Source organism: Lagopus leucura, unplaced genomic scaffold (genome assembly GCF_019238085.1).
Source record: "Lagopus leucura isolate 7727_CA_CO unplaced genomic scaffold, USGS_WTPT01 Super-Scaffold_1, whole genome shotgun sequence".
NCBI lineage: Eukaryota > Metazoa > Chordata > Aves > Galliformes > Phasianidae > Lagopus > Lagopus leucura.
Window position 1 is genome coordinate 36,001,292 of NW_024962250.1, and position 71,151 is coordinate 36,072,442.

At 44.3% G+C, this 71,151-nt stretch overlaps 3 protein-coding genes across 6 annotated transcripts; 1 reads left to right on the forward strand and 2 right to left on the reverse strand.

Annotated features, from left to right (window-relative positions):
* Window positions 1–328: 328 nt before the first annotated feature.
* ZBTB25 (zinc finger and BTB domain containing 25) lies at window positions 329–4,085 on the forward strand. 4 transcript variants are annotated; one of them, XM_042871453.1, is made up of 3 exons: window positions 329–373; window positions 795–974; window positions 2,507–4,085. In XM_042871453.1, exons 2-3 carry the CDS (start codon window positions 802–804, stop codon window positions 3,636–3,638), a joined length of 1,305 nt encoding a protein of 434 aa, XP_042727387.1. In that variant the 5' UTR covers window positions 329–373; window positions 795–801; the 3' UTR covers window positions 3,639–4,085. The 4 variants fall into 4 exon arrangements, with proteins under 4 accessions (XP_042727387.1, XP_042727410.1, XP_042727401.1 ...); XM_042871476.1 differs by lacking the exon at window positions 329–373 and adding an exon at window positions 388–402; XM_042871467.1 differs by lacking the exon at window positions 329–373 and adding an exon at window positions 505–597.
* A 7,060-nt stretch (window positions 4,086–11,145) lies between these two features.
* Window positions 11,146–15,356, reverse strand: AKAP5 (A-kinase anchoring protein 5). The gene is made up of 2 exons (XM_042867574.1): window positions 15,328–15,356; window positions 11,146–14,288 (listed from the first exon to the last, which is right to left on the reverse strand). Exon 2 carries the CDS (start codon window positions 13,730–13,732, stop codon window positions 11,906–11,908), a length of 1,827 nt encoding a protein of 608 aa, XP_042723508.1. The 5' UTR covers window positions 13,733–14,288; window positions 15,328–15,356; the 3' UTR covers window positions 11,146–11,905.
* Window positions 15,357–18,133: 2,777 nt separating this feature from the next.
* MTHFD1 (methylenetetrahydrofolate dehydrogenase, cyclohydrolase and formyltetrahydrofolate synthetase 1) lies at window positions 18,134–57,077 on the reverse strand. Its single transcript, XM_042865539.1, has 28 exons — window positions 56,943–57,077; window positions 49,999–50,083; window positions 47,917–47,976; window positions 47,170–47,223; window positions 46,641–46,777; window positions 46,379–46,479; window positions 45,967–46,103; window positions 44,560–44,671; window positions 40,521–40,648; window positions 39,714–39,811; window positions 38,898–39,071; window positions 38,553–38,689; window positions 38,251–38,297; window positions 35,892–35,999; window positions 35,720–35,794; window positions 33,612–33,714; window positions 32,350–32,426; window positions 31,243–31,383; window positions 29,086–29,154; window positions 28,459–28,570; window positions 28,130–28,269; window positions 27,671–27,712; window positions 26,526–26,626; window positions 25,407–25,584; window positions 24,650–24,757; window positions 23,364–23,516; window positions 19,339–19,464; window positions 18,134–19,173 (listed from the first exon to the last, which is right to left on the reverse strand). The coding sequence occupies exons 1-27, from the start codon at window positions 56,981–56,983 to the stop codon at window positions 19,375–19,377; spliced, it is 2,808 nt and encodes a 935-aa protein (XP_042721473.1). The 5' UTR covers window positions 56,984–57,077; the 3' UTR covers window positions 18,134–19,173; window positions 19,339–19,374.
* Window positions 57,078–71,151: the final 14,074 nt, after the last annotated feature.

Here is a 71,151-nt window from a genome sequence, read left to right on the forward strand (position 1 = left end):
CGAAACCCCCACGAAGAAAGCACAGCAGCGGTGATTCCCACTGCCATTTTCAGTAATAAATATATGAAGCCCAATCCCTCAGGCACCAAATCAACCCGGGGCAGCGGCCCCTCCATCACACGCGACGAGGGGGAGAAGTTTTGCGCGGTATTTGCGCCATCGCCGCGTGGACGGAGGTTCAGCGCCGCGCCGCGACCGCGCAACCTCCGCGCAGCCGCCTCCCTCAGTTTTTCCACGCGTGGGCTGCCCGGCACGGCACGGCTCGGCACGGCCCAGCCCGGCGGCAGGAAGCGCGGGGGGAGCTGCGCCCACCCCATCCGCCGCGCAGGGAGCGGGCGGAGCCGCGCAGGGTCGGGGCAGCGCTTCCGCGGGGGTAAGCGGTGCGGAGCGGCTGCGCGGGGGGTGCGGCGAGCGGCTCCTCCCGGCCCTCGTGCCCCGGCTGCGATATTCGGGGGAGGGGGGAACAATAGCGCGTATCGGCGTGTATTTGCAGAAGGGGCCGGCGGGCGCGGGGCGGCTGGGCGCAGCACAGTGAGGGCTTTGTGGGGCGGCACAGGCTGCCCTCTGTGCGCTTCCCCGCGCCGGGTGCGGTCTGCGGTGAGCGACGGCGCTTTGACGCGTTGTTAAAGTTGGCACCTGCGCGGCTCTCGGTGCTGTGGTCTTCGCTGTGCGTGAGAGAGGGAGGGGGTGGTGGGGAAATTACTGAAGCTGGGCGCAGCGGGAGGAGGCTCTGGGGCTGTGCTGTGCGCTTGACGGGACTTGGTGCTGGGACAAACCTCCTGCCCTCCTCACAGACACGCCATGGACATGGCCGGCCACAGTCTGCTCCTGCTCCAGCAGCTGAACATGCAGCGGGAGTTCGGCTTCCTGTGCGACTGCACAGTTGCCATTGGAGATGTTTACTTCAAAGCCCACAGAGCGGTGCTCGCTGCTTTCTCAAACTATTTTAAGATGATATTTATCCATCAGACAAGGTAAGGATGTGCAGATCTCTTCCTATCTCCTTACTGCTCTCCTCGGCTTTCTGCTTTTTCCTCTTTCTAAAGGAGTTGCAATCTAAAAGAGCGCAAGTGGGGATGTTATGTGGCCTGAGATTGTTTCCTAACCTGGCCCGCATCTCAGTTCCTGCACAGCCTTCCCAGCATCAGCGCTGCCATGGCCTCAGGAATTGCCCCAGCCAAGGAGAAAGCTGATCCTGTGGGGCTCAGGCAGTTTTCTGGCTCAGCTGGATTCCTCCTGACAGGATCTGTGGGCTCAAGGCAGTCAAGGAGCCATGGCCTTATCTCTTTGCTGCACTTCAGAAGTCAGCAGATAAGGGCCAGCACTGTGAGCATCCACTTATTCCAATCTCCTGTCTGGATGTTTCACTCGACTGAGCCCAGGGCGGTTCTGCAGGTATAGGGATGTTGGCTTTGAGCCCTAACCTCTGAACTGCAGCGATGGATTAATCCTCTCTCTGTTCTCCCTCCTGCCCATGGCAGTGAGCTCCTGGCCTCCAGCACCTGCCCAGGAAAATCATCAGAGAATCACCGGGGTTGGAAGGGATCTCTGGATATCCCCCAGCCCAGCCCCCTGCTAAAGCAGTTCCTGATTGTAGGTTGCACAAGAAAGCATCCAGGTGGTTTTGAATACCTGCAGAGAAGGTGACTACATCACCTCCCTGGGCGGCCTGTTCCAGCGCTCTGCCACCCTCACAGTAAATAAATTTTTCCTCATGTTCAAATGGAACTTCCAGTTTGTGCCCATTGCCCTTGTCCTGTCACTGGGCACCACCAAAAAAAGCCTGGCCCCATCCACTTGACTCCTGCCCTTTAGGTATTTATAAGCCTTGATAAGATCCCCTCTCAGTCTCCTCTCCTGCATGCTGAACAGCCCCAGGGCTCTCAGCTTTTCCCATAGGGGCAATGCTGCAGGCCCTGATCCTTGGCCATCCACACACAGCCATTGCTTGGAAGTGAGACGACAAGCGAACTTCTGTAGCAGTAGGTGTTGTTTGCTGACACTTAGGTGCAAAGCTTGTAAAGATTACATGGCAGTGGCGGCTGGATTTATTACCTGAGCACACAAACACTCTGTGCCTCCTTAGGGTGGCACACATGGCTAGGAGCCGTCGTAGGTGGGGCAGACAGAGGCCAGCTGTGCTCACAGTTCTTCACCGCGGCTCTGTGTGCTGTCGTTGCAATCACCCAGATACACAGAATCATAGAATCCTTTGAGTTGAAAGAAACCCTTAAAAGCCAGCTGGTCCAACTCCCCTGCAACAAACAGGACACCTACAGCACCATCAGGTGCTCAGAGCCCCGTCCGTACACAAACACGTGTGAGCACTGCTGTGCATACCACGCTCCTTCAGGCCTTGGCAAGGAGCACTGGCCGTCATGGACCTGCAGCCAGGCAGCAGCGCCGGCATTCTGCAAGCCAATGACGGTGCAGATGAATGGGCAGATAATGGGTCAGGGCTGTAATTTGGAGTCAACGATGTGCTTAATCACCTGTCTTGTTTCAGTGAGTGCATAAAGATTCAGCCTGCAGACATCCAGCCGGACATTTTCAGCTACCTCCTGCACATCATGTACACCGGGAAGGGCCCAAAGCAGGCGGTCAGCCAGAGCCGGCTGGAGGAGGGCATCCGCTTCCTGCACGCCGACCACCTTTCCCACCTCGCTGTCGAGATGAACCAGGCCTTCCCCTCAGAGGCCGTGCAGTCCTCAAATCTCTATGGAATCCAGATCTCCACTGCACACAAAGCAGCAAAGGAGCGGCCAGGCGCCAAGGAGACGCTGGGCAGCGTGGGGGGCCGGCCTTCTGCCCCAGCTGAGCACCCGCAGCTGCAGCTCTCCCTCGCCATCGGTCTGGACGACAGCAGCCGTGAGCAGCCAGGCCCGCATCCCACAGCCCAGCCCGCAGCGCTGGCCAGGCCAGCAGAGGAGGTGCCCAAGCTTTCTGTTTCCATCAAGCAGGAGAAATGTGAGACTGAGCCCGTGGTGTCCCAGAGCTGCAGCCCTCCTTCCCCGGACAGAGCAAACCCCATCCTTGCCAAGGCCAGCCTCAGGGTGCACCTGTGTCACTACTGCGGGGAGCGCTTTGACTCGCGGGCCGGGCTGCGGGAGCACCTGCACACCCATGTTTCAGGCTCACTGCCGTTCGGTGTGCCAGCCTCCATCCTGGAGAGCGGTGGGCTCGGCGAGGTGCAGCCCCTGACGGAGGGCAGGGAGAGCGGGCAGCGCCTCGGAGCCTTCCTCCTCAGGGAGGATGAGAACCCGCTGGAACATGCGGGCTGTGGTGAGCTTGAGCCCCTGCAGATCGGGCAGCTCTCCCTCATCTCCAAGGACCACGAGCCGGTGGAGCTGAACTGTAACTTTTCCTTCTCGAGAAAGAGAAAACTGGGCTGCACTGTCTGCGGCCGCACGTTTTTCCGGAAGAGCCAGCTGCTGGAGCACATGTACGCACACCGGGGGAAGCAGCTCAAGCACGGCCGCAGCCCACGGCTGGAGAGTCCCCTCACCCCAAGGTTCCGGCCCTACAGTGACAGTGATGGCGTGGGGAAGAGTTCCAGCTTGTCCCAAGATCACTTGGATGAGTGTTTACTGGAGTCTGATCTCATCCAGGAAAGCGTGGATACGATCCTGGTAGAGTAGTTCTCCCTGTGCAGCCTTTGGACACTGATTAGGGGCATTTTCTGTGCACTGAGCTGCCAGATCTGACTGTTGTCCTCAGCCAGAGTTGCCCTCTCACTGAGCTAGCTGTGAAGAATGGTGTGTTTGGTTTGTGTGTTTACTTTTTTACCTCTCTAACTTTTAAACTCAAGCTAATTCAACTCTTAAGTCTTTGAAGCCTCCATGTGACTCGGTTACATTTTCATAGATGTGAACTTGTTCTTGCCCTGCTTTACTGGAGTTCGTGTTGTGTCGCTGGGTGTGAGGTTTACACATCCCCTAATACACGGAGTGGCGTCAAGGGCTGTTTGTGGCCCATAAAGTTGTTCTTCTGGTTCTAGATTGAGGGAAATGTAGAGGGAAATATATACATTGTTCTTCCCCAATAGTTTGGTTTTAATTAAAATAAATGAGGAGATAGGTCCCAAAGTTTGTGTTTATAACTGCAGTTAATAAATCTCTGCATAAATGCACGTGGGAGCCATAAGGCTCATCTTTTCAAGGGAATTGGTGGCAACCTTGACTTCAACAGGCCCTAGAGTCCTCATCAAATGAATTGCTAACATTTATTTGCATATTGCTTGCATAACTAGGAGTTGGACTTGACGATCCTTTTGGGTCCCTTCTGACTTGGGATATTCTGTGATTCTACTCTGAGATGTGCTTAAGGGCTTCGCATGGGTTTTTTCCTGTTCCTCCCTCCTCAACTGCTGCTGCATGAACAAGACATGCATTGATGCCTCTCTGTGGTCAGCTCCCATTCCTGGGCCTTCTGAGCTCTGAGGGATGGGAGCTGTGAGGGAACGTCCACTCACGGAGCTTCTGAGTAACACGTCCTGACCAAAGTCTTTACAGGCCTAAACAGCTCGCAAGGCTTTGCTAGGAGATAGTCATAGAATCATTCAGGTTGGAAAAGACCACTGAAATCATTTAGTCCAACCATCAACCCGTATCAACCCACCCATACCATGCCCATGAACCACATCCCTCAGTGCTACATGTCTATGGTCCTTAAACAAATACATACCATGCTATTCTCTGCTTGTGGAGCCCTTACCTAATTCCTTACCTAAGATGGTAAGATGTAGACTTTGCCTTTCATTACTCAATTTCTGAAGCCCAAGAGGGGGTTTAAAATTGTACACATTCCTCTGGTGTTTTATCCCTCAGTAGTTTTCCACCAGAGATACCCGTGCTTCCCACCAGCTGGGCTCCAATCCATCCCATCTCAACATTGCTGTACTTATGGCACTGAGATTCCTCCTGCAGTGAGAAGCTGAGGCCTGGTGAGCTGCTCCAGTAACCCCAAACCCCATTACTCATTACACATCCCCCAGCCCCTGCGGAATTGAGTCATTGTATAGGAAAGGAGGTTTTGAACAATGGTGAGAATTGTTTGCTGTCAACGTGCCCGGTCCACATCTCTTTGCAGCCAGGACCCTCGAGCTGTCATCTCATTCTGGAGTAGGATCTGGAATGAAACCACTGCTGCATTTAGAGCCCGTGGAGGCCATTGTGAGGGTGGCTGCTGGGCAGGGGAGCTGAGCTCTGCAAGGGATGGAGCGGCCGCCAAGTTGTGTTTTAAGACAAAGGAGGAAAACAAGCAGGCCCTGAGCTTGCATGGATGCTGAGTTGCTCTGCCCACTGTGTGCCTGTCGGGTGTTCGTCTTGCTCTGGTGGGGCTGCAGCTGGGCTGGGTGGAAAAAGAGGTTTTGTTGAGCAAACAACAAAACCCTCCCAACAAGCAGACTCTCAGGGCCAGCTGCTTGCATACTGGGTCCCTGAAGTTCAGTGGGATGGCTAAAAAATGGAGTGCTGTGACAATTCTCTATTCAGGTTCATGTGTTTGCTTCCAGGAGCACAAAGGGGAATCTGCTGGGTAGAGAGAGAGCTGTGGGAGGGAAGTTGAAGCTGCAGAAGTGAGCTGAAAATGACAGTTTTTAGACAGTTGAGCAGTCCATGGGCACTTGGTGACCTCAGCGAGATCTCTAACTCATCTGAACTCATCTGTGTTGAGAGTCAGTGGCCCTTGATGTATTTGCAAGTCCTGCCGAGATCAGCAGGACAGATAAACCCATGGTGGGGATGCTTTGAACACAGTGTAGTCAACAAAGGGCTCAGTATCGGGGACAACAGGAAATGTTGGTTTGGTTTTGGCCATTAAAGGCAGCTTCAATGAAGGCGGTGAGCTGGGCCAGAAGCGATGTCCATCCGTGCGTCAGCTGTGGTTTGTGCACACCTATTGCAGGAGCACCTCTGTAACACTACAGCTCCATCTCAGGCAGCACTGTGCTCAGCACATCTCTGATATTCCTTACCATTCCTCCCCCTTTTAGGGTGTGCTTTGGTTCATCTTTGTGGCACTGAACATCTGTGACATCAAACGTCGGTGAAAGGCATTTTCTCATCATTTGCAATAGAAGAAGAAATGTATTTTCAGCATTTTTCTTCTGAGTGTTAAAGCGCTGTTACAATTAAAGCAGCAGAAGAAGCTGGAGAGACAGAACTGCACGCTGCAACCTCCCCTTGCAGGCATCGCTTGCTCTCAGCCTTAGAAAATCATAGAAAATCATTTGGAAGGCAGCTCCATCTTCTAAGCAAGAACAGTAGCTGCTCCTGGGCACATAGGAAGAGGTTTTACCCTTGTATGTAGAACACACTTGGGCTATTGTATACTCAACTCTGAGGCAGGGCATGCTGGAAAAATCTGCCTGATATGTACAGCCAGGAAAAATGAAAGCTTTGTCCCTGTGTGCAGGATAATGATCCTGGTAATTCCTTTCTGTTGCCTGTGATTGATCAATCAGTGCACATGGGCTTAGGTAAACAAAGGCTGAACATGTTGCCCAGAGAAGTGGTGGGTGCTCTGCCCCTGCAGACACCCAAGGTCAGGCTGGACAGGGCTCTGAGCACCTAATGGAGCTGTGGAGCTCTGTTCTTTGCAGGGGAGGTTGGACCAGATGGCCTTTAAGAGCTCCTTCCAACTTGAACGGTTATATCATTCTGTGACTCTAAAGACCTGGAGTGATGCTTGGAGGCTTGTAAAAGCTCTGTGGACGCCAAAGCTTTGATGAAGCAGGAGCATGAGAGGTCCTCGGCTATGGCCAATGAAAGGGCATTGTCTATGGCCTCATGCACTGCAGGTGAGTGCTCAGCCCAGTCCCAAAGCATTAGTGCAGAGTGCTCCTCCAGTGCCCATTAGCCCTGGGGATGCCATCAAGTGCAGTGAGACATCATTTCCGTGGGTAATTGAATGCTGTTGACCAGCGCATGCTGCACAACTTCCACATCATGGAATTGTTTGAGTTGGAAGGGACCCTTAGAGGTCATCTGGTCTGACCCCCCTTCAATGAACACCTAGAGTCGGGGGGGGGATGCTGGCTGCCAGGAGGTGACGCAGGCTCTCTCTGCTCCTTTATTCCAAGCAGAACAACAACAATAACCTCCAGCCTTCAGCTCGGTGGGCTGCCCACACAGTGCCTTGCAGCAGGGCCACAGGGCACTGGGACACAGCCCCCGCACTGACAGCAGGAAGCACATTGTAAACTCGGAGCACTGAACGTGAGAATGGAAATAAACCGTGAAACGCCGCTCTCATGAGCTTGCTGGAAAGAGCATTAATACTGGTAATGAATAGTTCTTAAATATGATGGAGGTGGAAGGCGTAAATTGAGTGCAGGCAAAGCTTTCAGAACTGTAGTGAAAACCATCAGCACATGCAATTCAATCTTATTTCCCATTTCATTTCCATGTTCCATAAGCAGGCACAGGCTTCGGGCCATTGGCTCCCAGTGGCCCAGGAGGAGGTTCATCCTCAGCTCATCACGTCCCTCCCACAGGCAGCAGCCAGCAGCACGATGTGACACACCACCGAGCTCAGCTCCAGCTTTGCTGCTGGGTAAGGAGCTGACAGGCTTCTCTTCTCTGCTCCTGCCAAAAAGAAGCTCTCTGTGTGGGCGTCCTGGCGGTCCAGCACTAGGAGAAGCTATTCTGAGCAAAGAAAACTGGGGAGGAAAAGACGAATGAAGCCCTAAATGGCACGCCAGTTAGGTATTTACAGTTGGAGCAATGTCAGGACTGAATTCCTTGAAATGCAATCACAGCACATGTGGGATTTGCATGTTTCATTAAGAAACAGTAATGACGCAGCTTCAAAGGCAGCCTAATAGCGGAAACTCTTGCATGAAATATTCTGACCCAGACACCTCCGCCCTCAAAACAAAGGTGCAGCACAGCACAGCACCTCGGTGCCTCAGTTCCAGCCGAGCTAAATCGTCCTGGTGAAGCCATGCAGCTGCTGCCGAGGTCAAACTTATGGGGTGATGGGGGCTGTACCCAGCTCTAGTGGGGCATGATGCCTTCATCTCACTCATTTGAGTTACAAAAGGGTTTTTCTTGGTGTCTCTCCCTTTTGTATCCAGCGTGTTTGTCAATTTGTATGTTATAACAGCAGTTTGTAAATGGTGGCTGGGGGGTATTTTTCACTGACATCCACTTCCAAGCTGAATGGACTTTGAGTTTGTTGCAGAACAGCCACACTGTTAGCAAAGAACTGTGTTTTCCACAGCGAGCTGCAAAAAGAAATGTGACAATGGTGCCTCCCAAAAATGCTGATCTATACTGTTCCTTAAATAACCATACAAGCAATAACATCCTCTGATTAGTTAAACAAAAACACATTTAATGTAAAGATTTTATCTGGCTGCAAATTAAATACTTCATTATTGTAATACCACCCAACAAGAGCTAACAAGAACCGTTTCTCTGGGAAACAAAACTGCAGATGTAAAAGAACATTAAAGAAATTATTTAAATCAATCTGTTCCCTTGGAGCGTTTCATTATTTTGAGTTACAGATGTGGAAGTCCTCTATGTGGAGGATGAGCGATAGGAGGGCTTTGCTGGTCCACCAGCAGGGTCCCACTTCCACCCATCACTTCCAAGCACAGAATTCCCATGTACTACACGAGCTTGCCCAGTTTATTTTGGGCACCTATGACAAAACTCTTGAATTTTCCTGTGATGTAAGCACACGTATGAAAACATCCATCATTTATGCAGGGAAAGCATCAATTCCAGTGCTGGGTTCCCACTTGCTGTAGTCCCTCCAGCAGCAGATTGGGCCTCACTGCACACTGCAGTGCCCCCTGGGCAAAGCAGAGGCAGGGGACTTGTTGAACAGCAAGCTGAGCAATAGCTGCCAAAAGGAGTGCAGGAAACAGCTGGGAAAGAAAGCAGCAGTGCAGACCGGGGGGTGAGCAGGAGAGCAAATTAATTAATTGCGATGCAGCTACAAAGTAACACTTCCATATCCGAGCAGGGCAGCAGAGTGACGAGGAGGCAGATGGCCCAGAGGCAATCCCAACCAGCCAGAGCAGGCCCAGACTATGCACTGTGCCCATTTCTTACAGTCGTGAGGAGGAAACAGTCCTGAACCTTCTCTGGTGCTCTTGTGCAGCCAAGCAGCCTCGTGCTTCTCAGAATGGTTCTGCTCCAAAAGTGTACGGGTCCTGTGATTCATTAACGTCCAATTCTCTCATCGTAATGGGGGAGCAGAGAAACTTAATGAAATCATTAACAGGCATTAGAAGTCTGTGTTTTGTTCTGCAAACCTGAAAGAATAATCAGTGTTAATGCTATTTAAAATGTACATTTTTTTCAACTTTTTAATATGCTGTAAAGTGCCTCAAGTCATTAGGAGCCTCATACACAGGGAGCTTGGGCTCTGCAGTCTGTTCCACTGGCAAAGCAGCTCATCCAATGGGGGGATTCAATTGCTGGGCTGCTCTTCTGAGCCAGATGAGATCTGGAGTCCTTCACAAATACCTGCTGGAGTCTGGGGGCTTTCAGGAATCTGTGAGTGGAAAAGACAGGGCAGCAACCAGAAGGAAACCTTATTTAAGAAAAAAAAACGCAGGAAGAATGAGTCTTAAAACATTTCAGGTCTATTAACGTGAAGGCTTCTACTCACCAGATGGCCATCTGGAAATGCTGCACATTACTGGATGGCACATCAGCTCAGGTACAAAATCTCTATGCCCAGTTAATTACAAGTCAAGAAAACAAGAGGTACACTCAACTTTAATGAACTAATTGCAAGTTACATGTATGAGTGGAACAGAGGGAAAACAGCTATGAAAAGGATGCAAACACAGCCCTGGGTACAGAGCAGCTGTCAGTCCTGCAGGCTCTGGGCTGGACCCACACAATGCTGCTCTTCTCTCCCCATTGCAAGGAGTGCCTCCTCCTGCAATGTACTGTTTTGTTTTGATGTAGCATTAAATCCTCCCCAAACTGCTCAGCACATGGAGACAAGAGCCTGGCCATGCCCGGGGGTTTTGGCATCTCCTGCTGAGAACCCAGAGGTGCCCCTGCAGCCAAGGCATGGAGATGCTGCAGCCATTCCATCGGCACCAACCCATCCCAGTGCCCACACAGCCCAGGGCACAGCTCCAGCACAAGCACAGCTCTTTCCAGGTGCTGCAGCAGCTCCAAAGCCATACACAGTCCTGAAAAAGCCCCTTTCAAAATGATGGCAAAATGCCTGAAAGGAACAATAGGAAGTGCAGAGCCATTAATATACACGCTGAATTATTGATCACGTTAAATAAATTCACAGGAAAAAAAAAATGTCAGTCTGATTTTTTCCAAATTTAACGTGCACAGAAAGACACCATGGCACTCACTGCTGGTGCTTCTCTCGCAGCAGCACAGATCCTTTCTCAAAGTTCAAAACACGGTTGTGCACTGGGTTCTTGGAGTATTGTCAGCCCTGGTGTTCTTACAGCGCAGAGCAGAAAACCTCTGTGTCGCCACTGTGGTCACTGAGCAGTTGCCAGGGGAGGCGGCTATTTCTGTACAGGCTGAGAATGGGGCAGGAGAACTTTCTCAGCAGAAAAGGCAGACTTTCACGCAGCAGTGTGTAAATCCCAACAGCACAGCTGCAATCCTAAATTATCAAAAGGCCCCTTTCTTCCAGAGGGCTGGCAGTGAGAGGCGATGTGGACCCGCATGCACCACGTGTGTGCACACGCTGCATGCACACCTCCTTAACAGAGCAGTTTGTATTTTTCTGACAGCAGTTGGCCTGTCTGGGTGTTTTGTGGCAGTGTCCCCAGCCCTCGTGTCTGGGTTTTCCCTGAGGACTTTGGTGAGATGGCTCCGGTGTTCAGGGTGCGTTTTGGACTGGCCACCACGGAGCCAGCTGGGATTTCTGCAGGGGGTCTCTGCGAAGTGAAGGGATGGATGGACACATAGACACACCCAGCGTCCAAATCCCCTCCCAGCCTGGAGCAATTCCATGGCCTGCAGCACATCCTTGCTACCATGCTATTTCAACACCGAGGCAAGAGTTGACTGCATGCAGCACACTGCTATTTATATGACATGCCATACATTAATAACAAAAGAAAACAAAAACATCATATCCAAGGGAAGTTTCACTGTGGCAGACAAAAGAAGGCAAGGCCAGGGGCTCCCTGTGGCCAGCATGCTCCAGCCTGGCCCTCATCACTACACCATGGGGAGGCCTGTACTTAGCAGTGCAATGGGCCCCAGCAGACAAAGCGAGGGCATGCTCTTGGTGTTTGTGCAGCCTGAAGTCAGCAAGGAGACCTGATGCTGCACTGCAGTGGGATGGATGATACACAGGCTGCTTCTGACAAGGGAATAGGCCGGAGGAGTAGGCTGGGGCCTTAGGCTGGCCAAACTGTGCTGCTCACTGCATTCGCTCAGTTCTACCTAATGGGACTTCAGACCACGGTTTCCTATACCTCCGAATGCAGTGCTAACTGCTTGGCATCGATGCCACTGACTGCACATCTCAGCCCCTTCTCCCTCCCTTGTACCCACTGAGCAAACCTCCAGCTGTGCTCAACGCTCACTGAACCGAACCCAGTGGCAGGAGGTTTCCCGCTGCCTGCGGAGCCTCCTCCTAAAAGCACATTAACGTTTAAACCACTAACAGCAGGGAAGTCTGGAATGGAAGACAGCAGAAACACGGCCTCAACATAAAGATGCTAGTAAATGAAAACACCACAACACTTGCACTTTCCTGCAGCCAGGCCGAGTGCACTCGCTGTGCTCAGCACGGCCCGTCCCATGCCCCAGCACCAGCTTCATACACGTGAACACACACACAACTTCACAGGCATGCAGAGTTAACTAAGCAGTGGCCTCCAGAGTCCTCTTGCTTCCCTCCTCAGGCCAAAGTAGCTTGGAATCACCCTAATCTGGGGGCATCATCACCCTCACAGAAAACTGTTGTGTTTATTCTGTTCCAAAGCCATCTCGTTGACCAGCTGCTCTATGGATGACTGGATGGCCGCCTTCACAAGGGAAGACGCCGTTTCTATGAGGAGCAACTCGTACTGATCTGAAGTCCTGTGCTCCTTCTCGCCCAGACCTTTCTCTTCCACCACAGCATCACTGCCAGCCCCAGGGCCTTCTTTTTGACCAAAATCAAAGCTCCCACTGGATTTTTTATTCCCTTTTTGCTTCTTGTGGTGTAAAACCGGGGATGGCTCATAGGCCTGGTCAGAATCGGTGTCGTCAGAGTCCACGGCTTCAGTGATGGTGATGACGATACCAACGCTGGTGCCCATGTTGACTTCAGGTTTCTCCTGATGGCTGGAGCTGCTCTGCACACTCATTGCATCATCCTTAGACACCGATGGACTGAAATCCATCGTGGTCTCCTCAGATTTGCACTCCTTGGGGAGATCAGTGTTCCTCTCCGACTCATCCCTTTCAGGAAGCTCCTTGCAGATTGTGGCTATTTCCTGCACCTCGGTGATTTCAGGGGTGCCATTGGGTTGATCTGTGGAAACCGGTGCTTCAGGAGTGACTTCCCTCTCTTCCACTTGGGCTGCAGATTGACTCCCCTCAGGCAGCTTTTCCTGCACAGGTTCATTGACAGGCTCCAAACTGGTTATTTCTGACTGAGCGATGCACTCTGCATGTTCATCCACTTCTGGTCTGGCCTCTCCCGAGGACTCACTCCTCCCATTGGCATTGGCACCTTCTGCTGATATGCCCTGGTCCTCTGCAGGCAGCGGGCTTAGGGCTTCAGCCTTGTCACAGGGCTCTGCTGTGGCCATGTCCTCTGCAGGCTGCAGGCTTAGGGCTACAGCACTGCCACAGGGCTCTGCTGGGGCCACATCTTCTGCAGAGAGTGGGCTGAGGGACTCAGCCTTGTCACAGGGCTCTGCTGTGGCTGAGTTTTGTGCAGGGAGCAGGCTATGGGATTTGGCATTGTCACAGGGCTCTGCTGGGGCCATGTCCTCTGCAGCGAGTGGGCTGAGGGACTCAGCCTTGTCACAGGGCTCTGCTGGGGCCGAATTTTGTGCAGGGAGCAGGCTATGGGATTTGGCCTTGTCACAGGGCTCTGCTGGGGCCATGTCCTCTGCAAGGAGGGGGCTGACGGACTCAGCCTTGTTGCAGGGCTCTGCTGGGGCCATGTCCTCTGCAGGGAGCAGACTGAGAGTCTCAGCCTTGTTGCAGGGCTCTGCTGGGGCCATGTCCTCCAGCTCTTCAATGGCTTTATTCAAAATGCCCATCACTTCGTTTGCTTGAACGCTGTCCTCTGACTCCTCCACCACCTCTGAAGGGCTGGGCTTTTTCTTGCCTCTCAAGAAGCGCACACAGGGCATCTTCACCCCTGTGCTGGCCTTTTTCCTTGGAAGACCTTGTGCACAGCTGTCCTCCACATCCATCTCTAGCTGCACCTGGGAATCAGAAGACACCTTCTTCCGTGAAGAGGATTTCTGCCCTCTCCGAGGTTTTGTGAGACTTTTGAGAGCTGCCCAGGCTCCTCTGGAGGGTCGCAATCGAGCAGAAGCTTTTGCCTCCCCTGGGTCTGTGCTGATGCATTGATTTTTCTCCTCCGAGGCTCCAGAAGCTCCCGCACATGCATCCTTAGCTGTCAGCCCCTTCTTACAGGACTTCTTCCGCTTCTTAAAACAGAGCATGGAGGGTTTTTCTGCCTGTTCTTCCAATGGGGGACATGGTGTCCCCACGCTAGGAGTCTCCAGCTCGCTCGGGTTCTCCATTTGTATCTCCTTAGCAGCCTTTGCCATATTTGCACCTCTCCTTCGTCTGTGTATTGACTTTCTTGATTAATGCATAAAAGCTGCAGAAATGCTCAAATGGCTTTTTCCCTAAATTGTCCTCAAAACAACAGTAGTTGCTTCTTAACAAGCAGGCGTGGCAATGTGCAGAGCTGTTCCAATGAAGCTATTGCATTCACTTCATAATTCCCATTGCATCTTCTTACTCTCCTTATTGCCTCTCCAAGGAGTCCTAGGCAGACTTGAAGAACCAGTCACTCTCACCTCTGAGATACCCCACTTCAGGTCGTGCTCCTTTAACAGTACACCATTGAATGGACAGTCCGACCTCAGTTTTACTCCCCCAAAGGATGACAAGTCAAGCCAAGAGTTAACAACTTTTATTCAGCCCATGGACAGTACGACGGGAGCAAGGAACTTGCTTGAAGCAACGTGGAGGCAGTGAGTGGAGGTGTTCTGCCCCCCAGTGCCAATCAGCTGCTGCTGTGCCTTGGATTCTGATCAGCTCCTGACACGGGTTGAGTGAAGTTTGCCTCTGATCGTGCTTGATTCTCCCAGCTCTGACCTGCAACACAGTGAACAAGTGGTAAGAAGCGCAGAGCAAAAATCAAAGGATTGAGAAGTAATTCTGAGCAGAGTATTTCAGCCTGGGATGCAGACAAGGGACAGAAAAGCAATTCTACCTCTGGATACCAATATCCAAAGGCAAAATACAGCCACTATTATGCCAACTTAGTGCTGTTCCAACACAGAAAACACTACTTTGCATGGCAGAAGTGGCTGTATTTTTTTCTAATTGCTCATATTATGACAAATCTATATTACTCACACAAGCATATATTTCCTGCTCCTACACTTGGCTCCATCTTCCCCCACCACTTTCTTCTCACACTTTGCAGCCCGGGAAATCACACCCCGAGACCGCCGATATTTTTATTTTTTAATGCACCAACTGACAAAATGCAAAACGCCGAATACAAGAGGAGGAATACAAAAGCGAAATCACACGGCAAGAAAGAAGCACATCTACGCTACATGCACGCCTCCCATGGCAACCTCAATTAACAGCACACGCGTCCATCAGCGCTGTCACCCTTGCAAAAATCAAAGGCACAAAGGGAACGTTTGGGAAAGGAAGGAGCGCGCTGCAGCCCAACTTCTCGCGGCCGTCCGGCGCTTCCCGGAGCTCTCCGGGCGCAGCAGAGCCGCGTGGCGGCGCCGTCCGGCTCGGGGCTGCAGCTGCCGCTCCCGGGGGCGCTGGAGGCTCCGAGGCTCCGCGCTACCGGAGGGGCTGCAGCCCGCAGCGCACGTTGCGTTCCGTTCGCTGCTTCCGAAGCGGAAAATGCGCTCGGCAGCCACGTGGGAAAGACGAAGCCCGGCGCCCTGAGCGCACCCCAGCTCTGGAGCCCGCGTCCCGACGAGTCTGGGGGCGCTTCGTGGGCATCGGCAAGGAGACCGCGAGCCGCCGAGCGCCGCCGCTCCTCCCGCCCGCAGCCCCCCAGAAGAGACGCGCGGGCTCCCGAACTCGGGGTGCCGCCCCCTTCCAACCCTCCCCTCTTCCGTGTCCCCGCTCCCCATCCCCGCGGGTCCCCTCGGCACCTCACCTGCGGCGCGGCCCGAACGCGGCTCTGCGCGGCCCCTGCGCGGCTGCGCTGCCGCCGCCTCCCGCCGCAGCCGCGCCCCCCGGGCCGGCGGGGAGGGCGCTGCCGGCAGCCCCCCGCCTCCCGCCCCCCCGCCGCGCAGCCCCTCCGCTCACGCAGCCTCCCCGCGGCGGAGCGGCGGCCCTCCCCACCCCGGCTCGGCATCCTGCCCCGTTCGCGGAGCACCGTCCCTCGCCACCATCCTTCCCCGCGCAGGGCGCGCGGCAGCAGCAGCAGATGCACAACGGGAGAAGTCAAGAGGATCCTCCCGAAGGCTGAGCCGCGGTTCGCGGCTTGAATGCCGGCTGCGAGCGGAAACGCAGCCGGGAGGAAGAGACGGCGGGGATCCGCGGATCAGGTACAGCGTGCGATGGGAGTTCTGCTCCTGGCAGCGGTTTTTCTGCCGCCTGAAACCTGTCACTGTAGGTCACTGCAGGAGCCGCAGCTTTACTGCGGGGTTAAGGGCAGCCGGGGCCCGGATTTAAGCATAACCTCAGCCGAAACACCTGACAAGGCGCCTCAGTCATAGGGGTCTTTCTTTCCTTCACATTTGCCAAAATCTGTCTTTAAAACTGCATCCATAGCTGTTATGATTGATGGGAGAGCCTCCAGGAAATGACTACAGGTGCTGCTGAAGAACCACATGAAGCCATGGTTGGAGCTGCCTCGACGTCCCCATTCATACCAACGGGGAGCTCAGCGATGCCCACTCATGTCGTAAGGATATTAATTGCTTCGCAGCGTGTTGGCACGTTGCAATGCAGGCCATGGAGCATACGTCGAGCCTGCAAGTGGCTTCCAGTGGAGGCCATCCTTAAAAAGAATACACGCGGCCTCCTCCCTCCCTAAAAAGGGGAGAAATTGTGTTCTTTTGGCTGAAATCTCAGCCTAGAGACAGAAGCACACATCAGGCAACCACAAGGAACCGTCATTTCAAAAGCTCCCTAACGAGACGTGTTTGCTGGCATTCATTCATTATAATAACTTGCATTTGGTAACTGCTCCTCTCTGGAGGGTAGGCAGTGGGTTCTAATTAGGGTACAGTTCTCCATGAGAGCTAAGCACAGGCCATCAGCATGAGGCCATTTCCCCTCATTTCAGGTGGAGAGGGGATGCAGGCAGCAGTAACGTGCGCTACCTCCAGCGTCAGCTCCAATCCGTCCCTCTGAAATCACCTTGCACAGAACTCAATTATTCCGTTGCTCCATGGGAGGACAGTAATAGCAAGGAGTATGGCACACAGGAGATAGATAACGGGGCAGAAGGTGGATAAGATTGAAAAAATCTGTATTGTTTCCTAGCAATGTGATGTGTGGCTCTCATCACGGCACAACTCAGGGAATGGCCATCACAGCAGCCAAGGATCTGGGCTCACATGTCGCCCACAGAGAACGTACCTCACTTAATTGATTTTTTGCTCCAGGCAACAGGAAGGGAAGACAACCTTCCAGTTGTCATCTAGAAGAGATTAAGCATTCTTTGTGTCCTAGGTGATGGGTCAAGTACGGGACTGCCAAATGAGCTAAGAAACCAACAACCCACCAAACCTATTGATGAATCAGCGCTGCAAGTAGGGACAGTGGGAATACACTTCCCACAACACTTGAAGCACATTGTAGAAAAGCATTTGCCACTCATCTCTGAAGATGCTTGGGGCTATTTTTTCACTATTTGCTGCCGGCCCTTAGGCTCTGCTGTCAGCAGCCCCCCACTGTTCAGCAAATTCACATCCGGTTTCTGTGGCTGTGCCATGGTGTTGCCTCACTGAATGCTGTGGACTAGTGACCTCCTGAACCATCTTCTCTCAACCGCATGTCTACAATCTCATGCTTAACTAAAAGGAGGCTAATCTTAGCATAAATTATCACTTATCCCATCTTTCATAAGCATAAAATGAAGATGGAACACAGAGCGCTTGCAGGAAAGCAGCGCAACAGGGAAGCCTCTGCAAGATGAGAGAATGAGGATTAACTGTAGGAACTGACAGCAGCCTTGGCAGCATCAGCTGTAGCAATCTGCTGCAAGGAAAGGCTCCGCCAAGGTGCTGCAGGTAGACTTCCAGCCAGGCCTTCATGGTGATGCAGCAACAGGGCACGCTCTTCCTGACCCCATGCAGGTGGCCTTTTTGTGCTCTGTGAAAGCTGTCTCCAGCAACTTCTCAGCCAAATACCATCGAGAAGAAAATCTGAGGAGGCAGTGAGCATATCTCAAGTGTGCTTACGACAATTTAAATTATTCTGTCTTTGCTTCTGTGACAACTAGGTAATTTTTATATAATTATTCTCCCCTACTGAATAACTTGCTCTCTCTATACTTAGTATCTGTATACTACAGATGCATCCTTACATTGGTGCACACCTACACCACAACTCTCCCAGTTCTCACCAAAATCAGAATGCTTTCAGATTCAGTTTGGATGCAAGCAGATGGGCCTTGCAAGTCTATGAAGAAAGGAGAAGCCAAAAATATTCAGCTGTGAGCAGGGCAGTCAAACTTAATAAAGCTAGCATCTTAATTCAGATCTTCTGCAGTCAACTGCAAGTAAACTCAATCCACTGAATAATTCAGGCAGTTTATTTCCTATAGATGACACACGCCATCCAGGAAAGGAAAAAAGACAAAACACACACACGGTGGTGCATTGCAGGCAACTTATTCCTGCAATGATCACTTACAGTTGTCAATACTGGGACTGCTGCATTACTCAGTTAATCACAGAAATAAGTTCTACTTTATTAATCTCAGCACGTGCATTAAAACCCAAAAAGCATTTGAAGTTTTTACCCTTTATTTGTATTAGTTAAAAATTTGGCAGAAACTCTATTTCTGTTACAAAATGATTTCTGGCCTTTTTTCTAGCCTACTACAAATGACTCAATCACTGCTCACGTGGCTTCTGTTCACCCAAAAGGTACCATAGAAAACAAGGCTTCTCAATGGCCTAACTGTACTTATTGCTGAGCAAAACATGGTTCAAAGGACACTTTTGGCAGAAGCCATGGCTACAGCCCAGAGAGGTCTCAACAGACCCGACACTCAGAAGTTCTGTTTCCAGTGGTAAGAATTACAGCAGTCACAGCTGGGCTTTCTAAAAGAGAAATCTGGCATGGCTCAGGTGTCTGCAGGGGTAATTCACAGCAGAAGCCAGGGTGAGCACTCCTGCTAAGAAATGACAAAAGGATTCTTCCTTGTTCCCGCTTTTAAAAGAAACTGGTGTGATTTCAAAGCACAGCAAATCCTCCCATAGTGTGAGAAATGGGATACAGAATTCAGGATGACAAGTAGGAATATTATAATAGCGTGTGAGACCTCCCAAGATAATCTATGCCTACTGTTAAGACAGCCAGGTCCCAAGACTGTTTCAAACAGCTCCAGCTGTAGGGTTTTTAATTACTAAAATCTCACCGAATCAAGGTGAGATCGTATAAAGGTATCTTTTCTCCTTTGTGTGCTCACTGTCTTAGTTAAAGTTTGTCCTTTAGCTGGCTGGACTTGATGATCCTGAAAGTCTTTTCCAACTGAAATGATTCTGTGGTTCTAAGAGATCACTAAACACAAGCTTCTGTATTTTGCTCGAGCTACAGTTATGAAGCAGGAAGGTTGTACAGGAAATATACTTTATATACTTAGTTTCAACTAGCTTGGAAAACAGTACTTTAAGAATTATTACTGATTAAAAATAAGTCTTCTATCCTTTAGCACTCTTCTTTTCACTTCTTGCACTGTATTCTCAGTCATATCTTGTTTTGACTTCAAAAAAGATCAGTGAATAGTTTCATTTACATGACTCATCAGGTGTTCTTCTGGGAGCTAAAAAGAAAAATAAATTTAATTATTATTAAACAGCACTGAAGGCAACTTTCAGGCTGAAATATATAATCATGTTATTTGGAAACACATGGCATAATACGAAATTGGCTTGGTTCCATTATCTCAAATTGAGAAATCAAGCCCAAATATTGGAAGCATTCTAACCTGAAGGTGACACCTAGCTTTGGTCACAAATTCTTTTCAGAAGAGCCCATTCACTTCTCCTGTCACTGTGTCCAAGTCGATATCATAAAAGCTGGGTCTTGTAGGAAGTCCTGGCATAGTGCTCATCTGGGTAACAAAAATGATAAACCATTAGGATGGAAGCAGCATAAATGAACAGAAGATATAACACTTATTCTGTGCTGGGAACCGTGTCAGCAACAGCCCATGCAGCACCTCAGTTATGAACATACTAGCTGGGTGGTGGTCAGACACCATTCTGAAGTGTATCACAAGAACCAGGAACTCCTAATTTAGCAGAATGAACCAGTTCTGCCCAAGCTGTAACGAGCACTCAAGCACCAAGCTGATGGATCAACCGTTACATGAGTGCTGCTGCAGGGAGACACGAACTGCTTGTGGCAGCTTCCTGGCTCCCGAAACGAGGACGCACGTTTAAATACAGCTTTGCTGATTGCAAAGTCCCAGCTGATTAAAACTCTCTAAAATTTTTGAACTGTTATAATTAGCAGTAATTATTGTTGACATGAGAGGTTTTAAAACAAACAGACAACCCCTCCCCCCAAACAAAAACCCTATTATGTATGAATATTTTGCTTTCATGAGCAATATAGAAACAGAAATGGTGAGGCCTGTTTTCCTGACTGAGCCATTCTGTGGCACACAAGTCAGAATGGCTGTGCAGCAGGAGGACTGAAGGTAGCAGAACAGCTGCCTACTCTGCACCCGCCTCAGGCCAGGCCTTTCAAGTCAGCCCCACTGCTGAAACCCACTTTCAGAGCTGCAAAAAGCAAAGCCAACAGGGACTACACTTGGCCTGATTTACTAATGCAGATGACAACTTGGTTCCATAACTCAGTGTTTAGCCCAGCAGCACACGCAGATTAGCATGGATGCTTTATGAAGGTGGACAACTTGTGACCAGGCTTGACAGCTTGTGTCAGTGGTCATTTACCCCATAAACAAAAATTCAGTGTTTCACTTCACATCTACATCACCCAGCCTTGTCTTTCACAACCAGTAATTCTTATGCCTGTCTCCACTAGATTAAAGACCTCCTTAGAAACCTGGTGTTTTCTCCCTGCATACGTATTTTGCACACTAATCAAATCTGGGTAATAAGCTCAGCAGCAAGGTTAAGCATTTGCTGCAGTTCTCAAAACTGTTCTGGGAGCTTTTGGAATCCCACCTCATTTTCTTAAGCTATTACAAGTGCTAACTGCAGTCCCACATGTACCATACCACTGCAAGAAGTACGTGCTTTGTAAGAGGTAAAAGTCACTTCAATCATACCCTTTGTAATGACTGCTACATCTGCACCAGCTTTTTGTCATAGCTGCTGCTTTCCAGGACAGGGAAGAGCAGATCTCAGATATGGCTCTCATTCCTTTTGTCTTTATGTATGAATATTTTTTGCTTTCATGAGCAAAGTATTACAAGATCTGAAGCGTCTGGAAGCGTTTTTCAGTTCTCACCACATTCCCTGCCACTGTTGTGCAGCACAAGAAAGCACCTCTTTATGTATGTATCTCTGGAGAATCGCAGAGCTTTGTGGGTCTCCACCTACATGTCCAGAGGGCCACAGCAAGAGCTGAGAGCGACAGTCACTACAACAGGAGTTGCTGTGCTGATAAATACAGGCCTGATGCAACCCTTCTTGCCACTGGTGTTTTGAAAGGATTGGTCAGTTTTCCTGCTCTCCTTCCCATAGGGCAGCCCACAGAGGCTACTCTGTTGTCTATTACCTAAAGGCAAACTCTGCGCTGAATTTTTATGTGCTACAGGGTTGATTTCCTTTCAGGCTATGAATTTTCTGCACAAATGTCCATGATGCTTAATGCACTCGATTATTTTCAGAGCTAGGGAAACGAAGCTCCTCCTCCTCTCTTTCATTCACATGCTGGAAAAGAATGCAGGGCAATTCTCACTATTTGCATGAAAAAATTAGATCACTCAGATTATCTGTTCCCCTACGAAGTTTAAATAAAACCAATACCAACTAGAATATATTATTTATAGCATTTGCACAACTTCCAGAAGAAATGCCATGTAAGACATCGAAAGAGATGAATCAATAATTTGTTTTCAGTTCTCCAGTGGCACAATATAAGAAGGAAATCCAACCAGTTTGAGTTCAAACTGCTTCATTTTCATTACCATTTCATGCTCAGAGTTAAATCTAGACGATCCTTGTATTTCCTTTTATATCTCAAAGTATTTCATTCAAGTACAACAGCTTCAACTCCGAGCCAGAAAGGAAAAAACCCAAAACTCAGAGGCTGAGAAAACTGAAGTGTGGCATAACTTCTCAATTAACTTCAGATAACAAGATTAACACACTGGTGATTAGTTTCACCTCAAATGTCACACAACTTCTGCAGAGAGCTCCATGTTTGCTGTGTTTTCAGCTCACAGTTCAATGGCTGCCCAAAAATTACTCTGAGGCTAGCACATACCCTGTTGAATGGGTTGAAAATGATGATCTGATTCAAAATGGGCTGCTTCTTAAAAGGACATCCCTTTCCTGGCCTAGTAGGCACCACAGAAGAGAGATCTTCATGTCCCCACCTGGAGGGCTTACTGTTAATTCCAGCAAGGTTAACATCATGATTAACTGCATGCCCAAGTCAACGTTACAGATCTGTGAAAGGAGCAGGAAGGAAACTCCAGCTTCATAGAAAATGAAGACATTAAAAAAGGAGAGAAAACTTCAGCTTTAATGTCTGTAATCATCTTTTGTCTGTCTCATTACTTCTGTGTACTCTTTCCTTCTGCAGTACTTAAAAAAATATATTAAAAATGATCACTGTTTGGATTAAATCTTAGCTTGCAAAAAAAGTCACTACCAGGAACGAGCACGCTGTCTTTCACTGCATCCCAGAACACACAGCACTCTTTGAAAAGAAGGATGCGCCAGACTTCAATCAGGATGTGGTTATTTTATTTTTGTTGGGGTAATCTGGAAACCCTTACCTGGCTCTCTGAGGGCTAGTGTTTGAAGGAGGAAAGGAAACAACTCTAAATCAACAAATTTCAGCATCTCAACCATATGACACTAACAGTTTTGAAAGAGAGATTATTAAGACAAACATTGCCATGAAGGCTTCAATAAAAAAAAAAAAAAGGTGGAGACCCAAAAATAGTGAGAAAGACAGAACTGCTTGCTCCAACTGCTCCATCTCCTGCAATAACCTAAGAAGTTACTTAACATTTTCCCAGAATAGATTCCTCAGATAAGATTTCCAGTGGAGCCTTTCATCCTAACATTCTTTCTTTAGAGACAAAGCTGAACATTAGTTCATTTTGCAGGTAGCTCCTCTTTCTGCCAGCCCATTCATATCAAAGCTATGCCAGAATCCTGCTTCCATTGTAGCTACTCTGTTAGTTCTCAGCTGATGTGACAATCATCTCAAAGAACAGAAAATAAGAACTCAAGGGCACAGTGAAATAAATTGTTGGAATTGATGCAGTCCAAACAGCAAACAGATGATCAGCAAAACAATGAGAAAATAATGGAAGGGAAGACTGACAAACAATAAACAGTACAGATCAGCTTTGCTTTGGAGCTGTCTCATCAAAAGTTATTTGCTTTGAAAGCTGTGGAAAAGTTTAGTTCTACGCTTTCTGCTGGTGCGCAGAGATTTCAGCTGCAATACTGCAAAGTGCATCAGGAATTCCAAGTCCCAGGGGCATCAGGCAGGCCCCTCTGTCAGCCTGCTGTTCCCACAATTCATTATGTGCAGAGTTCTCCCTTTTCCTGCATTCCAAGAAGACTGAGATGTGGCACATGGAGAGTACACCGGGGGCTTGCTAAATGTTCAAATGCTCACATGGTTTATTTTAGCTCCCCTCTTCCATCTGAAAAAAAACTTACAAAGGGCATCTGGACAACTAAAACGTCATTTACAGATGATAAGAGCTCTTCTCATTGGAGATACCTTTCATAACTGGCTGTACATGGAGTGTTATTCTCACCCCACAGCTGAGGGTTTTACTCACTCACTCACCGTTCCAACCAGTGGGTACAGGAACCCAGCACCAACACTGGCCCGAATGTCTCGGATTGGCAGAATAAAGCCTGTAGGTGCTCCTTTCTGTTCAGGGTCGTGAGACAATGATAAGTGAGTTTTAGCCATGCAGATTGGCAGGTTTCCAAAGCCCTGGGCATGACAATGAAAAAGAAAAGAGAAAGAGGACAGAAGTAAGTGAAAAAACAGTAACCATTCCTGTATGCAAAAATTACAGCTCTATTTTACCTCAATGCATTATCCTCAGTGTTACCAGGTAATTTTAATGCAATTTCTTCGCCCTATCTGATCCATTGACCATTCTGCATCCTCGTTCTTTCTCTCTTCCTACTATTACAGGAAGAATAACTATGGATCCCCGCACGTCCAACTGAGGAAAAGGTTAATGGTATGGAAGCATTATGGAAGTGCTGGATATCTAGATAGCTAGCTTACTTTCTACTCTCTTCCCAAAATGTTAATTCAAACAGCTCAGAACTAAGGTGCTCACAGAGCTGAAGTGGGTTAATGAGAAGTATTTGATCAATATAATTGCATGTTGTGAGGAAGAAGCAATTACACAGCTATGGTATTTTAATAGAACTGTAAAGGAATTTACAAGAAATACAAAAAACAAGAAATGACATATGCCAGCAGTACATGAAATCCAGAAGTAAAACTGTTCAAGCACACTAAACAAAGTATGGACAATTCTCACCTTGCCTTCCTCTACACAACCCATTACAAACCTTCATTAATGCAGAAGGTATCTGAAAAGCAGGTAAATTTACAAGAACGTCATGTTCAAGAAGAAAAAATGTGGCTGTGACTGCCCAAAATCTATATGGGTTTAAAAACTGATTGGACAACTCAGTGGGACATGACAAAAAATAAACCAAACAGCAATAACAAAAACCAGAGACTATTTAGCACCAGTCTGACCATTTGTAGTTCCACAATTCCCAAACTGTTAAACTGGGGAGTGCAGAAAGTATACATGGGAGAACATAGAGAGATTACTGAATCTGCTTTCCACTTTTTTCCCCTACACATTATTAGAGAAGTATTACTGAGACAGATCAGTTCTGTTGTCTGCACTAAAAGCCAGGGCCACTTTCTCCTTTCCCACAATACCTTCTCATCCTCCTCTGCCATGGCAGCATCCAGTGAGCCCTGGACACACGTTGGGTGATGATCCCCTATTATATGCAGTTTGAACATCACTTCAATATGATTATTTTAAAATGAAAACACCACTGGGTATCAGGTGACAGGGAAGAACTAACCTGCTTAGTGTACACAGCGACTTTCTCCTGTGCTTCTGGAAGCAGCTCAATGTCACTTGCCCCATAGATCTGCTGTGCAATAATTCTGATTTTATCTACAACAGGGAGCTAGAAAAAAAGACAGGCAGGTGAGCACAGCCTAGGCACTTTCAGGCCACAACATGGTAACTAACAGTGACTCTGAGTCACCATCAAATTTGTCTAAGTACAAAGTCACTAGAAATACACACACACACTCTTCCACCTGACCTGTACTGTAAAACTGTAAGACTTATTTCCAGAGAAAGAAACAAGTTAGAAATGGACATTTCATTTGCTGTTCCACAGCCTATTATATTCTCATAGGGAGCACCATGCACACCCAGAAATCCTCGAGTAAGGTAACAAGTTTGATGACAGTTGTACCAGTCTTGTCATTCTGACAAGAATGCATGTCACAGGCCAAAGAATAAACTTCTCCCTGCCCTGGAACATGTCTGTCTGTCACAGCAGTAACCTGTTTGCCATTTCATGTTGTGTCAGAGCAGCATCTTCCACTATTGAAAGTAAACTATATTTCATTTAGTAGTCAAAACAACAGGAAGTAACAAACTAGATATTTGAGACCCGTGGAGTAAACGTTATATTCCAGAAGCCATTTCTTCTCAGGTTCTCTGAGCAGACTTTTAGGCAACTTTCAGTCAACTAAGCCATGCCAACTAATCTCCAACTTATTTAAAAAAAAAAAAAGTACCTCTGTAATCATGCAAGCTCTTACCTCTACATTATAGAGGAACCTGAAGTTGCTGGGTGCCTGTGATGCTCTCTGAACAGCCTGAGCCAATGCAACAGCTCCTTTACCACCCTCTGCCCAGTGAGTGCACTCCACAGCATCGAATGCTCCTGCTTCTTTTGCCAGTTGTACTAGAAGAGCCAGTTCAGCCTTTGTATCTGTCCTGTAAAGAAAAAGTTTGTGTATTTGTATCAGAACGTACGCACAGTAAATGAATGGTTTGTTCTACCCTTCTCTCATTCTTGTCAACAGAAGTTAAATGCTGGAATCACAGGATCCAGCCATCAGGAAGCCATATCTATTGAGGAGTTATCTGCCACAAGGCTGCTCCACCTTGGTGAAGGATGCCACGCAAAGACAAACAGCGAGCAAGATCTTGGCCTGGAACTGTATGCACAAACCCAAGACTGCCAGCAACAGTTCTCCAGACTTTGTGCTTGTACCAATAACACAACTCTTGTTTTCAGATGAGAACTCAAAAAGGCATTAGTACTTGCTGATTTGATGCTAAGATGTTCTATATCATATGCACACTATGCTAAAAACCGTAGTTTCTCTAAAACAGCTAATACACATTCACTTCAGATGAACAATCCTCAGCTGGCTACTCTGCTTCAACTGGCATCAGCTTTAACACAGCAGTTCAAAGCCCTTCAGCCTGTATAAAGAAAGACCACACACAGAATCTGCTTCCTCTGTAGTACAACATGCAGAGCCTTAAATGCTTCTTGGTTTGGCATGATTCCATACTGCAGACCACTGAATGCAATGTGGTCTCCAGCACAGGCACCTCACCATCTGTTATGAGCTTAGACTCCATATTGTCACAGGCACCTTTTGTCTACAGAACTTAGCCAGTTCGGCTGTAAGCAGTGGCACATCAGTCATCGATCACAAGATCCTTAGCTAAACTAAACTAGAGGATGCATTTGAAATGACTGAGCAGAGCTCCACTATTTATTCAGTATCTTCAAGCACTGCAGAATGCTGCTTTCTGCAAACAACATGTTGACAGTGCTGAAAACAAGACAGCGTGTTAAATGTAGCATAAAAAGTGCCACCATTTTATTCTCATGCATCAGTTCCACAGCCCAGCTCACTTACTTGAAAGCATTGACAGCCACTACTACTGGGACACCGAACAGCTGAGCGTTCTGGATTTGTTTGCTTAGGTTACTGCAACCTTTTGCCAACAGCTGAAGATTCTGTAAAATAAAAAAAAAAAAAGAATAAAAAAAAAGAGAGCAAACAGAACATAGATTTTATGAGAGACAGTGAAACCTTTGCTCCAAATCCACTGCATCCATAGCTCATTATTTAAGTGCCAAAACAGGAACGGAAACCACAAAAGCAAAATTTCAGAGCTGCTTTCTGAACACTTAGGACCAGTGCATGGTCTTGCATGGAAAACAGGAAAAGGAATGAATGTTTCTAATAACTTTGTAGCTGAAGATGAAAATCAAGGTAGGAGAAACCACGATCATTTTTTGTTATTAAGTCAATACTATGCTCATTATCTCCTCACAGTAAAACCTCACTTTCCTCTATGACACATCCGTCTTCATGTATTGAATATCATTAGCAGTGAATTTCGTGACATTTGTTTGAAGTTTGTGATAACAGCTTTCACTTTATATATATTTACATTTTACAGCATCAGAGATTATTCATGGAAGACATTTCATCCCTTCTTGTCAAAAGAGTAATCCATAGAGAAGCGTTAGAAGTGAAAAAGCTGAACCAGATCAATTACCCAAGTGTACATAACTATTTGAGGCAGAAGGGCAGAAGCAGATTTAGTTCACTTTCCTCCCTGCTTGCAAAAAGAAGGGCAGGGGGAAAACAAAACTGCCGCTGCTAAGAAGGGAGTAATTAGACAGGCACTCCGAATATTTTCAGACACAATATTTCAGCTAGGCAATCACTCTATACTGAGAGGGTCAAGGGACACTGAGCAGACATCACTATGAAAAATTGAGCGCACGGACAATTATGCAAGCTCAGGAGAAAAGGAAGGCTCTGAGTGCTGGCTAGGTCAAGTACAATAAATGCTTGAAAGAGCAGAGCCAAAGTAACAGCATTAGAACAAAACAGAAAAAAGAACATTAAAGCTTGTACAAGGAAGCATTTCCCTGCTAGCTACAGAAATGACACACACTAGCTATCCACACATGCACTGAACGATAATGTCGTGTAACGACTACAGTTAATTGGTCAACTGACACAATAGCTAATGAAGATAAGATTACCTCTTCCGTGTACTCTTTTGGCAAGGGCATCCCAGAAGTGACCTGGAGAGTGAATTTAAAAAATAATAATAAAATAAATGGGGGGGGGGTACCCGACAAGATTTTATTCTGACAATTTGCACTTGATTCTTATTAAACTGCATCAAGATACACTGTTCTACTCCAGCCTGATCCTTTTTTTTCTAAGAGAAAAAAAAAGACTGCCAAGATGTTCTCACAGTACAACAAACTAAGATTATGATGACAGCAAATACAAATGTGCCCCAGCATACTTCTTTGGGAACATAAGATGAGCCAGTATGTATATGTAACATACTACAGTGAAGCAGCTTGCAAGGGACATATGGATTACTGTAAATCTCAAGACAATTATAAGCAAATCAAACCCTACAGAGCTTTAAGTGGCTGGACTGGAACAAAAGCCCCTCAGCCCTAAATAAAACCTTGTTTACTACTTACTGCAGGCCCTCCTCCATGCATTTTCAGAGCTCGGACAGTTGCAACCAACACCACCACATTAGGCCGGAGATGAGAATAACGACACTTAATGTTAAAGAATTTCTCCATGCCTATGTCTGCACCAAATCCTGCTTCTGTAACTGGAATAGGAAAAAAAACCAACAACATAGAAGTTTGTGAGAGGATGTTGGGCAGAGAAATCAGTGCTCTGATTACGGAAATCAGAGGTTTCTTCTGGGACAGAAAAAAAAAAACAGCAAAGGTAGTCATGATAATAAAAAAAAAGAGGAAATTTTTTCCTGAAAAACAAACAAATATCACACACTTACCAACAAAACCCTCTCTACCCACAAGCTTCAGTGCTATTTTGTCTGCCAACACTGAAGAATTCCCATGTGCAATATTGGCAAAAGGTCCTGCATGAACAAACACAGGAGTTCCCTAGGAAATGGAGGAGGGTAAGGGAGGCAAAGAGAAATAAAGAAAATGAGAGGGTAACATTTTGCACATCTGCATCATTTCAGGAGCTAAGCACTACAGTACCTGAAGCTTAAAAAAAGAAGTTCTTAGAAAACAGATCTTAAAGCCCTCTGATTAAATATTCGTTATCAGTACTAAGGGCTGCATCACCAACTGGATTATCATAATCTGCAGAAGTGGAGATCTTAACCCACTTAGGAAATGGATGGCTAAATCTTAGCAACTCTGCCAATCTCTTGCACCCATACCATCTAGATTTTCAAAACATTTCCTCACATTGCTCAACAAAACAGGCACAGCAAGGTACTGCTCTTCCCCAGGGCCATCCACATGCTGATGGCAGACCTGAATCTTAGGTAGGAAACCACAACAAGCTTCTAAGTCTAAACAGAGTAAGTCCACACTGACTGTGATGAATGAGCTTGACCAGATGCTCCTTGCTTCTGAGAACACAGAGTGAAATCATCCATGCTCACCTCTAGCGTCTGCATGAGGTTTGGCTTAACAGCATCTTTCATCAAGACAGCCAGAGCACCAGTCACTCCCTAAAAGAAAAAGCAAAGACAGCTATCAGTTTCCAGATGTGCTGAGACAGTTCCTATGCTGTGTCGAGACCTTCTGGCGAGCCTGCAGGAACACAACCAGCAGTTGCTGCACAATATGCAGCAATTGCTGATTTCTGCTGAATGCAGCCTCTTCCATTATGACCTTGCTTAGCAGTGAAGACAAACTGCTCTTTCAATGCTATAATGAGGTGAGAAAGGAAGAGCAGTGAGAATGTAACCCTTAGGTACACATGCTTTCCTGCACCCCATTCAATGGCAAAAAGCAGGGAAAGTTTTTCAAGACAATTTCTTTTTCCCTTTTAATGTCAATTGAATTACAGCACTCAATTATATATCTATATTTTTTTAAAGACATTCACTGCTATGTTTCATTAGTCTCAATCTTGCTACATGAAAGCTTAGTTAACATTTAATGGATAAGCTTTAAACTTCAGTCATCTCTAGAATAATGAAAGATACAGAGCAAGATTTCCATGATGACATTTCAGGCCTGTCAATCAATAGCACCTCAATACACCTTCTTCTCTGAAAACCCAGAGTCAGTTTTTGATTCCTCATTTCTCCCCAGATCTTTTGATACTGGCCCTCGTGATACTGGTTATATCACAGCAGAAGGATCTGGATATCTGATTGTGTCAGTCTGGTCTCTACAATCACCATGTTCCGGCCAGTATGAGGGGTATGAAACACAGTCCTAACCAAGCAAGCCAATGCCCACCACCTGCAAAAATGTGCAAAACCTGAGGACCTGTTGGACAGACCTGGTATCATCCTCCACTCCACAGTTACAGCACACAAAAATTTAAAAAAAGAGGAAAAAAAGCCTTAACAACTACAAGTCTTAGATCCCATGTGAAACTCATAAAGCAACTCCCTGCACAAGTTCCCACCATTGACGGGCAGCAGGAGTGACTTCTGTTTTCCAGAATGGGGATTTAACTCTGGTACTTAAGGTTAAAGCATGACAGCGCATTAGCATCAGGAATTAAAATCTCAAAGCTACCTACAGAACTTTGGTACGTGCTCCTTCTCACCCCCAACAAATGTCTCACATCAAGACACTTTACAGATAAGTGCTTCCCAGCCTAGTTCTTTTGCTGAAGGTCCACAGTCAGGCCATACTGCCCATCAACTGCTTCTCAGTTACTGTGGGATGAACATAAAACAAAAACATACAACAGAAGACCAGTAGTGCTCCTCTGTTGACTAGTGGAACAGTCCTGAGCCCGTGTTCTGTCTTGAAGCCAAGTGACAGGGCACAGTTCACATACAGAGCTCAGTTCCCTTCACCTTCTCCACACAGGGTTGTTACCTACAAAATATTGGAAAAAGCACCTGGAGCACAAGCTACCCCCTGAACAATGCTGAAGCACTGCATGGGAGAGTTCTAACTGACCTGACACACTCCACAGATGTTTCAAGAACTGCACTTGGACAGTTGCAAGACAGTACTGCAGCTGGCACTGTTGCTTATAACTACATACTGGTAACAGACATCACTAGTTCTGTTAAATTAAACATTTCATTCAGTGCAAATAGATTTGTGCCTCTCACAAAGGCTGCCTTATGGAAACCTTCCACAAGTTTGACTTTTATAGTATTCACAGTCTCTCAGCATAAGATACCTCATCATCTGTAATTAAATTTGCACCAGGCTTTGTCCCTGCTTTATGTTCTCCTTTCTCCAGGAAGCTTAAAAAAAAAAAAAAAAAAAAAATCGGGTGGCCAGCAGGATGCATTCTGAATTCTTCTCATTTGTAAATAGGCTTTTTTTAATTTAAAAGCCACCATGTACTCCTCCTTAGTTCCTACAGTGCTAGTTTTGATTTGATACACAGTACATTGCACAGAACCCTTTGTCCCTACCCAAAACACATGTATGCACAGTATCTGTGTAAGGTGCTAGCCACGCTGAAGAAGAAATCCTTTATTAACTCCAGAGACTAACATTTCATCTCTAATATTCTACTTAGTAACCATACAGAACCATCTCAATATTTTTCAATCCAAGGACTTTCAGAAGTAATAGAAGAAAGTTAGCATTCAAGAATGGAATAGCTCTCTTACAAGGTCATCTGTTGTAACCGGTTCTCCTCTCTTGCTGGAAGCTACTACCATTCTGCCCAGCCGCTTTTTCATGTCATCCAGGCTGTCAGAGAGTGCTAAAACTGACATGATTTCACTGCTCACTGTGATGTCAAACTGAGCCTTCAAGAGACAAATAAAGATGTGAATTCATCAAGATTCCTCAGCAGAAATCTTTACCTTACTCAAATTCTTGGGGTGGAAAAAAGAAGCCAGTTATCACCATTATAATAAGAAATAAATACAGACATACATCCATGAGAACAAATCTAAAATGTTACTCTCAAAATATACGCAATTTAAGTTCAAAGTTTCAAATTAGATTATTTTCTGCAAATTAAAGTAAGATACACTCACTTCATTGCTGTTACATGACTCCATCCTGGCACAAAACTGGTGATTCATGTAAGAACATTAACACCAACAATACATTTTTGAAGACTGAGCTTACTAACTCACATTTAACCATTGCTAAACAGTACAGTATAAGCCAAAGGAAAAAAAAAAACCAACATGAAAACCAGCAACTGGTTCTATAGCAAATGAAGGGTAGAATTCATCTAATATAACACAATGCCTCCATTGAAGCTAGGCACCCTAGAGACCTTTCCTGATGAATAAAAAGAGGCTTCTGTGGGCACAACTCATCTGAACTACTAATTTGACAGTTACTTAAAGGATGAAAGAAATCACGGTCCTGATTGCCTATTTTTCTACATATGCAATGTATCTAGATAACAAGCTCAGATATGGTGTTAAATTAGGGCCAGATGCATCCCACCCAAAGCATGTGCACTGCATAAGATTAGCAATTGCCAGGCACCATATTTGTAGAGAGCATTCATATGTCACTGTTACTACACCATAGCCATCCCAATTCAGGAATCCAACAATCAAGAAAGGTATGAAAAGAACAGATATTAAAACTATACATTGCACTGATAGCAAGTTTAACTGCTTGGTCAAAGAGACTTTCTGCTGTCTCTATAACAAGGTACCAGTAAGACAAACATCTGGAATTGAAGAAGTTTACTTCAGGATCATGCTTTTCAAAGTGCTTTTTTAAAAGATGCAAGAAAGAATAATTACCGTTCGTGAAAAGCCTTTTTCTGTTGGAGACTGTCCAATAGTGATTCCCCTAAGGAACCTGTCATTTGTATCCAGTACTGTGAGGATGAAGAAAGAAAGATATAAGAAGTCACACTGCATGACCTAAATCACATCTATATATCACCACAAACTCTTGGCTAGATAGGCCATGAGCAGAGGATGGCAGCGTGGGACACCATCCTCTCCAGCTGAACTGCAACGATGTTAAGATGCTCACAGTCAGTGCAGACTGCACTGCACCCAGAAGTCTACCTCCCTGTGTGCTCAATAACCACAAATCCAAAACCTCTCTGAGAAAAGGAGCTGCTGGTTTCCAATTTCTTTTTCACCATTATTAGTCAAAATGAAATCAGGAAATTACTATGGAAAAAAGAAATGAAATTATCATTTTGTAAATGAAAGGATAAAACGGTCAGATTCTACTATTTAATGACGTTCCCTATAACTCCAAATTACCCTTGAATTTATATTTAATATAACTTCAAATTACCCTTGAAGCCATAAACGATCATGGCTTAAATTTGCTGGTTTTTTTTTGTTTTGTTTTGTTTTTATTTTTTTGTAATGAGCTTCTCGAAAAATTCTAAATACTTCCCATGAGGCAGACTAATTTAGTTCCATTATAAGTTATGAAGCAAGTTTTGGAGAGTAATTTCAGATTGTATTTTCATAAAAAGAAGGAAAAGCAATACTCTTGGGGTCTAAATCACCTTTGCCCCACCCCCCCATCTGAAATTCCTTTCATGAGTGAAATATTAATTCAGTAAGACCAGAGATTGATCTTACTTCAGGTATTTTTAAACATGTTTTAAAAAAACACTGAGCCTTTTTCTGCTGTCAGTCCCCAAGAGAGCCATTGGGCAGACTAAAACTCAGTTTAATTCCAGAGCAGTAGCCTCTCCTTGCTCACAGGCCTTCTCAAGTGTGCAGGCAGAAAGACTGTTTGCTACAGTTGCCAAACTGAAAACTCTCTCAGTGACCATCAAAACCACAAGCAGAAACTTGCACCAATTAGTGAGGCCCAGTTTGAACTCTCAAAGATTAAGGTTCAAGTCCTGGTGTCAAACCCTTTAGAAACAGGATCCCATCTGCAGGTACCCATCCCACCAAGCAGAGAGACCAGAACTGCTTTGCTTCCCTTTATCCCAGAAAACTTTGTTCTTTCTGTACTTGCAACTTCATTTGATAAGTTCTGGTGCTGTTTTTTTTTTAGCAATACTATAATTCAATGGTTCTCGTACCTCTTTGCCATGTTATGGTGGCCGGATCGATGTCCAATCTCACAAATAAGTTTACTTCCTCCCCTGTCAAGGCTGCAGGATCAGTTTTGCTAATGCCCAATTTCTGTGGGAGGAAAGAATAATAATAATAATAATTATAAAGTATCATGAAAAGATTTAGAGAAATGAACCTTTCACTACAACAATTGGCCTTTGGCAGCAGCACCTGAATATTCAGAAATAAGGAGGAAATGCCCTACCAGCGTCCTTTCAAGCCCACAACAACATAAATTGATCCATATCAGTGTAAATCTGGAAGCAGAGCTTGCTGCTTGCCAACTAGCAAATGGCAGTGCAGATAATAGAGCTTGTCAGGGCAGCCTGTCACCTAATTTTGTGCAAGGCATCTACAGAAAACATAAGAAAGAAAGAAAGCTCTGCAGTTTCTTACATGCCTTGTTCTAATCATTAGTTTCACATGCTTACATCCATTTCTCATTAGTTTGCCTAGGGTCACTGCACACAGCCATACATATTTGAAGACACGGCTCTCAGCATGCTGGTTAAGCAGCACAAAGGAGGAATTAAACAATTCGATCACAAGGCTGTCAGCATCCCAGAAACCTGATCCTGAACATACTGAGAGGATGGGCAGTTTGCCAAGTTGCTTAATTGAGAGAAGAATTATCTCAAGACTGATACAAGAGCAAGCTTAGAAATGAAGAAAACGATTGAGTTGATTTATGAATGAACAAGCCTTTTTTAATTAACTAGACAGCTAAGCCCTACTTTCTCCAGAAGAACAGCAGGGAAGAAAGAGGTCTGTTCTCTTCCTCTTCAAGTACATCATTAAAAACAAACAAACAAATCCCCACCGTACCATGAAAAAGATCCTCTTTCTCGAGTATTAGCATCCTTACAGTCTACCAAGCCACGTGACAGAACTACTTTGCTCAGCAGTGAAGCAAGCCATGTATTTTCTAACGGTAGAAAAATTATAGCTAATTAATAAATCAGAGTTTTATCTTCCTAAGTATTCTACTGGTCCTGGCCTCCAAGTGGGCAACTGACAGAGCATGAATACCGTTCAAACAGGCTTGTTCCTGGAATAAGCTTAGCAGGTCCTATTTTGTCATCCTAGCCAGAAGGTTAAGCCCAATGCAAAACTACTCTTGTTCCTCATTTTTTAAGAGGCCAGGGACACACAGGTTCACATTCATTACTGAGAACTGAGGAACTGTGACCTGCTCAGGGTCCAACATTCAATGGTAGGTGTACTCATTTAACTGAGATTCTCTTTCCTGAGCCAAGAAGTAAGGGATGTAGGGGACGCACATTTTTTCTTCTGTTTCCTGCTTGCTCAATCTGGATAAGACAAGAAAATCTTTACCTTCTCTTTTTGCTGAATTTTGTAAACTGTCTTTTTGGTGCTGCATTATCTATACGGCTGTCACATGAACAGGAATTATTCATCTTTATCTGTAGCTGACTGTAACGGACAAAGACTAATGCTGGTCTTCTCTGAAACTACATTAAGAACACTAAATTGTCACTATTACAAAGGGCACTAATCTCTCTGCTTCTTCCCACTGTGTTACTCACACAGCATATAACAAGTCAAATCAACGATTCTTCCCCTTGAAGCTTCATCTCATTGTTACCCGTGCTGTAACATGGGCTACCAGACTTTTGCACGCTTGATGCAGAAAATAAATGCTATCGGAATGACAATCCAGTTGTTGGTTGGTCTAGTGAGTTTCTTATGTCAGATGATAAGTGACAGGGTGCAAGGAAACAGTCTCAAGCCGAGCTAGGGGAGGTTTAAAATGGCTTTTAGGAAGAATTTCTCTGTGGAAAGGGTGGTTAGGCACTGGAACAGGCTGCCTAGGGAAATGGTGGAATATGCATCCCTGGAGGTATTTAAGAGGTATGCAGACATGGCACTAAAGGACATAAATTATTGATGGGGCTACTCCATAAGTCAGGCTATGATCCTGAAGGTCTTTTTCAGCCTAGGTGATTCTGTGACCTACAGAGCAACACAAATGTTTTTGTAACCAAACTCAGAATAAATAAAGGCAGAGTAAGTGGAACTGAATCAGAAACCAGTGTGAAACTAGAGAACTTACTTGTAGTCTTCGGATTTGAATCTCTGAGAACTTCCTGACTCCGTTGACAGAAGGCACCAAACGGTTATAGAGGGCCTGGCAGAACAAAATATACAGTTAGTACTGCTGGCACACCCCAAACATCTTGACCAGAATAAGATGGGTTGAAATACACCACAAGAAAGGATCCTACCTGGTCGCTCTGAGTTAGCTCATGGAACATACGTGTGTCCACAGCAGCAGCAACCAGGTTGTTCGCTGCAGTGATAGCATGGATGTCACCAGTGAGGTGAAGGTTAAACTGAAGGACATAGAACACATCGCTTATCTCATCTTGCTGCAATTTTCATATATTTCAATACATCGTAGACAGGTGGAGAGAGACATATTAATAGCAACACTAAAGCGAGTGAGGGTGGAGGGGGAAGAGATTGCTCAGTGCAGCGTGTGGAAGTGAGGAAAGAATTTCTGTAAAACAGAAAAATGCCTCCCCCACATTTATGTCATTTTACAAACTTCCAGAACAGAGCTTCCAAATACGATTTTTTTTTTTACACAAGAACCATTCCTTAATATCTGAGAACAACATGGTACGGCATATCTGCATTGCTCCTCCTTCCCCCTCCTGACCCACTCACATCACTTGCACAACAGGCTTCACACATACCTTAGCTAAAGCTCCTGCTGCTCCCACAAACACATCTGAGCTAAATTCAAGCCAGCAACCTTGGGTGGTGCTAGCAATAAAACTGTGGTTGCAAAGAGCTCTGCATAAGCTAACCACTCACACACAGTACTGTAGGCAGGCCTTGCAGACCACATACTACACAGTGACAACACTAGTAATTTTCTAGGTTCTATCTAGTTAAAAAACGGTTTGAGTGGGTTTGTCTACGTGAGTTTTCTTCCTGCACTGTAGCTATACTGAAAAAAGATTTTGGATATAGAGTTTATTTGACAAACCTGTATTAGGACAGAGAAGGAAAGGTTGCTGTTAAGATGATTCTTTTTATCTGTAGCAGTGCAGCACAGGAAGAAGATGAAAAATTGACAATAATAAAGTGGTATGACAGAAGACTATGATACCACTGTGTCAGAGCTCTGCTAGTGTGGTCTTATAAATCAAACAGCAAAAAAAGCCAGAGTGGAACTAGTCACACAGCAATTATAAATCCTAACCAGGAAATGCCAGTTTTTCTTATTCTACATATATACAATAAGAAGCAATTATTACTACCTCAGCTCTACAGTCATCATTGAAAAATGTCTCACTTGCTAATAGTTTTCTGGGATGAAAGCTGCATGCAGAAACATCTGATATCAAGGTCATTATTGCATCTACTATATCATAAAACGTTAGTACTTGGAGTCATGCACAATTAAAATACTCCCACAAGACCACAACGTATTTTTCTACCATGTGGTAGAAAGGACTTCTACTTGAAGTCCTTCCTGTGTATCACAGAATCACAGAATGGCCTGGGTTGAAAAGGACCACAATCATCATTTAGTTTCTACCCCCTGTTATAAGCAGGGTCACCAACCACCAGACCAGGCTGCCCAGAGCCACATCCAGCCTGGCCTTGAATGCCTCCAGGGATGGGGCATCCACAGCCTCCTTGGGCAGCTTTCAGCCTGTTTATTTCAAGTGTGGGTCTGTCTCCCACTGCTGCACACACCCCAGTCTTTTATCTTGTCTTACTAACACTCTCAAACAGGAGGAGATTATTGTTACTGTCACATTTATCATTCACACATGCTTTTGGCACATGACTAAATCAATCATCTGCCTCCTTAACATTTTTTCCTTTCCCCCATCCCACATCAAATCTTCTGTGGACTTGCTGCACCAATAGGAACAAACAGCCCTTTTGATCATTTTTGCTTTTCCTCCAAAAACTGTCCTCTGTCAACCAATGGTGCACAAGACAAAGGTAAGATTCTACAGGTAATTACAAGAGAGTTGGGGGATGCACAAGAGCAGGAGCTACATGTGCCTGTCAGTTCCCTGCCTCCAGAGAGGATTTCACTTGTTGCCAAGTCACATGAAAAAAAAGCACTGCAGTGCCAGTCACCCACAGGCTCAGGTCTTGGCATTATTGATTTGCATTTTCCCTTTTCCCATTCCACGTCAGTAATCTAAAACACAAGCAGACCAAAATAGCTCACAGAAGGAGTCAATGACCACTCTTGCTGACAGAACTATTTAATATGCTTCCAAAACATATTAAGTCATTATAATCTTAATTTCAGCGCTGGGAAAAAGAGGTACAGGATGTACTCTGCTCAAGGGTATGCAGTAATTTGGGGCAGAAGAGGGGAGGGAACAGAGGGACAGGGAATTCTCAGTTCTGTTAAATTCCCTGACCATGCAGACACTTTTCTGAAACAAACAAAGAAGTGCATTTTCTAAAAAAGCTTTGCTGAAATCAAGCAATCATTCTTGCAATGCTACTCCGGGAGGTATAAAAAAAATATTAAGTTATCTGACTGCAATATTTCTTCAAGGTCTGCAAACTAACTGTGCAATGAGACTTTGTATAAACAATTACCTCTTCCATGGGAACAACTTGAGAATAGCCACCTCCAGCAGCTCCTCCTATGGAAAGACAACAGTCAAATCATGCAAATAAAGGTCTCTCTAGCTCAGGCTGGTAATATATGTATTCCATTATGACTTTAAGAAGGCAGCTTAGTTAATGTCCCAGCATAGCACTTGAGAAAACACTGAAGAACTTACCAAGGTTCTTCTTTCTTAAAGAAATGCCATCCTAACTGGGAATTATGTAAAACTACAGTGCAGCATTCAAAGATTTTCATCCTGCTATCTTCCCTTCATTTAGTCAGCTCATACCTTTTATACCAAAAGTTGGCCCCTGAGATGGCTGCCGAACACAAGCAAAGACATTCTGGTGCAGGTGCGCTCCTAAGGCTTGAACAAGACCTATGGTGGTGGTGCTTTTCCCCTCTCCCAGAGGTGTGGGAGTAATCCTGCAGTGAGAAAGTACACCAGATACAATGAAGCTCCTATAGTAGCTGAGCCTCAAAACAGTTGCAGGCATCATACAGGTACCTACTGACTGCAACTAATGCCAGTACTTCATACAGTCTGCTTACCACAAGACAAGCAACACTATCAAAATTTCTCTTCATCCTGACACCATGTAAGCGATGTCTCCTTACTTAACATAGTACCTACCCAGTAACAACGACGTATTTGCCATCAGGCTGGTTCTTCAGACGTTTCAGAGCTGACAGATGAACCTTGGCTTTAGTTTGGCCATACAGCTCTATTTCGTCAGGGAGAAGACCAATTTCTTTTGCAACTTGATTAATGGGCTTGGGTATGCATGACTGTGATATTTTGATATCACTGAAAGAAAGAGAGCAAGGGCAATTAGTAAATATTACCGACTTCCCACAAACGTCCCGCTTTTGGCAGCATGAGTCAAAAGCACTTGATCTACATTCTGAAAGGGAAGCTTCACCCTTTCCTAATAACAAAAAAGTCAATTCCACCAATATTGGCTACAGCAGAATACAAGTACCTTCAGAGGACAACAACAACAAAATTAAACAAGCAAAATTATACAAAAGAATGACTTTCTGTAGATACCACGTAAGGCTCTGCTATCATATTCTCCGTATTTTCAAATCCTTGTGGATTCTACCAACTCCCACTTTAAGGCGCCAGGCTTTTGCCATGTCAGATAGAAAAGTTGCTACATGCTGAGTCAGCAAGTCTCTAGCTCATACAAAACGTCTGTGGAAAACCATATTTATAGCTGAATGTTCTAAGGATTCCCCAAGCCTATGTTCAGCATGTGCCACAGGACCACTGACGGTTAGCTCTGCTCTCCTGGGAGACCTCAACCAGCTTTCTCTCTATGTCTCTCCAAACTTCAACCCCAGTTACACTCTACATACTTGTTTGCCTTATATTATACAAAACTTGCCAACAGAAGTGAGTATTACAACGCATGAATATCATCAGTAGCTTCACTGAAAGCATTACCTTGGAACAGGCATCTTTAGGGTAAGTTGGTTGTATTGGATGCTCCATTTTCCAGGCTGGAATTTCTCCAGAAAACGCTGCGCGCTCTCCACTGTACTCTAAATCAAGCATGAAAAGGCATTACAGCAACAACTGCTGTAGGAACCTTGTTGGTTAACAGAGCTTTATATGAGTCTTCCCCTCCTCTTTATCTCAGTTTGGACTAATATAAAGTGCTTTAATTTAGAACTATTGCTAACAATGCAGAATGAGGTTTTGCTTTGAATTTCCTTGAGAGGAATACAGACAGATTTGCCTGGATCTGTAGAGATGCTGATAGATAAAAATCCAGTCCTGCAAAATATTTTATTTATATATAAATATTAATATATATATATGTTGCAACTTTCACTGTGCTTTTTTTTTAGTGCTGTTTGTCAGTACCATCTCTTAAGCAAAATAAACAGAGGGAGCAGCTTTCCTCTGCTAACCTCTGCCTCCTTATCCCCATTACCTTATGGAGAGTTTTAGAATTACATCCAGAGCTTTGTCAAACAAACCAGTTCTCACAGTTTTGAGGATGTACAGTTTAAAAAGAAAAACCAAACAACACACATGCACACACAAAAATCCACAAGGCAGCTGTTCTTCCTAACATTTTCTTCATGTTCACCTTCTTCATCGGTCTGCAAACACTAACTAGGCTTCTGTAAGAGCAAGGAGGAAGCACCAACTTCTCTTCCTAGCGTGCTGACAGCCAGCAGCAATATACCCCAAAAGCAAACATAGAGGAGATGACTTGTGATGTCTCACACTCTGTTCACATACCTGCATTAACATGGCCACAGTCATTGGTCCAACACCACCAGGAACTGGAGTAATATAAGAAGCTTTCTCTTTTGCTGTTGCATATGCCACATCTCCTACAACTCTTTTTCCACTGGCCTTTGTGCTATCTGGGGATTGAAGGAAAGAATAAGTTACACAGAGAGAACAGCAGTGACTAAAGCAGAAGTCCTTTCCTCTGTTGGAATAACCAAATCAGCAGCTAAGTATACAGGAAGCTGCAAAACAAAACAACACCCTAAGATGAAGCTGTTATCACCATGCTTCACCCACAACGTTAGGGCTCATACACTACCTCTTCCCATTAAGTGCCATTTATTATCAGCCAGACATCAGAGGGTCTCCCTTTTCACAAGATCAAATATTTTCTCAAAGGAATTGAGATTGCCACAAGGCAATCTGAAGACTCCAAAACAGCTGGGGAAAGCAAAGCATACACCAGATCTTACATCTGCGCATATAGAGCACACAAACAGGACATACAGAGATGTCACATTAACCACCCTCTCACAAATCTTGCAGTACTGCTCCGAAGACAAAAGTAAACTTTCAGTACTAAGGAGATATGAATCAGTAATCTAGAAGACACTAAAGGAACGTAGCTGTTCCAAAAACCAAGATTTACAGTTGCTCTGTTCCGTTTTGGAGGAAATCTAGAACTTACTATTGAATAAAATTATCTACCTTTACAGAAACTGAAGACAGAAAGTCTTACTTACTGCCATTTTAACAATGGACTGGTAAATACTACAGTCACAGAGAACAGTCTCATCAAAACCAACCTCACAGGTGACTTAAAAGAGCTCCAGCAGAACAATCTCCTTTCTGGCAGAAACAAATGCTATCACCTGCTGTACTACATGAAATTTAAGGTCACCCATAGGAGACAAAAAGACAAAATGCACTTGTAAACTATGAGAATCATCTAAGGAACTCACCAGTTACGGACACAGTATAACAAAAAAAGCAAGTGAGTTTCTCCTGGGGTAGCAGATCCTTATTTTAGGTATCAGGCCTTGAGAAAATGTTAAGCAGTGTGAAAAAACGCATGACAGATTTTAATACTGTTAAATTGAAATATTATCTTGCATACCACAAATGTATGCTCAAGTTATTGATTATGTTCTATTCATGCATACATTTGATGAGGAGGAAGAATGTAAGAGAAAGCAAACTCATTAACAGCTTACTGTGGTAAAATGCAAGAGGGAACAAAAGCAGCTCCTATCCGCAGGGATGTTCAGCTGCACTGTTACTGACGATCAGTTGTTTGGGTGTTCTACTGAAGGCATGTTTTAAGCAACACTTATTTTCCCTGAAGTTCAAGCTTTGAACTAAGTCACAGCTGTTAACATTGTTTCTACAGCAACTGTCAAGTTTTACTTCCCAAACTGCAGACCAGCCCGGCCTTCCGGCTCAGACAGCAGGATTAATTAAGTTTGCAAAAGGCAAACAGTATGATTATATTTTCTTCCTTGGATTCCAAGCAAGCTTACCAACCACCCCAGTCAGAAAGGCTCCAGACCTCAAAATGAAGAAATCAAGTGATGAAACACATGACTTCAAATACAAACAGCCTGATCTGCTACACAAGACAGACACCGTGATGAGCGCAAGCCAAATAAACCCCAAGTCCATGCCCCTGCATTCACACTTTATGCCAAGTGCTGCTGAGAACAACTTACAGGTTATCCAGTGACTTTTAAAAAATCTTTTTGAAGGAAAACTCACATGCAATGCTTTCTGCTTCTTCCCATTAATTTTATCTTCTTAATATTCATCATTCTGGCCTTAAATTACAGAGTTACAGAAAGCATCAGTGACACTGATAACTGTTCCCTGTGCCTGTGCCTTCTTTGGTACAGTAGGTTACCCAGCTAGCTAGAACATATGACGGACAGCATCCAAGGACTTTGAGATCTGAGAGATGAAGGACACACGTACACGTATGTAACAAACAGCCACAATGATCTCTGTCTCTGGGGTGCTGCAGGTCCAATTGCAGAACTAATTTACAGTCCTACTTTGGTAAGATCAGAGCTGGGAATATTCACACTGTAAACTTGTACATTATACCAATGTACATGGTATGTGGATAGGATGTCTGACAGCAGATTCAATACAATCTGGTTTTATTGGCGTGTGGTGCCAACTCAGTTCCCAGAACTCCGAAACATCATGAGGTCAAGATTCCTCCAGCATCTTTCTGGCTCCTCTTGTGTTTGAAGAGCATGGCACAGAAATGAAAAGAAGCAGGTCCTCTTCCCCTGCTCTCACATTCTGCTGTTTAAAGTTCTTTATTGGCTAGGGCTGCAAAATGCCATATCAGAGGAATCCTCTGAATAGGAACACTTCCTCCAACAGGAGTCACAGAGGGACACTTCAAACACCGTGCCATCTCTGGGAAACTTCTCTGCCTGCAATGCTCTTCATTCCAGTGGCAAAGCAACTCCTATAGGCCTGGAATAAGGCATTCAGAACACCTGCTGAACTAGCAATCACCTGCATCAGTAAGGAGAGAAATACAAATACGATGATGTTTAGAAAAGACACACTTCTCTGTAAAGGTTTCAGGAAGTCTTCTCTCATTCTCTCTCTACTGAGAGACCTGGAAGAAATTCTGTTCAACTGTAACACGTAAAATGCAAGGCCCGATGCATCCCACAACTGCACATCCAGAGATTTCCCTTTTCTTCAGCTGCAATCACACGTACACCCAGCAGGCACCTAGCGGGGTGCACTTAAAGCTATGGTAAGACATATGTCAACTGTGCTATTTATCTCCCCATTGTTCAAAGCATCATCATGGCTAGCACTGATAACTCTACGCTGTCAAGCCTTGACCAGTGAGCTTCACACAGTGTCATAAACAAATTGGCATATAACACTGAGTAGGCTAGCAGTATAAGAAACCCAGGCCTCAGTGCAGTTCCAAAGCAAACTGCAAGGAAACAGGGATGTGACCACAGAGATACAGTTCAGATCAAGCCTGAAAAAAATTCATCATGTCAGAAATGCAAAGGTACACATGAGCAGGGTAGTGCCCAGATGTCGCTGCTTCACCAATAACAACAGTGACTCTGCTTCTTGGCAAACTGCCTAACTTTGGGAAGCTTGGCACGAAATATTTCAACAAACAAATAGCAACAGCCGATAGTTGTTTTTTTTTTTAAGCTTTAATTACAGAGGATCAATGGCTTTTAACGCAAATCAACGTCATCTTTGAGGAATAAGACTGTTGAGCAGAAATTTCTTTACATTCCATTAAATGGCAACAAGATGAGTGATTAATTATGAAAACTACCTTCTAAAAACCCTGTGGGTGTAGCAGAGAGATAGCTGGATGGTGACTAATTTTCCATATCATTGAATATCTGCAATTTGGATTTAAAATGAGGTGAAAACAGAAATTGCCAGACTGCCTGTTCCTCAGCTAAATGAAACCCTACCCCCAATCCATTATGTTCAAGCACTTTGTTCTGTGCCAGAGCCAATTGTCACCAATTTTCTTGCAGCACCTGCTTTGTTTCAAGACAACAGTCATTCAAACCTAAGAAGTTAATGTTATGATTCAACAAATGCACAGCTACTTTAAGAGGCTGCTTGCCATTTACGTGTTTCAAACAGAACAGCTTAATGAGATCTAACTGTGCAAATTAACGACAGCAAAGCTGCACGCTCACAAGTGACAACAGCAGCAGGATTTAGCTATATGGATGTGGCAAATTACATACATACTGTGTTGTAATACTACATAGGCCTCCTCTTTTCTCTACAGATAATCAGTCTTATTGATGGCAGAAACAAAACTATCACTGATCTGCTTCACAACAGTACTTCAAAACCATCTTTGTTTTATTCTTGAATCTTCAGAGGGGTTGCCATCATTACTTAAGACAGACTTAGATGAGAAATAAATCCATATGGACTAGAAATACCAAGGAAACTGTATCCATGTACTTACATAGCAACTGCATTTATACACAAATAAATCCCCACTCTTTATACATTACCCACGCACCTGGCACATGGTTAATTCCACAGTCTATTACAATTGCACCAGGTTTGATCCATTCACCTTTCACCATTTCAGCTTTGCCAGCTGCAACCACCAGGATATCAGCTTTAGCAACCTAAAAATAAAAACACATATCCATACAAACAACTCCATATCACAAACAATAGAAAAAGGCAGAGCTGCTTCAAGAGCAATTTAAATCAGTTTCAGTTGTAGTGAAATTGTGTGCACACCCATTGCATCTAGAGGACTGGAAGGGCATCATCAGCAATGAAAAGTAGCTAACAGTTCTTGGCAAGGACAAATTCCCACAGCCAGAAATTGCAGCCTATTTTCAGGCTCCTACCCTGAACTGTTGCTAGTCTACACTTCACAACCTCCTTTGAACTCTTCCATGATTCCCAAATACATGATACACAGTACTTTTAGATGAAAGCCTTCTGCATACTCTGATCTTCTTTCCTTCCAATATCCCTGCATATTAAGCTGCATATTATCTACTTCTCACTACTGGAAATACACCCAGAACTCATCAGACAGCTGACAAGAACAACCCCTACACAGAACAGGAAGCTGCACCTCATTTGTGGCAGCGTTGTTGTGGTTTTCATATCCAGGACTGTATAACATGCAAGACCTGGGGAAGCTGATTGTAATTCAGCACCAGTTTTTGTTCAGGTGGTAATCAGCAAGTATGACAGATCTGGTCACAAAGTTCCTACCACAACCTTGGACAAAAGCCCCTTGCTACTTCCCCTGCTGCTTCATTTGTATCAATAGGAAGCTGCTATCCCCTGGATTTTTTTATTTGTATCTTAGACAGTGTTTCTGATCTTGCATTTGAGTTATAGTCAAGTACACCTACCCCCTTTCCAGCTTTGATACTTGCCTACAAAGCCTGGCAGTGTTGATTGCTCAACAAAATTCAAGTAGGTGGCAGCACAGCAACACACTATTTCTGTCACTCTTACTGCTAAAGAAGAAAATGGTACAAACTCCCAGTCATAGAAAACAGAGTAGAAAAAAAAACATGGAGAAGGAATTTGGTCTAGTATTTCCTAGCCATGAAAGTAGAAGATCACTTGGATTTTTTAGGGAAAAAACAAACAAACAAAAACATACACTGTCTTGCAGGCCACTACTTGGAGATTAGGAAGGAACGACTGAATTCCCAGTGCTTGCCCAAATAAAAAAAATAGTCATTTTACTGTTATAGTTGCAACCCCCTAAGGAAGGGCCTTCAACAGCAGTAGATTCATGCAACCATTCAATGAACAATACTGGAAAATTATTTCAGATGAAAAACAATCCAGACCCACTGACTTAGACAACATCAGGCAAAAACATGCAGCTGGCAGCATTGACTTGCAGTACATAACTACAGCCTTATAAGTCCATCCCTTCCCTTACCTCCTCAGCCAGAGTTGAGGTCTTTGAATGGCAAGTGGTTACTGTTGCATGATTCCAGAGCAGCAGGTCATGCATAGGAGCACCAACGATCTTACTGCGACCAACCACTACAGCTCGTTTCCCTGTAACCTGGATGCCTGGACCACAGGAAGGTAGGAAAAAATAAAATGTCATTCTGCATTCCATTCCATTCCAGTAGCAGAATATATTGGTCAGTATGTGTCTCAATCTTTCAGGATACTACTTATCTTTTGGGTTTTGCATTGCTTTAAACTAGCTGTTTTCCTATTTGAAAAGGCAGAGATGAAACATGGCAATTCAACAAAAGTTTCTGCATGAGAGACAGCCTTGCAGCATAATTTCTCCTCTCATCGAAGACTATTGCATTCATGAATAATGAAAAACTCCTTACCTGTCTGTCTGATAAGTTCCATGCATCCTTTTGGAGTACAGGGAATAAAGCAGTCTCCAAGGTCTCCTCTAGACAGTTTCCCAGCATTGATGCTACTTAAGCTGTATTTTGAAAGAATAAAAAGGCCAAGTAAGTTCCCAGTCTCATCTCAAAATTACCTGTTAATAGAGAAGGGAAGAAAAGAAAAAAAAGAAAAAAAAAAAAAAAAAAAGGTCTAATTCTGGAGTAGCTGTGATGTTCTCTAGGGCTGATGTCAGCTTACCCATCTACATCCTTCTCAGGTGCAACAGCATTGGTTATTTTTTCAGTATTGATAGGTTTATCAGAGTCAAGGGGCAGCTGCACTATAAAGCCATGAACAGCAGGGTCTCCATTCAAAGACGAGATGCACTTGAGGACCTACAAGCAAAGTACAAAAACCTAGTGGCTGATAAACTGAAGCAAGATTAATAGAAGGTAAAAACAACACAACACAACCCTATGTGGATTAAAAGACACAGAACACACATTTTTTTTGCACACAAAACATATGAATGACTCACATTTTTTATTCTGAAAAACACATCTGCTAAAGTTTCTAAATTTTATGTAGTTGTGCTTTAGCTTTCTTTAAAAAAAAAAAAACACAAAAAACAACAAAACAAATAACCATCAGTTCCTGTTCTTCTTTCATGAGTCAGTATCTGCAGACAAGCAGTCTTTCCCTCCCTTTTTACAAAAAAAAGATAACTTTACCCCCTTAGCTTGAAATTGAAATTACATGATTTTTCTTTATCAACTGCATTACTTACCTCAGCTTCTGTTGCTGTGTTTGGCAGTTTTATATGATTGGCACTGATCCCAATCTGCAAATGAGAATACCCAGAAATTACCCCATTTCTGAAATGATACCAGAGATTGATCTGCCTTTTCTTTCAGTCAAGCTCACCCTCATCTACATTTTGTCACATTTTCTACTTCTCTCCCCTATTTCTGTTTCTACAGTCCTTTTATTTGGAACTGCCATCAGTGAATACAATGAAAGATTAGTAGTTTGCCTACTTATATTGGCCCATCTTTCAACTGTCCCATTCACCTTTTGGAATGAACAACTGCATCTTGGCTTGACAGCATATTGCTCTAAGATGCCAGCATAGATGCCAGCTGTCACCTAGGACAACAGGGACTCGTTAGATTCCCAGCCCTGCTGTAGCATGCAATGGACCTCTTGGTGACAGATGTAAGGCAACTGCAGCTATGTATCAACAAGAAACAGAGAAAGTCAGCACATGGCCACAGGTCAGTAAAGACAGAACATCAGCACTTTGGACACATGTCATTTAGGTACCTTTGTGTAATCAGCTCCAAGCCACAGAGTATCCCACTCCACATCAGATTACACATTTGTATTATTCCTTCATAACAAGGAATTCAGGCTAGCACTGGTTTCTCCAATACACACAAAGCTTAAACAAAGCTATCTGATTCACATCTGTAATTTCATGTTCTGATTGGACCTATTTTAGGGAGGTAAAAAAAATTATCAGTTTGGGCATTACCTCAGCAGCAGCCTTCAGCTTCATATTAATGTAGAGGTTCGAATCATCCCGATTTCCAACCTAAGGTTGAAAAGACAGTTGAGTCCCCCTGCAGAGTAGAGACCCAACCGCAGCCTGAGAATGTCTTAACCCTCAGCTTCCTCAAAGCTACACCAAGGAGAAAAAGGTATTCTTGAATAACCATACCACACTGACAGACTAAAGGCATCTGGAGCAAATAAGAAAGCGTTCTTTCAAGTAAGAGGCAGCTAAAGAGAGGTTGTCTGATCTCCTGCATAAATACCATTAACATCTGTTAGAAAACCCTTAAAAACACAGTGAAGCAGAAAAGCAGAAAATATTGCTTGCCATCTCATCTGAAAAAGTTAATTAACATGATCAGTAGGTGCCGATAACATCCAATTATCTGAATGAGGCTTTTAAAAACTTGTTCCCCTTTGATACCCAGGAATCTCAATTTTATACACATTTGCCTTTATGGAGAAGCTTCTGCCATGCTGTTTCATACCTTGAGAATCTTCTCATCAAACAAGTAAAACCAACAAAGTAAATAGTGCAATGCACAAAGAGAAAACAGCAAATAGAAGAAGTGTCTGTAGCTTTGGCAGAATTGGGTGATTACAGTACGAGTGTTTGCATCATCCAGCATGTTTTGGCTAAAGGTAGTTCTCCTTGTAACTGTTAGAAAACAAAGGGCAAGCAGGAAAAACATATTAAGAAAACTCCTGAAATCTAGTTCTCTGATACTAGGGAGCCATCCCTATTTCTCACACAGATCACAAGCTGCAAGGATGACTGTATTAGCCAGTCAACCAGCATGCACTTCTTCCCCAGGCTTATACAAAGAGGCCTCCTCCCTTGTGGAGTCTGCTGAGATAGGAAAAATGATGCATCATATAGGCAGAAGAGACATGTTAACAAAAAGATGATATGCAGTGTGTAAAGGAGGATATTCTTGACTACAGAACAAAAATAAAGACAACTGACTCATTCTTCCAGCTTGGAGGACACCAGAAACCTCCCAAGAATAGAGCTGGTGAGGTGCTGTATATCAGAAATATCTGATTGTCCCAACATAACTGAAAAACGGACAGTTGAGAACATCTGTATTTGAGCTTCTCCTACCTGAGGCGGTTTGATAGCTTACAAGTTGGAGAGCAAACAGATTGTAAAGGATTTATGACCGAGACAACAGATCAACCAAGAAAAGATTGCAGTAACACTACTGTCCCTTACTGAATTTTAAATCAAGGAACTTCCCTTTTCCTACTGAATACCTGAAGACAAGTCTTCTGTAGAGCTGATCTTAAAGCTAATGAAAAATAACAACAACAACAACAAAAACCCACACAGATTTGTTCCTAGCATTGAAGAGGAGCATGTTCTTCATGTATTAAAGTGGTCTTAGTGACTGAAACCAGAGATTGCTGTGCAGGTGCCCTAAACAAAAAAATATAGATAGAAGCCCATGTGCTGGACAGTCATTTTCAATCTCTTTGTGGCCATGCAGTTCCATCCATACGTGACAGCTATTACTACTACTCACCTTCAAATCTAAGCATACCAAAAAGTTTCCATTTTTTATAGCTATAATGGAAAAAAAAAAAACACCCCACCACTTAATTCTGCCAAATACAAGCCCCAAACCTGAACTGATAAGAGCATTTTTTCCATTCACAAGCATTTACACATAGATTCTAGCACCTACTCAAGCTTCTGACAAACATCAATTTCAGCAATGAGATTTTACTCAATCCTCTGCACTCCAGGTCTTCTTGGCTGAGGCGATTTGCTCACTTCTCTCTCTCCGTGCTCTCATATAACAGCTGATCAAATTCCTCATTAACCTCAGCAATACCTGGTGCAATCACATCTGTTAGAGGTGATGGACTTTAGGACTCATAAAAATGTAAAGGAGAAACATCACAGAACAGCATCAACACCCCACATGGTGCTCTGCACTCCAGTTCCTTACAAAATGCTACTATTTTGCAAAGCAGTTTTGCAGAAGCTCATCAGTTGCCCACTTAACACAGCAAAGCAACAAAGATTTTCTGTAGCTGTCATTAAAGAAAACAATACCTGCAAAATCGCAAGTCCTGGTGTGAAACCTGGAAACTTCTCCTTCATCTCAGCAACTTGCTTCTTCAATCTCTCTCTCACTTGCCTGAGTGTGAAAAAAAACCAACAAATAATACAGAAGTTAACCACAGGTTTGAATTCTCATACAATGGTAAGACAAGTGATTGAAAAGCTGACAGGTGGCATGATCAGCAAACACATACCCACACTTTAAGTACACAAGTCCAAGCAATCTCCAAATAAAACTGATGCCCATAAGATGCCCATAAGTCACTAAGACACTTCAGAAGTTTCATTCAAACTTTTTCTTTTTCCCCCCAAAATTTTCAAGTCCACTGTGTATTTCTTCACTCTCCTCTTTACACAGCAGTCTCATAGGATACAGGGCAATAATAGACAATGAAACATGGAAACTCCATTTTAAACTCCCTGCTAAAAAGCAAACCTCCTTTCTACATACAGTCTTCCACAGATGCTTGGCAAAGGATGACAAATTTACAGTGGTAAAACTCTGTATAAGAGCTGAATAGGTTGTCCCCAAACCTATAGCTCTGCTACAGTGGCCAAAACTCTTTGTTTCTCCTTCCTGTCTGCTTGGCTTAACCCAGGGCTGGATAACTCACAGTCCTACACTCACCTTCCCGCTTACCAACACGGATGCAGAAAATTACTCCAGTCTGAGCTTCCAAAGAAAGTAAAAAAATCTTCCAAGTGAGCAGGAAGAATGAGAAAGAGAAATGAAGCAGCAAGGAAAACTAAACCCTGGTACACAGCTCAGGTTAACTCTACAGCAAAAGACAAGCTGAAGGATACAATTATTAAAACACAACTTTGAGATGAGTAGATGAAAGGATTTACTGATTGCATCAATCTAGCTTAAATGTCAGTTCATACCTAGTTTAGAGGTTACTCATCACCTATAAACGAGCTGCAAACAGCTCAAAAGCTGCTGTCACTGCTTTGCATGCAAGTCCCAGGTGTGTGCTCCTTCACCAGTGCAGACTTGGTAGTGGGGAAGAAGTCCTGGTGCTAGGCTCAATGTGCTCTGTTAGCGGGGATTTTGGCAAAAAGGGCCTGACTGCAGCTCTGTCTCCTCACTGGAGGCTGCTTGGACTCAGCGAGAACAGACCAGCAGTGCCTGCCTTGGGTACATCTACCCTTAAATCAGTGCCCCAAAAGGTTTGATACTTTCTAAGCAGAACCAGACCTCTCAGACTGGAAGAGCAGCTGTTGGTGCCAGTTTGTTAAATAATACAAACAGCAGAAGTGCTGGGACAGATTAAGTACCCAGAGGCTGCAACTCCTGCCATACAGCTGCAGAACTCCAGGATGACTGATAGCAAGTGAAACCAACTCTATCTTGCAATGATATAAGCTCCAGATCAGAAATGCCAGAGGCAAGGAGAAATGGAAGCAGATGCAACTCAACAGCACTGTTCCCAGGGGATGGCCGCAGCTGGCCCAGCCAGAAGCAGCCCCGGGGCTGATGAGCCCCATCTCAGGGGAATCACACAGCCTCCTGCCAGTCCTAAATCAAGCTTCTCTCCTGCCACATTGCAAACCACGTGGCCAGAGCTCTACTGCTACCAAGAAGCAGGTTCAAGGTATTTATAAGCACTTGCATCTGGCCAATCTGTTCCAAGTCTCTTAATAAGCTTTGGTAAAAGAGGTTGTTTTCAATCTTATCTCAGAAATAGAGCTTTCTAGGCACGATTTAGCTACTGTCTCCAGTTGACATTGACTTGCCTCTGACACTCTCTTTTGAGCTCACAGCCTCATCCTAGAAATTCTTCATGCTGAAGCAACAAAAATGCATTTGCTGGGTGGCAGCACCTCACCTCTGCTGCACATCCTCTAGGGAAGGCAGTACCACAACTGCTGACACAGTCAGACCTGAACTCATGAGAAGTCCATAACAGCAGTGCAAGGATCACAAGGAGTGTCAGAAACCCAATGCTAGAGTGGGTGCTGTGGGGCATCTGTCTGAGGGAGCTACTTCTGAGATGAGGCTCTGAAATAGCCTAGATGCAGCTGAGTCAGTAAGAAAGATGCAGCAGTGGTTTATGGCCTACAAACAAGAGGAAATGCAAACAAATGTGAAATGTATTGTAGTTTACAACGCAGTACAGTTCTCATAAGGGACAGTCAGCTGAAAGGGTCTCAGATCTGGCATTTATTTTTAATCCAGCCTTCTCAGTGCAGGAGAAGCAATCCCATCAGGATCTATTTCTCTCTATCCACTTTGAAGCAGGGCTATGGCATGCTTTTACACCAAGCAGCCACAACTGCTCACACATTATATTGCTGCCATTTTCTGTAATTAGGCACTAGCTCATCTCCCCTTCAGCTACACATGAAAGGTAACATGCACGAACACACAAGTGGTGCTGCCAGTGCTGAACTGTCTTGTCAAGAAACCACTTGCTAGACAGCCACCTAGTGTTCACTACCGCTGAATGACAGTTAAGAAGAAAGCCAGAGATGCGAAGGTCAGAGAGAAAATTAAGTAAAAAAAAAAAACAAATAAAAAGCAGTCTCTGTATTTTGGCAGATACATTACAAAATAATTCGGGTCTTCATGAAGATAAAAAAACCCCAATCATATTGACAAATTAACAACTTTTTTGTTAGTAGCATGAACATTTATTCAAGCTTTCAAACATAGATTGGCAATTGGATGTGGCTGCTCCTCCAAGAGCCTTTCCTCCCAAGACCCCTCCCGTGCTGCTGGCTCTTACACAAACAAACTCCCACTGCAAACACAAGTCCAGGGTCCACACAGGTTAAGGACAGCATGTGACTTTAAGCATACAATGAAAAAGCCAGTTCCAAAGATTAAAGAAGCGGTGAGCCTTTCTTTCACGAGACTGCAGAACTGAGCCGAATTTAAATTTATGCAGTGAATTTCCCAGAATAGCAAAGACAAACCACCTTCCTCCAGTTCTGCTCGAAGCACAGAGAGAGAAGCAGAGCTCTCATGCCAGGATCTCCCCAGGCAGACTCCACCACACCTGCTGCATTCTTTACATGTCACGGCTTGGGTGGCTGCGGTGTGAGCATATGTGGCACCAAATTTAGGATAAAAATCAGGCTGTACTTCCATTCCTTCTGTGGACTGTAGGTGATACTGCTGAACATATGACCAAGCCAATACCTCCCTCAGAGACAATGATGCTCTACAGGAGAACCTGGGTGTCCTGGTGGACGACAGGTTGGCCATGAGCCAGCAGTGTGCCCTTGTGGCCAAAAAGGCCAATGGCTTACTGGGGTGCATTAAAAAGAGCGTGGCCAGCAGGTCAAAGGAGGTGATCCTCCCCCTCTACTCTGCCCTGGTAAGACCTCATCTGGAGTACTGCGTCCAGTTCTGGGCTCCCCAGTACAAAAAAGACAGGGATCTCTTGGAAAGAGTCCAGCGGAGGGCCACGAAGATGGTGAAGGGCCTGGAGCATCTCTCCTATGAAGAAAGACTGAGTGAACTGGGTCTGTTCAGCCTTGAGAAAAGGAGACTGAGAGGGGACCTGATCCAGGTCTATAAATATCTAAGGTGTGGGGGGCAGAATGGCGAGGCCGGACTCTTTTCAGTGGTGAGTGGAGACAGGACAAGGGGAAACGGCTGGAAACTGCAGCATAGGAAGTTCCACACAAACATGCGCAAGAACTTCTTTACAGTGAGGTGACGGAGCACTGGAACAGGCTGCCCAGGGAGGTGGTGGAGTCTCCTTCTCTGGAGATGTTCAAGACCTGCCTGGATGCCTACCTGTGCGACCTACTGTAGGGAACCTGCTTTGGCAGGGGGGTTGGACTCAATGATCTCTAGAGGTCCCTTCCAACCCCTACAATTCTGTGATTCTGTGAAGAGAAGCCTGACCCCAAGAGAGAAAGGTTTGGCTTCACTGCCCAGATTATAGATTCCCCAAAGGTTTCAGAAGTGTGAATCAGAAGTGCTCTTGCTGCAGCCCTCCAGAATTGGCTGCAGAAGGCTAACAAGCCTCCCCAGATCCTCAGCCACTTTGGCCAGAGCTATAGCCATTTTTCATTGCAGCCTACAGTGCTGCCACTGCTCAACTTTGCCCCCATGATAAAACAAATGGCTTTGTTTGAGGGAAGATGCAATTTAGACAACAGAGCTGCACTCAATTCACACATCTCCTGCCCTCACTTCACACTCAAGTTCAGTGTAGTACATCCAATATGTACATCCACAGACTGTCCAAATAGAAGAGTTTGTTTCTACTGGAAGAAGCTGCCTTACACAAAGTATTAACTTGAGCACCAAAATCCTACACAAATCACAATGCCTGCTGTTCTGTATGTTCTTCCTTCTGTGCATGATAAAAATCACACCTACTATCATCACATATATTGACTAATTTCCTTTGTGTCTCTTCTGAACCTTCCAACACTTTCTAGACATTAACTAGCTTGATCTCCTACATAAGTTATCTTTGATCACAGGGATAAGGAAGCTCCATCTCTGTTTTTTTCCCCTCTTCAACTGATTCACAAAAATAAGTGTGTCACTATTTACCTGTTTGCTTTTTTTTTGTCTTTGTTATTGTTTTTGTTTAAATAAATGACATAACTCTGAATTAGTTATTTTCTTCACCTTTCTTTGGGGAAGAGGTGGCTGATAGCAGGAGAAGAAAGTTCATAGTACTTCGGAGTTTCTGACTTAAAACACACACATAAACTCAGAATTAACTAGCTGGAACACTGCTTCATTGATTCACCTTATTTGTTAATATTTGACTGAATTACAAGCAAAGTTTTCTCAATTAAAGCCCAGAATAACAGAAGAACCCTACAGGATTGTAACTGAAAAGACTTTGCAGATGATGTACTGAGAAACATACCCTTACTATGGCAGACAAATTCAGTTGGATATTCCTAGAAAGAGCACACGCCTATCACTTGCTTATTTCTTTTACTGATAGATTCATGGCCTGACAGTGGGCTCTGGATGTTGAGAATCCTTTGGCTCAGCACTTCTCCAGAGGGCCTGGAAAAAGAGACATAACTGGAGGTGGACAGTCCATTTCCTCACATCTTCATCAAACACTCCACTAGAGAAAAAACAAAATACGTGAGACCTGCAGACTATGCTACGGTCTAGCTATGTTGGGCATAAATAGAGGAGATGTAAAGGAAATGAAGAACATTGGTACAGATGCAATATTTTTTTTTCCCATTTTGTGCTGTTTTCAGGTCAAGAGTCAATGCGTGCTGAAAGACAGGCTTCAACCATGAACCTCAGAGCTGCACTGGAAACAAAAGTAATCCTTTCTCCCACATGTATCTACTAAAATCTTGCTCTCTTTCAGGCATTTGAACATCATTCCATTCATTTCTTAAAACAACTGCTAACGTAATACTGAAAGCAAACAGAAATAAAAGAGTCACCACTATAAATAAAAAATAAAAAATAATTTTTAAAAAAGCAAGAAAATTAGAACCAAGAATATTAGAAGATGAAAGCTCAGAATACCACCATATTATGCTCCTTTTCCTCAAACTATCACCTTTCCAGAATTCCATTCTGTCTAAATTTTCACTAATGTGTAGCTTGAAGGAACCTATGTCAGCTTCCATGCCAGACAAAGGAAGTCTGAAGCGGGCAGATAACTAGGTACTATGAGCACCACACACAGGGCATGCAGAGCACAATGCTCTCAAGACTGACAAAAGTGTAAGTCTAACAACGTGCACAGGACTGACAGACTGAAAGCCCCAAGTAATCATCCTGACAAGTGGCCCAAAAATTACTGGGAAAACATATTCCAGCAGGCTTTCGTTGTGGACGTTTAGATTCAAGACACGTGAAGACTACTTCTGAGAAATGCAGCACTGCCAGCTGGAAGTAGATGTTCCATACACAGCAACACCTAAGATGAGCCCCAGCAAGTTCCCAGAGATTACTTTAGATCATTTCAGATTTACACTTTCTGTCCAAATACTGGACAAATACTGGAACAGGTCACCCACTAGAACAGGCTGCCCAAAGAGGTTGTGGATGCCCCATTCCTGGAAGCATTCAAGGCAGGCTCTGGGCAGCCTGGTCTGGTGGTTGGAAACTGCCGACATCAATAGGGTTGAAACAAGATGATCTTCAAGGTTCTTTTCAACGCAGGCCATTCTATGATTCCATGAAATTCCCTGGTTAGAGAGGTTCGTAGAATCATTAAGGTTGGAAAAGACCTCTCAGATCATCTACCCCAACCCCCATTTACATTCTCTCATCTCCATAGTTCTTGAAAACCTCCAGGGACAGCGACTGCACCATCTCCCTGGCAGCTTGTTCCTGTGCATCACCACTCTCTGTGAACAAATTTTTCCTAAAATCCAAGCTGTGCACACCAAACCTACCTCACCACACACCACTAGCACTGAGTATCGCACAAGTGTCACCCGAAGCCAAACACTGCATTTTTCTTCTGTACATACAGCAGTGCACTCACACATATAGAGTATGTAGGTGTAGCAATGTACTGCAGAGCAGCAACTGGAAAAGTAAGCAAGGCTACACAGCACAAGGCTCAGTTGAGTGAAAGCTGAAAGCAGAAGGAAGTCTGACAAATCCTTCCAACAGTTTTGACAAGATACACACCAACACTCATCCCCATGTTATCCGATGCATAGATCAACTTCATTAGCTTTAAAAAGAAGCAATCGATCTCTCAAAACGGAGACCACCCCTAAGCTGCCAACTCGGGCCCAGAAAGCACCCTGAGAGCACAAACAGACAAGAGGCAGCGGTTCCACCTTATCGCATCAGCCTGGGCGCTTAGCACAGAGATGCCGAACAACCACGAGCAGTGTTCCAGGGCTGATGCTGGACGGGGCCAACAAGAAGCAGACCCCCAGGCTGAGCTCTTGCGACAACGCTTTCAGTTCTTCTGAAAGGTAAACCTCCCCATCCCCCCGCCGGCAGCGAGGAGGGTACATACGCGGAGACGACTTTGCCGCTAAGGACCTCTGCGGGGGCCATGGCGAGGGCGGGAGCCGGCAGCCAAACGCGGCGGTTCTCCGGAGCGCTCTGCAGGACACGCCGTCCCCTCCACAACCCAATCCTACAGCCCACGTGGGCCCTAAACTTTCAGTAGCAGCCACCACCGCGCAAGCGCTGCCCCACCCCGGCGGGCTGCTGCGCTGTGCGTGTCCCTCCCCTGCGTTTTTCGGCGCCCTGAGGCTGAGAGGAGCGGGTGGAGGTGTTGTGAGATGGCCGCCCTTACTGCAGCGCGTTCCCTGGCTCTGCACACAGGGGGTCTGGGCGTAGGGAAGGGAAAGCCGCCGCTGTGGCGGGCTTTGTGCGCTGCTGGGGGAGCACGCAGATTGCTAGTCACGTATTTAATACAATTGCAAGTTAGCATACGGATAACTTCAGTATGTTATGGCCTGGGGTTGCAGGTAGCTACTATGGGACTCTTCAGGCTTTGCTAAGAGTAGAGGGTTTTTACTCAGCAGTCTTTATCCCTCGGAGAGATATCCTTTAAGCAAGCAACGGTGCTGAGGCTGAGGAAGGTATTTCCTTGTGCACTGATCTGCGCAGTTCTCCATTTTATATAACCAGAGCTTTTTGTTAATCCACGGGTGAGTGTAAGCTGAGAGAATCAGCTTTCAGTGCTCTTCTCATGGGGACAGGAAGATCAGTTGGATGCCATACTGTGAGGCTGCCTTGCTTGTAATGCCAGGGCCCTGAGGAGCTGCACAAGGTTTGTCCTATTGGCGTGTAGCATATGGGACATGATTCAAGAAAATGGAGCTCCATCAAAAGAGGGGTGGCCAGCAGGGACAGGGAGGTGATTGTTCCCCTCTACTCTGCTCTTGTGAGACCCCATCTGGAGTACTGTGTCCAAGTGTGGAGCCCCCAGCACCAAAAAGACAGGGAGCTGTTGGAGAGGGTCCAGAGGAGAGCCACAAAAGCGGTCAGGGGACTGGAGCACCTCCCCTATGAGGACAGGCTGAAGGGTGACCTCACTGCAGCATTTCAATACCTAAAGGGAGTCTACAGAGGGGAGGGGAATCAACTCTTTGAAAGGGTTGATAACTGCAGAACAAGGGGAAATGGTTTCAAGTTGAGGGAGGGAAGATTCAGGTAGGATGATGTCAGGGGGAAGTTCTTTACAGAGAGAGTGGTGAGGTGCTGGAACAGCTGCCTGGAGAGGCTGTGGATGCCCCGTCCCTGGAGGTGTTCAAGGCCAGATTGGATGGGGCCCTGGGCAGCCTGGTCTAGTATTAAATGTGGAGGTTGGTGGCCCTGCATGTGGCAGGGGGTTGGAGATTCATGATCATTGAGGTACCTTCCAACCCTGGCCATTCTGTGAAAACAGCGATCAGGGCCAGGGCACTGACAAATCATAGTTGGTGATGGGATGGAGCAATAGTATGTTCCCATCCTACTGTAAGGCTTTATTCCTGTTACTGTTTTGGGACACATTTGCCACATGTGCCAGTGCAGCAAAGAAACGGAATGGCCACTGCAGGTTCACAAAGTGTGGAAAACAGGGATTTGATGCTAGTGCAGCAACAGTCCCAGTGAGAATTTAGGACTAAAAAAGCCTGTTTGAAGTGCATTTTTGAAAATAAAGCTGCTGTTGTAAGGGGTTTGCTGAGAAAGCATTCAATCCTGCTACACCACTGCATCATGCTTCTCAGTGCTATAATCAGATCAAGAATGGATTTGGGGACCTGTCTGATTTTGAGAAAAGTGGAATACAGATGTGGCAGCTTCTGTCTAGCACACCAAACTATGAGGATGGAAGGATGGAATATACAGATCCTTTTGTTTTAGAAGCTTCAGAACCTCCAGGTTTGCTTCTCTGGAGTTCTGGGATGGGAATATATACCATATATTGCTAAAACTTCTCTGAGGATAAGTCTTTCGCATGTGTTTTCTCTTGTAGAATATAGGGTAATGACTTCTGCTTTTTTTTTCTGCTTATTTATTTATTTATTTATTTATTATTGAGGGGAAAGCTGGTTACTTCAAGGAGTGAAACCAGCTGAAGTTAAAAACTTTTCAATTGTAGGAATAGAGGTCAGAAATTCCTCTTTAAAACTGACTTGGAAAAAAGGGAAAACTGTATTTTGGGGGTTTTTATTATGCTAAATAAAAAAAAAAAAAAACAACTAGAAATAACTTTTGTTGTTGTTGTTGTCTTTCTGTAGCTATTCCTTGTATTTCCTGGAATGTTCCAATAGACAGTTGCAGTATTATATGATCAAAACTGAGATAATACAATTAACTGAAGGAAGGGATTTTTCTCAGCTGCTTAAAATTCTGTGCCCTGTTTGTTTCTTCTGTTGCTTTTATCTGAGGCCTGAATGAACTCTTGGGGAAGAAAAAAAAACTGTTCAGAAAAATGTGCAAAAGACTCTTTCAGTTAAGGATAGCACAGGCTCGTAAAAACAGCTTTTTTGCTAAAAAAGATCTGACACTGAAGATGATAGTGTATAAATATCAGCAGGAAAAGAAAGCCCACTGATGTAAAAATATTCCAGTGACCTTGTTTGCAGAGTGAGCAAAAAAGCTCGTGCCGTCAGAAGCTGTAGATTCCAGCCCAGAATTGCAAACCTGCATGGTTTGCATGTGTCTTTACTTCCTCTACTTTTCTTAATGGCCCTGCTCCTGAAAAAAGATGTCTCACAATGACACGTAAAACTTTGAAAATGACCTGGAGAGTAAAAGTAATACCAAACAAACAACTCTTTATCATCTCATTTTGTTTGAGCCAGATTCTGTTTTCATGGGAAGGAACAGACTCGTGAATTTTAAATATTTATGACAGAAAATCAGACTAGCTAATCTCCTTTTATCATAGGAGAAAAATCTTTTTTATTTCTAACTTGTTCCATGCAGCAGTCAAGTACCAAAGCTGAGATTGTCACTCAGAAGCTGTGTGTCATACGTTTATGTAAGAACTTGTTCTTTAACATTTAATCTTAATTGTCATCTTGAAGTTGAAATATTGAGAATGGGATGGGAAAGGAACAGAAAAGGGGTTATATGATGAGAAATGGCTAAACAGACCTTTTCAGTTCTTGTTAGAGCTATATCCAGCCCTGAAATGAAGGAGAAAATGTGGAGCTGCTGTTGTAAAGGAAATCTTGGAGAAATACAGTGGCAAAGGAGACAAATGTGAAAATAGGTAGAGCTGAGAGCAACAATCAGTTTTATGCTTTCAATACAATTATTTTGACCATGCTTATGCAAAACAATAAGGAAAAAAAATTAATGCTGTGATAAGGACAGCTCTGAGAATGATAAGCACAGTCTTGTAGCGAAGAAGGCTTATTTTCTGTTACTGTTTGGATGAAGGTAAAAACAGTTACTTGAAGCCACAGAGAGATCTCTGCTCTTGAATGCAACTCCAGAGGAGTTGTTCTTCCTCACTCACTTCCTTGCCAAATGTTCCTGAGTTTGATTTGGTAGTTGGCACATTTGGACTGTTTACTCTTGTATCCACCCCCTCTTACCTAACATGTCAAAAGTCATAGAGGTTGCTCTTTAAAAAAAGCCACGAAGGCTGCAAAATGTGTGCCAGAAAGACTTTCAATGTTACTGATGGGTTAAGAGCATGCTTCTGCTTGCACAGGGACCCAGAAGTTGGAATTTGTTATGCGAAACTGACCCTACATCAGCAAACTAAGGACTAATGTTAGTCATTGCTTCACCCACTGGTTAAGATAGGATATCACCTTCAGTAAAGGGAGAAATGAAGGCATAGATGAACTTAACGCATTTTCCTTTCCTGAGCAAAGCAGGGTTGGACAAATAATTGATGTTCCTGTAGAATGTAACTTCTTTCCTGTGATGGAAAACACAATTTAGTAATGGGGGAGTGGTGGCATTTAAATATATGCTATTAGTCAACTCTACCTTTGATCAGATGACAGAACTTTGACATAGGAGGCTTCTGATTGACCTCAGCATACGTGAGGTCCCTCATAGCTAAGCTGTGTTAATGTAATGCTAGAAATAATGATCTACTATTTGTTTCATCATGAAGTGTTTCCTAAGCGTAGTTAGCCCCTTATCTATTTAGCTATCTCATGTGCTCCATCCATCTTAGGTACATCACAGAAATTGCAGCTTGGTGAAGCAGCCAGCTGTTGAACTGTCACTGCAGAAATGTCTGTCCTGGGTTGAAATGTTATTTGCTGTCTGGTGTTCAGGGTTTCTTGTTCAGTGCCTGAACTAGCACAACACAGTTTAGAGCCCTCCTCGTCAGCTTCAGTACAAAGGTAGCCAAGTTAATTAAATTGCTTCCAAGGGTAATTTTAGCAACAATTAACTGATTTTTTATTAAGCAGTCAAAGGGTTCTTTCACTGTTGATTTTTTTCTGGTAGGTTGGTCAAGCTGGTTGAGTTTAACAGAGTGGTAATGACAAACAGATCTCTGCTGTGCTCTTCTAACCCATCTCAAGCTTGCCAGCTACTTGCCTCCCATGCAGGAGTTTTGTATCAGCCAAAACTAGTTTGTCACTCTAAAGACAGCAACAACCAGGTCAAACTACCTCTAAACTTCCACTTGCATTCTTGTGCCACTGACTCATGTACACGACTGATACATAGTTGAGTGCATTTGTCACAGGCTCCTTTCTGTTGGCTTTTTCTCTTGTTGCTCCTTTAGCTGATTTTCTTTAGATATGTCACTTTACCTTCAAACAGAAATCTTCCAACACTTCCAGTTGACCTCTTAGGAATCCTGCAGAAGAAAAATGCTTCATTTGCAGCTTGAAGAATTTTGTGTCACATCTGATTCCACTGAGAACAATGTTGGAGTGCTTGATAATGTGGGCCCTGGGTTGGCCTGACTGATGTTAAGAGACAATTCAGAGCAAAGAAACCATTCCCTAAGTAGTCCTCTCACATAATAACCATTCCTAATACTTCTGCAGCAATGCAATAAACAGCAACCTAATTCACTATCCCAGCCTGTTTGTGAGTAATGCAATATCACATTTTCCAGACAAGACAGATGAGAAAGAAGGATTGTCTAAAGCAAAATATGAACACAAGCAGTAGAGCTGTGATTAACTAGATTGAAATTTCTAACTCTACCTTATTGTCTTTGGCTAATAATTTATAGTTAATGGCTTGTGGCAACATGGGATCTTCCCTCCTTTATGTCAACTCTTAAATTTCACTAGGCACCTCTAAAAATATGCTTGCAATATTTTCTATGGAAATTATTGCTATACTGGCTTTGCCTTTCTGATGGTGTAAGGATTTGTGGCTGCCACAATGATACTTGTAGAGGTAGGCAGGGGGTGAGAGGTAATTTTCAGGACTGCAAGTGGGGGGACATCCAGAAGACAATCTTTCCATTGCAGTTTAATCCACACAGTGTCCCAGATAATTCTTCCAGCCCAAGCAAGGGCATCCCTGGTAGATCAAGGCAGCATAGCTAGTTTTATGTCATCTCTTCATGAACCGTCACAGGGTGCACTCTCAACCAAGCAATTTCTCCTTTTGCAGTGTCCTACAGAGACAGGAGGGGGCTGAATGTATCCTGAAAGATCTATAGCAGAGGAAGTCCCAAGGTGGCATGAAACCAGATTTCCCATAGATCATAGTTTCAATAGACGGGGTATTCAGAGGTAAACACAGAGAAATTAAGAATGCTTTGGACTTGAGTAACACAGTCACTGTGTGTCTCTCAATAATCACTTTGAAAAATTGAACTGTATTTGATGTTGATGTATGCCCATACCTCATAATACGATAAACAGGCACAAGAAGTTATACTTTCAATATGCTGATTTCACTACAAGCCCTTCTTTCTATGGAATTGCCTCTAGACTTCAAGACTATACTAGGTCAGACAAAAGGTTGTCCTGGCTTGGGGTCTGATGGTGGGCAAGTGCAAATTTGTAATGAAGATTATAGGAACAGGGCAAACAGATGATATTCATGGTCTCCAGCCATTTACAACTGAAAGAATTTCTGAGACAAGCAGGGTAATGGAAACAGGGGAGAAATAGGGTGAAGTTAGAGACAAACAGTGGTTTGACCAATGCCTTCAATTCTGAGAAGTTCGTGACAGGCATAAATAATTTCCTTATATACAATATATAGAAAGTCTCAATTTTTTTCTCTTAACACAAAGATCTTTGTGTGCTACCTCTTTTGCATAAGTACCTCTCAGCCTGGTGAGTCTTGGTTAGATTTTATGGAAACGGGATAGATAAGGTACTTGTCTACACGCGCTGTGTTTGGTAATATTTCTTGTACCTCTGGCACAGTGATGTATTTATGCACTGTGCTGTTTGTTATCTCCCTGTTGGGGTTGTTCGTAACTAAACTTTATTTCTTAGCATCAAATTAAAAGTATTTGATTTCTCTCCCACTGCCCGTGTTTAATTGTGCTACTGAAATTGGAAAGAGCAGAAAATTGAAGAGGGAGTGAGTCTAACAACTGCTCTGGGACAGCAGGCTATAGATGCTGTTAATATGATTACAGGCACACGTCAGTGAAGCAAAAAGATTTTCATTTACATAATGGTCAACTAAGATATGTATTTGGGTATGAACTTTAACTTCTTGTGAACAGAACCTGAAAGAAGTTAAAAGGTGATGAGAGCACAGAATATTCAAGTATCTCATTCTTTTCCACTTTAAAATGTATCAAAGTAGGAGAGCTCACTATTAGCTTGTTCCATGCTCATTTACAATATTAAGAGCAGTAGAAAAACCCTCTTTTGGAATTGTCTCAACATAAGCCTGTATATATATGTGAGCATGTATCTCCCAGTTTATTTGCCTTATACTGCAAACCTTTATATAGCAAAACTTTGACAGCTTCCCGTGGGATTGATCCCATTTTTGCCCTTTGATTTGCCTATGAGCTGTGTGATTTGTATTTTAAAAGAAGAATTGCTCAGTTTATAAACAAGGCAGATCCTGGCAGAGGTTTGAGAGACACATCGCTTATATTTGCCCTGAAGCTATGGAGTCTGCCCATTCTTGCATGCTCAAGTCTATTGCTCTGTACTTTCTCTGAGCTTTCCAATTTACAAACCAGCTTGAAATCTCGTTAGAAAGTCTGTGCTATGAAATGAGCCTTCCTTTCCTGCTATATCTAAGAGCCTGAAATAATCCAGCAGGACAGTCCAGTGCTATGTCCTGTGGCCTGTGTCAGCTGTAACAGGCAAAAAGCACATTAAGGACTCGTCTAGTCCCCTTCAGCCACTGTCTTGAAGCTAACCATTTTGACATCTCTAGCCTGTGCACCCCACTGCAGCTGCTGAGGTTGCACATGGAATAGTTTTGCTTTGGAGCCCTGCTGCTTTTCAGAGCTAACCATGAGCCTGTGGTTAGACTCTGGGCCTAGGACAGAGTCAGTGGCTGATGCTTGCATGGGCTATGGGAAAATTGATGGCATGTAGACTTGGTGTAGAGCAAGAATATGATGAGCTCAATAGGGGAAAGCCTGCTGTGATACCTCCTTATGGCCTAGATGCCTGAAGAAGAAAATGAATTATACTTCTAAGAGGAAAAGTGTTGAGCTGTAATGTTACTGGTATCTTTTATGCCTACTGTGGAAGTGTAGGACCAGCAAGTGTATTCTGAAGGAGACTGTTCACATTAGTTGTACAGGATCAGCAAAGAAAATATTACAACAGTGACTCAGTAAGACAGTCAACAGATTTGGCCTCAAGGCCATTTCTATATTACAACGTTGACACTAGTATAGGCATTGACTTTGTGGGCCTACGTGGTGAGATGTCAGCACAGTTAAGCAGTTTGGTCTGAGCAGCTACCTCAGTAATACCGTTGAGGAATGGGTCTTAGTGCCCTTTTCCTTTAAGGATTCAGTGGTGTTCTTGGAGCTTTGTGAAAAGATTTGATGATGACAACAAAGCATTTTTCCCTTTGTGAAGAATTTTTGATTTCCAGTTCCTCATATTTCCTATGATTTTTATAAGTTATAGGGTGATGGAACTTCTATGACACAGGAAGTCTATGTGTCTTCCAGAGGAATGCTGAGGAGCTGCTTTCCTGTCTGTCCTGGGATCTGTAGAGGGGTGCCTTGACATTTTAAATAGGAACATTTTCACACAGAACTGCCTGGCAATTTGAATTTTCTTTGAAACGTCTGATTTTGAGACAGCACACGTGGTGCCCTTCACTCAGGAAGGTACCCTCCACTCAGGCACAGCTATCATGAGTGCTCATGACAGAGAAGCATTACGGCTTCACATGAAAGATGATTTCTAAAGCCTGAAGAGTTGTCTTAAATTGTGCTCACTAGCAGGGAAATAGAGCTGACAGACAGACAAATAACTGAATTTCTTTTTCAAAAAGACTATGATAGTTCTGTAGAATTCATACAGTCCATATTCAAGTGTCAGCTATTCCAAAGAGAGAGGGATTCAGATATTACTAGCTTGGCAGAGAGGAGGAACAATTGTTTGCGTAGGTTCACTGCCTCACTTTATGCTTTAAATTTGGATGCTGGCTGCAGCTGTTATCTAGTGTTGGTGATCAAAAGCCTCAGCTCTGTACACCACACATAGATGACAATGACAGCATGAATGCATGCAGACTTCCTCCAGGAACTGGGAGAATACTGAAGGAAACAGTCTATGAAAACTCAGCAAGTGGCAATTCTTGATATACTTTCAGGTGACAGTGACACTGTGCCTTCCTAAGCAGATATAAAACTAAACTCTTGATGATATATAAAAAATGAACCTGTCCCCAAATATGCTCCTTATCATTTTTTTCTTTAAATGAGAGGACATTTCATGTTTGAAATACTCAGATTAATGACAGGTTTACAGCAATTTGATTTGAAATGTGCTTTCTAGGTAATGTCAGGTACAGTGGAGATGCACAAAGCATGCTGAAATTTAGGACTCTAAAGAGAAGAGAATTTAGCACAGCCTTATTCTCAGGGAAAAAGCTACCATACCAGAGAGCTATACTCAGACTCAATTGACAATGACTATATAGCCCCAAAATGACTTTGAATTCAAAGGCTCAGACCTTGAGGATGGAGAGTTGCTCCACCCATTGCTCTGCCTGTGTCCTCAGGGCAGTTCTTTTCCCCATCTCAACCAGCTTCCCAGTGTCACTGCAGTATTGTCCAGTGTGCTACTTTCTGTGGAGGTATACAGGTCTGCAGAAGGAGGAAGAGTATCCCAAAATGAGTCAGATGGGATGGAGATAGTTGTGGTTTTGTTTGTGTAGGAATACATTTTTTGGTTTGGAAAGGTACATTTTAGTATATTTTTGGCTAAGCAATACTTAGCTGGATCCAAATGCTCTTGAAATCAGTGAGTTTTTTTCTGTTGGTCCAGGAACATTTAGGGATCTGGCATGGCTACGTCCCCTTACCGATACATCTCTCTTGAGGCATGACATCATTCATCATAACTGATGTCAGCCACATTAATGGTGTTTTCAATAGTGAAAAAGATTTTTGAAGTGAGTTGTTTTATAAATAGAAACCTCCGTTGTTATCCATGCCAAGGGCTGAATGCTGTCAATGGCATTATTAAAATAATTTTTTACATTTATTTTATATAGAAAACTTTTTATTTGCAAGAATAACAGAGCTAATCCTTTTACATTCAACATGTGACCACACTACTGTACATTGGGTTTGGATCACTTGGGCTGGGGGAATGCCATCCTCACTGCCAAGGAACAGCCTCTTCTATCCCCTGGCATTGTTATCTCTTGCATTTAAGGCTAAAGAGCCATACATTCAAACAGAAAATGAATCTATCTATCTGAGAGTTAATCTGACAGATCTGTCAATAAACTAATGTTCTAGTAACACGGAGCACTGGAACTGGTTGCTGAGAGAGGTTATGGAGTCTCTTTCTATGGGACCTGCCTGGGTGCCTACCTGTTTGACCTACTGTAGGGTACCTGTTTCAGCAGTGGGGTTGGACTCGATGATCCCTTGAGGTCCCTGCAGTTCAGTGATTCTGTGAACAGTGGGATCTGACAGTGTGGATGGGCAGATGTCATGGCTGATGTGAGAGGAAAGGAAGTGCAGTGAGATTTGATGGTCTCCTCTCAGGGTACAGCTGTGGGTCATTTTCTGACATGAAACTGCTGTGTGGTAGTAACATATTCTCTTCCTTTACATGGGAAAGCTGTAGGATGGGATAGGATATAATTTGTGAAGGATCACAGGTCTGTGTGGTTGCAGACACAAGTAATTGAATCACAGAATCATAGAATCCATCAGGTTGGAAAAGACCTTAAAGATCATTGTGTCCAACCATGATCTAACCATACTACCCTAACAACCTTCTGCTAAAATCATGTCCCTGAGCACCACATCCAAACAGTTTTTAAACACATCCAGGGATGGTGACTCAACCACCTCCCTGAGGAGCCTATTCCAGTGCTTAACAACCCTTTCTGTAAAGAAGTGTTTCTTGATACCCAACCTAAACTTACCTTGGCACAACTTGATGCCATTTCTCCTCATCCTGTCATCTGTCACCAGTGAGAAGAGACCATCCCCGCTCTCACTGTAAGCACCGTTCAGATATTGGAAGAGAGCAAAGAGAGTCTGGGCTTGGGGAGCTGTATGTATATCCACATTGCCCTCAGCTTGTATCTCAGCAGCTGTAACTCCTTCCCCATCCTACTGCACAGTGTGAAGTGTTTCACAGTCACCTTTAAATGTAACAACAAATTCTAATCACGCTTAGTATAGGGCTGCTTGTGTCTTATTTAAGTGGGACTGTTACAAGAGGAAGAACACCCACTTTATTAGCTACAATTGCTTACAAACACAAACATGCATTAACACTTTATTTTAGTTTGTGCAATTTACAATTTGCAGTTGCCTCGGTGCTGCTCAGTGATCAGGAAAAAGTTGGAACAGAGAGCTGGGCTTTTGTCCTGGTTGTTTCCCATAAATTCCCTTACACGTTATTTAGGCTTAGTCTAGTTTTCTATCTAGTTTATTTCAGCCCTCTTTAGCTTGGGTAATTGTGTAAAACTGGCATCATAAATATATTTAAAATTTCTTTCTGGTCATTTTCAGATTGAAAGAACAAAAAGGCTGGGATCAAATTGCCACTGAGGATGTACAAGCTTTGTTGCATCTTTGGAACCAAAGAAATTGTGATGGGGGAAGAAAGAAGAAAATTCTTACAAGGTAAAAAACGTTCTGCAGTGACACTTTCTGCAGTGACACTTTGAAATGGAAACAAGAATAAAAAGGTATTTGTGCTCAACTTTTGGATTTCATTATGCACGTTCCTGCAAAAGGTGACACTAACTGGCAATAGAACTAGAGGGAATGGCCTCAAGGTGTGCAAGGGGAGATTCGGGTTGGACCTTAGAAAATACTTCTCTGAGAAAGTGGTTGGATGCTGGAACAGGCTGCCCAGGCAGGTGGTGCAGTCACAGTCCCTGGAAGTGTTCAAGAAATGTTTAGATGTACTGAGGGACATGGTTTAGTGGGAAATATTGGTGATAGGTGGATAATTGGACTGGGTGATCTTAGAGCTCTTTTCCATCCTTGGTGATTCTATGATTCTATGATTTTATAAGGAGGAGGAGATGCTCTTCTGATGACTCAGTGATGAGTATACCCTAGGTTAATGGAAAATATAAGTTGTCTAGTTACTGCTAGCTTTGGCTTTGGGCTTTCTTTATTTTAAGCTTTCTTTAAGTTAAGCTGTATCAAAGAATATTTCTCAAGTTTTGTGGGAGCAGATCTTCTAGCTACCAAGTGCATGTCCCTTCATTAATCAGTCAGGATACTGGGTGGCAGGAAAAACATATGTACATGAACTTGTATCAAACCAGTATCCTCTTTCTACAGTGCTTCTTTCAGCTATGCTGCTAAAGTCTGAAGTGGGCTGCCTTCGTGTGCGAAGAAATTAGAAAATGTGGGCATAATTCAGGTGTCCATGCCTACTTGATACTTTCTAAGAAACACAGGGTGTCCTTAACACTATGTATGAAGGAATGGCTGTTATTAGGAATTTGATTGCACTGTAGTTCCTTCAGAAAAAAATCAATTTCCTGAAGCTTCAGTTGAGAACATCTGAAACATTTATGTCATAATGTATCAATGTTTCCTGATCTTATTTTAGCAGGCTTTGCTAATACCTTCTTCTGAGCCCTGGACTCTGGGTCGAGTTGTTCTCTATGCTGATGTGACAATAGTTGAGACTGAAAGGGACTTCTTGAGAATCAGAGCAGTAGAATCATTTAGGTTGGAAAAGACATGAACTGTACAGCAAGGAGGGAGGGTAACACCAACCCCACCTGATTACTTTTTGGTTTAGAATTTACTGAAGACTTTGTATACATGCTAAGTAGCCAGTGAGAGCTAACATTTACAATGGAAGGAAGAAATATTTTCCTGAACATACAAGCAAAAATACCTCTCATTACAGGGCTGAAGTCACAAAATTAGTAGATTTCAAATGTTTCTTTACAGCAGAATTAAGAATCACAGAATCATAGAATCATAGAATCACCAAGGTTGGAAAAGACCTAAAAGATCATCCAGTCCAACCGTTCACCTATTCCCAATAGCTCCCACTAAACCATGTCCCTCAACACAACATCCAGCCTTTCCTTGAACACCCCCAGGCTCGGTGACTCCACCACCTCCCTGGGCATTCCATTGCAGTGCCTGACCACCCTTTCTGAAAAGTAATACTTCCTCATGTCCAGCCTGAATCTCCCCTGCCGTAGCTTGAAACCATTCCCCCTGGTCCTATCACTAATGACACGAGAGAAGAGGCCGACCCCCAGCTCACTACAACCTCCCTTCAGGAAGTTATAGAGAGCAATAAGGTCTCCCCTGAGCCTCCTCTTCTCCAGGCTGAACATTCCCAGCTCCTTCAGCCTCTCCTCATATGGCCTGTGTTCCAGACCCCTCACCAGCTTTGTTGCCCTTCTTTGAACACGTTCCAGGGCCTCAATATCTTTCTTGCAGTGAGGGGCCCAAAACTGGACGCAGTACTCGAGGTGCGGCCTCACTAGTGCTGAATACAGGGGAACAATCACCTCTCTGCTCCTGCTTGCAACACTGTTTCTGATGCAAGCCAGGGTGCCATTGGCCTTCTTGGCCACCTGGGCACACTGTCGGCTCATGTTCAGCCGAGCATCAATCAATACCCCCAGGTCCATTTCCTCTACGCAGTCCTCCAGCCACACCGCCCCAAGCCTGTAGCGTCGCCTGGGGTTCTTGTAGCTGAAGTGAAGAACACAGCAAACAGAAGGTTGCATGATACAAAGGGTACCCATACTGAAACCCATACTGCCATTCAGACTGGATCTGAACAAGATAATGTTTTTTCTTTTGGTGTCACAGTGCAAGTGGCATCCCACATAGAGTCCTGGTATAGGGCTGATCCTGCTGTGGTACTGCGATGGCATGCACTGTGAAATCTCAGCCCACCAGAGACAGTGGGATTCTTGCCATTTGTTCTACAACTGCGTCAATGACTTCTGTTATCACAGGTGATGCAATACCTCTGCCACAGTGATACAAACGTCACAATGTAGGTGCTTGACCCTGTGACATAAAAGCAAACAAACAGTAACAGAAGAAGCCAGCCAAGGCAAATAAAGAACTATAGAAAAATAAATTACTGAGGGTTTTTTTTTTGAGAAAAGAGAATGTCAGTTCTTCTTAATTAGCTTTGAAGAAGTATTTTAAACTTTTCTTAAGTAGTGAGAAGTATTTTGACTATAGCAGAAGTCCAAAAGAAATGCTTCTCACCCTGCAAGGGTAGAGATCAGTGCTTCTTTCCCCAGTGGTGTAGAAATATGAATTATACAAAGAACTGTTAAAACATTATTCTGAAGTATAGATTGGGTTATCAGTCAGCTATGTCCACAGGCATGCTGTTCCTTATGAGCTGAGCCCACTGAAAGGTAAGGAACCAGTCAAAATCAATCATTTCTGACCTGTTTTTAGACTTAATGAATGTGTCCCACTCTGTAGACCAGATACAGTAGACAATCCATCCAGTAATGGTGAAGAAGAGAGCAAGATGAAAATCTGCACAGAATAGAAGGGATGTTCTAAGCTGCATGTAATGCATGTCACAAGCTCATTCTCTCAGTGTTTTTCTACGAAGTCCTCACCCTCTCATGACAAACAGCAGCAAAAGCACACACTGAACCTGCTCACATAGTAGCAGAGTTCCCAG

Coding starts and splice junctions, on each gene's coding strand:
- ZBTB25 (XM_042871453.1), top strand. CDS start 802: ATGGACATGGCCGGCCACAGTCTGCTCCTGCTCCAGCAGCTGAACATG. Junction 975..2,506: donor ATATTTATCCATCAGACAAG/GTAAGGATGTGC, acceptor GTCTTGTTTCAG/TGAGTGCATAAAGATTCAGC.
- AKAP5 (XM_042867574.1), bottom strand. CDS start 13,732: ATGGCAAAGGCTGCTAAGGAGATACAAATGGAGAACCCGAGCGAGCTG.
- MTHFD1 (XM_042865539.1), bottom strand. CDS start 56,983: ATGGCCCCCGCAGAGGTCCTTAGCGGCAAAGTCGTCTCCGC. Junction 46,480..46,640: donor CCTGAGAAGGATGTAGATGG/GTAAGCTGACAT, acceptor TTCAAAATACAG/CTTAAGTAGCATCAATGCTG. Junction 31,384..32,349: donor AAAAAGGCTTTTCACGAACG/GTAATTATTCTT, acceptor TGTCTCTTGAAG/GCTCAGTTTGACATCACAGT.